General features: G+C 47.2%; 2 protein-coding genes across 2 annotated transcripts; one reads left to right on the top strand and one right to left on the bottom strand.

Annotated features, from left to right (window-relative positions):
- Positions 1-11,198: 11,198 nt before the first annotated feature.
- On the bottom strand, positions 11,199-15,234 carry GDF5 (growth differentiation factor 5). Its single transcript, XM_063171981.1, has 2 exons — positions 14,374-15,234; positions 11,199-12,826 (listed from the first exon to the last, which is right to left on the bottom strand). The coding sequence occupies exons 1-2, from the start codon at positions 15,005-15,007 to the stop codon at positions 11,958-11,960; spliced, it is 1,503 nt and encodes a 500-aa protein (XP_063028051.1). The 5' UTR covers positions 15,008-15,234; the 3' UTR covers positions 11,199-11,957.
- A 4,600-nt stretch (positions 15,235-19,834) lies between these two features.
- Positions 19,835-48,334, top strand: CEP250 (centrosomal protein 250). The gene is made up of 31 exons (XM_063172134.1): positions 19,835-19,951; positions 20,534-20,590; positions 21,249-21,331; positions 21,897-22,062; positions 23,402-23,508; positions 25,160-25,387; positions 25,972-26,068; positions 26,551-26,649; positions 27,409-27,570; positions 27,871-28,049; positions 28,499-28,681; positions 28,802-28,946; positions 29,224-29,370; positions 29,549-29,779; positions 31,084-31,277; positions 31,637-31,764; positions 31,943-32,112; positions 32,854-33,033; positions 33,647-33,781; positions 34,056-34,199; positions 34,664-34,944; positions 37,880-38,039; positions 38,604-38,916; positions 39,312-39,439; positions 39,703-39,823; positions 40,429-40,583; positions 41,530-44,046; positions 45,679-45,834; positions 46,224-46,337; positions 46,499-46,549; positions 47,573-48,334. Exons 1-31 carry the CDS (start codon positions 19,835-19,837, stop codon positions 47,861-47,863), a joined length of 7,239 nt encoding a protein of 2,412 aa, XP_063028204.1. The 3' UTR covers positions 47,864-48,334.
- Positions 48,335-64,162: the final 15,828 nt, after the last annotated feature.

A 64,162-nucleotide genomic window follows, 5' to 3' on the forward strand; every position in this document is an offset into this window, starting at 1 on the left:
ATTTGGGGTGTCAGTGTGCATACATTTTTCTATTGCCATTTCTCAGGAAAAATGCTATATAAAAGTAAGAAATTAAGATGTATTTTTCAATAAAAATACAATGCTTACAATTCACTCTGGACTTTAAAAGGTTTGGCAAGTATGGAGATCAGTTCCCTGATCTGGAATTCCTTGGCTAGAGGTGCACAGCAGTCCTTGCTCTGGTCTCCAGAAGGGAGTTACCCTTCTTCTGCACCAGTGCTGCAGGAGGAAAAGCAGACATGAAGCAGAGAAGGCTGCTCAGTGCTGCACCTCGCTGAGTTTGGTGAAGCCTGGCAAGCACAACCTGAACTCCATGGCTGAACTGTTCAGGAGGAGTAGAAATAGGACCTGGTTACTTTTTCCAGGCTTTTATATCCTAATGGCTGCTGCTACTGTTAAATATGATAAACTCCTATTTGTTCACGTTAGCCAGCCGTCAATAGTCCCTGTTTGCTGGGCAAGCCCAGGACGTTCCCCTCCCCACCTGTCAAATCTGGAGTGTGCTTTGGCACCCTGCCACTGCAGAGCCTCAACGACTTGAGCAGAAATGAGACATCCCAGTACTTAAGCTGCCTCTGTTTCATGAGCTTTTCTTCCCATCTGTCTGCTTTCAGAAGAAGAAAGTGTTTGCTGGTCAGACAGGTTTTCCACTTGCGCCTCCTTCGGCTTTCCATTACCTCTCCGAGGTTATATGGGGTGCAGGGCTATACACTGTACTGTACTATATGCAGAGGTGTTCAGACTTAATTTATTCCCTTCTCCTGGATAAAGATTATTGCAGCTGTGTGTTTTGGAAAACTATCAATGAAGGGAGTTCAGCTCATACAACACACTTTCAATAGGGTACTGTACTCTATATTTCCAGGTTCTGTTTTAATTACACTTGCATATTACCTTGGAGGAAGCTGAAATCTGGAAAATGTTTTCTCATATACCATGTCTTAAACCTTCCTGACCTTCTGTTTTATACCAAGTACTTTTATGTTTGTGATGAAAACCATATAATACAGGGCAAGGTCTGGCTATCCGGGATAATCTACCAGAGACTGTCAGTCCTTCCTAGCAAAGACTGAGCAATTCTAACTGAGAAATGTCCCCACCATCCCTCACCCCACCGCCTTCCAGCAGTCATTCCTTCTTCCTTCCCTTCACATGGCTCCCAACAAGAGCCCCATGCTGTGAATAGGGCACGCAGTGACAGAGAGAGGCTCCTGCTGCTCCAAAGAATCTTGAGGGACTGAGTTACAGGATGGCTCGTGCAGTGCCAGCATGCTGCCTGTATCCCAGAAAAACAAGGAAAAGGCCCAGACTCATTAGAGGGGCTGTGTCCAGCAGTGCACTCCTACAGCTTCTTGGAGGCTGGTGAGCCAGAGCAGCCCAGGAGCCCTTGGGGTGCCTGAACAGCTCCTCCTGGGCCAGGGGAGCAAATGCTGCTCTGGGGTGTCTGTACTGGCTGCACTGGGCACCACTGGAAAAACAAAAACAAACCTACCACCCAGTGTCCAGAATTTAAACCTCCTCAAGACAGCTGGCACGGGGCTGGGGGAGCATGGCATTGTGAGAACTCTGGCATGGCACATGCCCTCTGCCAGGAGAAGTGGCTACAAGCAGGTTGCAAGCAGGTTACAAGCAGGTTACAGAGGTGCCCTATGGACTCACAGCAAGAGGTGCAAACCTCCCCCAGTGATCTGAGAACGTGTGATTCCCAGGGCTGACAGCAGAACAAAATGTGTAGGAACCAGGCAGCTCCAGAGCAGCTTTCAAGCCAACTTCAAATCCATGCCAAAGAGAGCACATCTTGATTTTCACATCCTTGGGTTGTCTGGAGAATGTCCTGGGACAAAGGGTTTTAGTGAATATGTGTGAGCAGCAGAGGGTTGGTCAGTCCCCAGCTCTTGGAGCCCAGCACCCCACAATTCCAGAAGCACAGATTGCTGCCTGCATCCTTCTTCTATGACTTCTTGAGGAGCTTTCTCCTCCAGGAGGCATGGGATGGTGGCAAACCACCAGTCTGGGACCTTGAGCTCTGCTCTGGAGCCTGGCACTGCCAGGGCTCATGAGGTCCCACCTTCACCTCACCCTAAAAAGCAAAGTAACTTTTACTTAATAATGAATAACAGGAATTACATAAATCATGTCAAGCAGAGACTTTTTAGTGGCACTGAACTGGTTTTTAACTCAGCTGTAAACAAGGATTTTCAACTCTGAGGCAAGAACTTATAAAATGGAAAGCTTTTCATTAGAAAGCAGTGATTATGGAAAAGCAGGGTTGGTCATAATAGAAAGCTGATTCTGAACTCCTAACGTGATGCTGGAACTGAGAGGGAAAGCTGATCCCCAGACTGTAAAGGTCAAAATCCAGTAAAAGTAGAAAGTTAGTAGTGCCTCTGTGGCATTGATGAGACTGTTACTGCAACATTAAATGAGTTCTGGTGTTTACATATTAAAAGTATTTGGAGAAGTGAGAGCCTAAAGGAAAAAACCCAAGAAGAAAAAAAATCTGGTAACGAAGGTGCATAGCAGAAGCAGAGCAAAGTCGATCGACCTCTTCCACAGAAAATAAGAGAAAAACATTCATCACAGTCTGCACAGGTAGAACAATGCCCATGGGAGTAAGTTTTTTCATACAGCAGACAAAGAAGCCAATTCAGTAATTCAAAGTGGAAACTGGACAGTAAGTAGAAATAGCTGCTTATTAAAAAATGAAGTGCTAATATTCCCAGAATTAGCTTAGAGCTGAATGTGGTGAGCTTTTTAAAACTTTCAGTCTTTAAATCAATCCTGGGTCTCTCTTTCCAAATATGTAATCCCCAGCTATTACATAGCGTCATTTAATTCCACGGAACTCTAAATATAGAGTCTTTAAAAAATAGATGGGAAAAGAAGCACCAATCAGACAGCCATGCTCCTCTAAAGGACAGTGGCCAGCCCCTGTATGTCCCACTGGTTTGAGCCACCATGTCCCAATTTTCCAGTTTACTCCGAGTTTTGGGCTTCACGTGGAGGAATGGTTTTGCCGAGTTAGACCATGGATCCATGGAGCTCATCTTCTATAGGAACAGCAGATCCCTACAAAGAAAATAAAGACAGGACAAATGTGCAGCAAGGTTTTCTTGGCAGAGCTTTTGAACTTCCAGCTGCCAAGGGCTCAGAAAGTCCCATGGACTGATGGTCAACAGCTTTTCATGGATTTTTCTTCCTTTTTTTTTTTTTTTTCAAACATATACAAAATTTAGCATCCCAACAAGGGTATGCTCAGGACTTCTGTAGCTGGGCAACCCTGAGGGAATCAGTGTCTTTCTGCTTGCTTCAAGCCTGTCCTGAGCCACTATCATTTGGTACTGTGGTTCTTGTTTGGGAGAAAACTTGCTCCCAGTTCACATTCTTAGTCCTCACCACTTTTCCTTCTTGCCCCAGACACCTTTCACTGAAGGGCTCCAGTCTCATTACTTCTCTCACAGAAGCTGTTCCATCCTCCCTGTCCTTCTTACTGCTCTTCTCCAGCTCTTTTGTATCCCAAAGTATTTCAGAGTTGTGTGCAGTGCCTGCATATTGTCTTCTCCTTTATTCTCTATTTCCTTTTCAGTCATTCCTAAAGTTGTATTTGCTTTCCTGATTGCTGTAAAAACTGAGCTGATACTTCAGGGACTCAGAAATATTTTTTTTTTTTACCCGGAGTAGGTAGAGTTCATCAGGCCAAATGGTCCTCATTGTTCTTCATGCCCTTATTACCTGCAAATTAAATTGCTATTCTTCAACAACATTTTTAGATTCAGTCAGTATCAACAGCCCCATAATTTGATTATGATTGCCAGTTCAGAACAGTCACCCTTTAAAGTACTGAATTAAGTTTCTTTTCTCTTGAGACTCCCAAACCTCTGGAATTTCCCCAAAATCCCAAGATTTATTAAAAATCAGTAGGCTTACTGGTGCAGGTGAAATGTTTTAAAACTCTGACAATGCCAGCACATGCGCCTCATCACTTTCTTATCTTACTGGCATGGGGAATATTTCATTACTGTTGCAAGAAGTGAATTATTCCTTATGGCTTTTTCTCTTACCAAAAATATAATGTTTTGAGAGACAGATATCCCCACTGTGTTTTGAGATAAAGAGCAGGTTGTTTTTCTAGAATTCCAAAGGATCAATTTGTGTTTAAAGTTTCTGTGCCACTGGAAGATTCCATCTTATATTTTCTGGAGCTTACTGATCAAATATTATTATGCTTCTGCCAGTTGCTCAAGTCTTTTCTTTCTCTCCTCTCTCCTTCCTCACGCTCAGTGTTTGTTGCCCATCTCTGATTAATCCAGCAGCTATTCTCACAATGCTCCTGAACCACCAGGCTGCTGAACCAGCTGTTTACTAACAACACAGGAAGTAAAATAATCAGTCAGATGTGGAAGCATGTACTTTAAGTCCTTTCTTGAGGTCACATCAGCTATTCCCCAGGGGTGTACAGGGGTAGGTGTCTGTCTCAGCCCTGCTCTGCAGTCTGTCCAGCTTCATGCTTGTGGGGCACAGGCAGGAATGTGATTTTCCCAGTAAGTTCCCCCTCCTGGTGCCTCCAGGCAGGCAGAAATGCAGCAGGGAAAAGGAACTGGGCCCAAGATCTCATCACCTTGGCAATTAAAAAACCTCCCAGCAAACCCAGGGACTCTTGTGTTTAACAGGAGCCTCTCCACTCCTTTTTCTCCTGCGCAGTGTGATCCTCTCGTCCCTGCAGCTGCATCCCAGCAGGAGAGAGGGACCCAAACCCCAGCCCCTGTCCCCAGCCAGGGGGCTCGTGTGGGACACTGTGCCTGGTGTCCCTCACCAGCTCCTGCCTGGCACAGAGGCTTCAGCTCGCTCTCCCAGGGCCTGCTCTGCCCTGGTGCTGCTGGGAATGCTGCTCACTTTAGTGCTCTGAATCAGCTGCTGGAGCCAAGGGCTGCTGAGAAAAGCACAAAAATGCCAAATTAAGCACTTTGTAAAGTCCAGAGCTACCTTTAATCCCAGTCCTAGGAGAAGAGAGACTGCTTGTGCCTGGGGCCCAGCTATGACATCTGTGATCCACCTGAGGTCTCATAAATGAAAGTCCCTTGTTCTCCAGACTCAGGTTTCTAACCTCTGTGAGTTTGAACTCCCACCAGAGCACACATGGCCACAGTCAGTGTTGTGGGAAAGTTACTGCTGCTTCTATCTGTTCAATGCCACTGTCAGAAGTTATTTGCCTCTGCTGAGCTTCTGAAGTATTGTACCAGCAAAGGTGCAGCCAGCAGGACCAGGGCAGGGATCATCCTCCAGTGCTGGGCACTGGTGAGGCTTCACCCCAAATCCTGGGAATAGTTCTGGATCCCTCATGGCAAGAAAGACATTGAGGGACTGGAGCATGTCCAGAGAAGGGCAGTGGAGCTGGGGAAGGGTCTGGAGCACAGGGGTGATGACAAGAAGCTGAGAGAGCTGGGTGGGTTCAGCCTGGAGAAAAGGAGACTCAGGAGGGAAGGAAGTTGTAGCCAGGTAGGGGTTGGTCTCTTCACCCATGTAACAAGTGACAGGACAAGAGAAAACATCCTCAAGTTATGCCAGGGCAGGTTTGGGTTGGATCCTGAGGTCAATTTTTCATAGAAGGGATGGTCAGTCATTGAACAGGCTGCCCATGGCAGTGGTGGGGTCACCATCCCTGGAGGTGCTCAGAAATGTGTGGATGTGGCACCTGGGGACATGGGTTAGTGGTAAACCTGGCAATGTTGGGTTAAGGGTTGGACTCCATGATCTTGGAGGTCTTTCCCCAACCTTAATGATTGTGTGATTCCATGATCCAGCCCCCTCTTGCTCTAAGCCTGCAGCAGCTTCGGGCCTGGAGCTCTCAGGAAAGCCCTGGAAGCCACTAGCAGGGAGGACGGGAAAGTGCTAAGAAAGAATTACTTTCACCAAGCCCTCAGAATAAGGGTTTTTTTACCTGGTAGGCACAGAGAGAGAATCATAGAATCATTTAGGTTGGAAAAGACCTCTGAGATCATTGAGTCCAACTTTTGACCGATCCCTACCTTGTCAACTAAACCATAGCACTGAGTGTCACCTCCAGATGTTTCTTCAACAGCTCCAGGGATGGTGACTCCACCACTTCCCTGGGCAGCCCCTGCCAATGCTTGACAACTCTTTCTGTGAAGAAATTCTTCCTGGTGGCCAACCTGAGCCCCCCTGGCACACCTTGAGTCTGCATCCTCTTGTCCCTGTGTTTGTCACCTGGATGTGTCAGTTCCCCCAGCAGCCCTGCCACCCACCCAGCTCCTGTACACGTGGAAGAGCATCCACTCTGCAGTTCCTCCTGTGTTTGCCCCACCTTAACATTCCGTCTTTCATCCAGACTCAGCCCCTGCTGTGGGGGCTGCCTGTCTGTGTCCCCCCAAGAGCCACTTGTCCCCAGGTCCTCTCCCCCAGCCACATTCCAATCTTAGAGCACCTCCTCCTGCTACTCCCCTCACTGCCTTTAGCCCTTAAATCCTCCCTAGCTGGGTTCCTGTAACCTGATCACCAGCCCCAGAGTTAATGACTTCTTTGCCATCTGAAGTTTATGAGCCTTGTTTCACCTTTGCAGAAAAGAGAGCTGTGGGGAAATTATCCGTCCCCTTCTCTCAGCATGGGGAGGACCCAAGTTGTGCTTCTCTTCTAAAATTTCTGGAGAAAGATTAATGTTTTGAAGGCATTTGCATGAGCAACCTGAAATGTCTCTTGTTTTATCAGTTAAAGCCTTATTTCTGACTTTATGCCACAATCAATGGCATTGTGTAAAAACAGGCAGATGGAAACTGGATGTGCAGAAGCAATTCCTTCATTTTAGTTCCATTTAATTAGTTTAATAACATTTCTCTGGCAGTATGATGGGCAGAGGCTGCTCAGCTGGGATTCCTGGATGGCAAATTATGGCTTAAGATATTATATCAAATAGATTCTAAGAGAAAAAAACCAGTGAAAAGAACATTTTCTATCCCCTAGCAGAGGGTCAGCCAATTAATCACTGTTATTGTTGACTAAGTAATTTTTTCTTGACAGCTGTGCCCTTCAAAATGACATCAGGGGAAACTGAATCCATTTGCATTACTTCAGCTGGCCAAATCACTGCAGAAAGTTGAAACTAGTTCTGAAAAAAAACAACCAGGCAAACAGGGACATCAGTGAACTCGGAATGACAGAATAAATGGGCTATTCTGAGTACTCAGCAAAGTGCATTTACTGCTCTGTATTTACTGTTTTTCAAAAAATCTTAAGATTATTGTTTATTGGATTTGTTGAGAAGGAATGAAGTCTCCTGCAATTTTATTTTTAAATATCATTTTACTACCCAACAGCAATAATAAATCCATAAAATAACACGATTGACCAGGACTATGGAGTAAAAAAAAAATATTGTTTGCTTTGTACATTCTTATTAGTCTTGGCTAAGATGTTATAAAAGCAGTATCTTTTAACACCTTTTATTATACAAGGGTCAAGGGGTTTTTATGTTTCTTAAAGAAAGCTTCAAATAGCCCACATAGCGGGTTCCTGCATCTTTCATATGGCTGCTGTATAAACAAGCCCATTTTACACAGGAAATGACATAACCATGTAAAAGTGTACACGGAGTTTAGGCACATATTCAAACACTAATGGGAATGCATTGTTTTCAATGGCATACTTTTATGTTTACCTATTGAGCTTAGTACCCATATTTTAGCCAAATACAACAAAAATTATCCACACATACCTGTCTTATAGTGTACTGTTTATTTGAAATTTGGACCTTCACAAAGACTCTCGTGGGACAGATAATGACCCTAAAAAGTAAATACAAATGAGGCATTCTCAGTGAGAGAGTGAAACCTGCCATCATAAAGGTGGAAAGCTAAACTTTTAACCTGTATTGCTTTACAGCTCAGGTTTCTGCCATCCAGTTGCTCACACCAGCTCACCCATGGGAAGAAAGCCGTAACAATAATTTAGGGTGTCTATCTTTGCACATTATATAATGACCTGGCTGAAGAAAGTAGTGCCAAACTCCTGGAGTCATAGAATCACAGAGTCACTCAGGTTGGAAAAGACTTCCACTGAAGCACATCAGGAAATGTCACATCTGCTTGTTTGCTGAACTTCCAGGGATGGGTGACTCCACCACTTCCTTGGCCAATGTTGGGTTCCCTGTTTCTCTCCAGTTTCTGTGCCGAGTGTCAACTCCAGGGTGTGCCTTATTCCCAAACCCCAGGGTTTGGAGGGGAATGAAGATTGAATGAATCCTGCCTGGGTCTTTCTTTTGTGCTCATCCATGCCATTCATGTACCTGGAGAAGTTTCAAAGCCTTTTTCTGTCCACATGCCAGGTAACTGGAACTGAGACTGCCAGGCACGGCCTTGACAAGATTTGCAACAATTTGGGAGAAGACAGAAGTCTGTGCCAGGGAATTCCAATGCCCCTAGCAATGTACCAATAAAGCACCTCTAGGCTAGTACACATTTACACCATGGGCAAAGTCAGTAGAGCTTTCCAGAACAAAATAGTGTAGAACTGCAATTTCCAGACTTATCAGCCAATTTCACAATGTAAATGCAAAAGGACACTCTGGACATGACAATATTGGTTTATAGCTAATGGTATCAACCAAGAATGCTCCAATTTAGACCTGAAAGTAAAAAAAACCCCTACCATATTCCTATGCCCATGATTATAAACTCCTCACTTTGAGCTGAACCAAACTTGAGCAGCGCCAGGGCTGTCCCTTCTGGATGTCACCACATTTGAGAGACGAGCCAAACAAACTGAATGTCATGTTACCTCCTGATCCAGAAACTTGGGCTTAAACTGCTTCTGTTTTGTCAAAAGCCATTTTTGAAGCAGTAATAATCCATAATGACTCCAGCATTTTACTGTCTGTACCTTCAAATTTGTTTAAATGGACATTACAGACCTACTGATGGTTTTTTTTTTATTTTCCTTTCTAGGTATAATTCCTACCAAGCAGAATGTAGGCTTTTGAATGATTACCAAAAGGGTGTTTGTTAAGACTTTAGTTTGACAGTATTTCTTTTCATTTTTCCTCAGATCATACTGTTTGCTTTGGGATAATTGCAAAACCATGGCATATTTTTCCATTTAGATGCTGATACACACTCAATTTAAATACCATTTACCTGAGCTTTTATTTTGCTTTATTCATGCATTGAAAAACTGATACAAGGACAGCAAGAAAGAACCTCAGAGAGGTTTATACCTATTAGGTTTTAGAAACTTTCTACTGTGACCAGCCTAATCGGGACTCTCAGGCTGGTCACCAGCTCTGCAGTGTGAACTGAACAGGAATTTTCCTCCTCAGATTTCCAAACTATCATGCCTCATGTGTAACACCAGTGCTCCCATCCAGCACAGTTGTTACAGCACTTGATGAATCCAGGTGTACTGAAGCAAACTGCCCCGTGCAGGCAGTCCTAATCCCAGGAGTTAACTTGTCTTAGCTTAGATTTGCTTCAAGTGTATTTAAATAGGCAGTATTTGCTATTTTAAACTGATCACCCTTAGCCATTGAGGAACGTGCCTGTGTGGTTGTAACTGGCATGGCACAGCTGTGTCTCAAAGGTCAGAGCAGAGATTTCCTTGGGAATGTGCAAACAGCATTCCCAGAGTGGGAGCAGCACTTGCCTAAGGAAGAAAGGAGACAACCCTTTGTCATGTCCATTGAGCAAACCTCTCCAGGAGATAGCTGGAGCCAGTGCTAGAGAAAGCTGCAAACACACCTGACAGCAGCCAGGAGCTGGAAAAGAACTGCTTGAACAGATCAGGAAAAAAAAAAAAAGCCTGAGCTGCCCCTCCTGGCTTTGGACTTGGCAGGGGAATGTTTTCCCTCCTACTGTAGCAACAGTAAAAATCAGCAGTATTTAAATCAGGTTTTAGTAAAGCTTAGACTTGTAGTTTTGAAAGACTGGCTGGTGAAAGGCAGATAGTGCTGGGGCCAGTAATGCTGTGCCTGGCCTAAGGCTCCATGAGGATGAGGAAGAGCAGGACCTGGGACGGGACACCGAGAGTCTGGAAGGGAGATGGGGAATCCCTGCAGACAGCCCTGGCCCACCAAAAAGACCCATAAAACACCGAATTTCTCACACACTTGGTACAAAGGAGCTTCAAGTGCTCTTCATTCCTGTGCCTGCTGCCCTGCTGGGCATTCACCATCTGGGCAGGGGCAGCTTTCTGGTCCCCGGGTTTGCAGCAGGTGGGCAGTGCCTGCAGGCAGGAAAAGCAGGCAGTGTCAGCCCCTCCAAGCCAGGCAGTGTCAGTCTTCGCAGGCAGGAATGATGGCACTGAGCAAATCCCACAGACCAAATCTCCCTGCAGGGCTGTTCTGCATCCCTGAACTGCAGGTGAGGGCACAGGGCAGGTCCCCTGCACAGGGGTTCCCCCAGTGTCTGGCAGCAAGGCTGCTTATCCAGGTAGATTAAGCTGGTTAAAGGCTGAGCTGCCCAGAGAGTGCAGGAGGAAGGGCAGAGCTTTATGTTGCTGTTTATGGCCATTGATCAGGAATTTAGGATGCTTTGCTGCTGGTGTGAGCTGGAGCATGTCCAGACTGGGGTACTGAGCAGAAGGACCTTGGGACTGTACTCAGCTCCCTGCCTCTACCACACCAGTGATGCTGTGCAGAGCCGGGAAATCTTATGACTCGATGGTCTAAGCAATATCAAAATTTAGCTTTTATATTTTGTACTATGGATAAACTCCTTCAGTAATTTCTGTTGGTTCACATCACCTTTCTGATCCATCTGTAGTTGAACATTTGGTACCTCCTTTTGTGGGTGGAAACATACAGGGGCAATCCCATTTATAATCCATGTCTGTAACAGATAAAGGAGATATACGAGCACATAGCCCTTGGAGGCTGAAATAAATGGATACCAAAGCTCTTTTGCAACCATCTGCATAACTCATTTTTGCCCCAAACACATCAAGTCACAGTGTCATTCCCCACCAGATCAAACCAGGCCTTCCTTTCAGATCTTTCCTTCAATGTTTCCACAGTTTCTCTCTGTGGCAGCAAAATACACAGACATGTTTTGCATACCCCTGGTATTCTGCTGCATGGAAAAGTCCCTTTCACTTGTATTTATTGTATAAAAACATAAAACAATTTTTTAATTGTGTTATAATTATGCAGAGTTGGACAGCTAGGCACAATGCAGCACTGTGTCAATAATTTATTACATCTTATGCCATAATTGAACAGTTTTACTAGGAGCACTTGAGAACAACTTGGACCTTATACAGAATAATATATTTTGCTACATAATAATGGAAAGGTGGATACTTAAGAAAGATGTGTAGCTTGGAGGAAAACATACATGGAAGCAAATACCTCCTGCATCACCTATCTTTATGTAAAACTTAAAACTAAGCCAACATATTATATTTAATGACCCCTTTTTATATATGCATAGTTTCAAGAGCTAATCAGAAGGAAATCATATTACAGTGCAACTATTTACACCAGAACACAACAACTCTAGTCAACATTGGGACTCTTTTCTCACATTTATGAATGGACAAAGCACATGGGAATCAGACAGAAATTCATTCTCAAGAACAATGTTCAAGGAACAAACAGGTCATATCCACAGCTCACTGATATCATCTCCATCCACTGCCTCGAGGCTAAAAGCACGAGATCTCAAGGTGTCCAGGTATCATCTTCTCTGTCATGGACTTCACTTAGAGTCAATCCTGTGTTGCCAGTAGCACAGGGCCTTAAATCCAGCTGTGTGACAGCATCCAAATGCATCTGCAATATGTCCATGGAGACACACAGAAACACTGGATTTATTGCTACATCCTTGTAAACACACTTACCCTAGGGGTAAGAAATCTAGTTAACCTTGTTTGAGAAGTTATGTCCAATGTGTCAAACTACCTTTCATAACATATTCACGTGAGCAGCTGTTCTGCTACCTGCAGCCACAGGACTCCACCACCATGTCCTCGTACTGCTTGTAGACCACGTTGTTTGCAGAGTCAATGAAAAGGATGCTGATGGGGCTCAGCCGGGTTGGGACGCAGCAAGTCGGGGGCGTGGACTCGGGGTCCATGGAGTTCATTAAAGTCTGGATGACTGCGTGGTTGGTGGGCTCCAGGTGGGAGCGGAGCGGGAATTCACAGAGCCCTTCGCAGTGATACGCCTCATACTCCAGGGGGGCAATTATCCAGTCATCCCAGCCCATATCCTTAAAATTCACGTGGAGGGCTTTTCTGCTACACCTCGCCTTCAGATTCTTGGTGGGCCTCTTGCCTTGCCGTGTTGCTAGAGGAGCTCTTCTCTTCCGCCTCTGGTTGAATAAGTACTCATAAACAGTTTTGTCATCTTGGCCGGATCTAGCTTTGATTTCATTGAAGAATAAATCTCTTTTTTTCGTCCTCCCAAACACCAAGAACAGAGCCTTTTCATTGACCTGTCTTCCTGTTCTATTAAATCCCACACTCCTGAGATCAACAGCTCTCCCCCTGTCAAAAGTTTCCAGTTCAAAACACAAGTTAACCAAGTTTTTAAAGTTTCTGAAAAGTTTCCAGATGTCAAACACTTCCCACTTGGGTGTATCGGTGATGCTGACAGTCCGAGAGTCCAAGAGTGTTGAGGCTTGTCTGTTTGTAGAGCAACTAAATAATTTTACTTGGGAAGTTTTTCCAGAAGAATGAGACTTCCAGGTATCAGAAGGTTTTTTTCTCAATATTCGAAGCTCTGCTCCCAGCAAACCGTCTTTTTCTAAGGCACTGATGTCAAAAATATATTTTTGTTTTCTTATAGTTGGTGCTCGCTCATCTAAAAAAAGTACACAGATTTTTAAATGTATATCAAGCACAGAGCAATATCACTTATTCAGTTCTTAATGGTTTTCCTCAGATTTTCTTATAAGCCTCGAAGTTAGCCCACTGAACAGAAAGAGCAATTTTTGTCTAAGGGATCAGCCCCATGCAGGGACTCAGAAGAACTCAGGGACTCACCAGAGAAATGAGTTTCTGAGTCTGCCTTGTAGAAATCTTCTTTCTTTCACCAGTGGGCATTTTCTAACTTCAAAGTTGTGGTTAGCCAGTTGAAAAATAATACTATTTCAGGGCTGAGCATTCACAGGACCTATTTACCATTTATATTCTACTTAAATTACTGAAAGAGAGCTTCAGGCCTTATGCTGGCTCCAAACATGAGCAAATTTACCCTTAGATGATGCAATAGTAAATTAGTCCTTTAAAACCAGCCTCCATAGGAACTGCCAGACATAAGGATAATTGCCTAATTAACTAACCCCACATAATTCACAATTTTTCAAATTGGACAGAAAAAAATTCCTCTCTTTATCCTGACTTTACATTCACTTGCTTCAGGTGGTGAAGAATATGGCTGAGCCATATTCATTCCAGTGAGGTGACATTAACAGAGCCTTCCAGTGGCAAGCTGGGAACCTGAAGGCAGCCCTTGTGAGCAGTGCATCCTCCCTTCCCAGCAGCCAAGCTATTAATGAAGGGATGGCAAACAAATCCAGTCCTGGTGAGTCTTTCATCACAATTCCTTCACCAGCTGTGTTGCTTCCTTGAGAACGTGACAAAACTCTTACAAATGTCACTGGAAGCAAGAGGGGGCTCCCAAAGCAGGGTGGGGAGGTGAACATCATTCATTGGGAGGCTGGTTATTTCTGCTGTGAAAGCAGACACTAGCCCAAATTTCCAGAAGTGTTTGGAAGGAACAGGAATGTTGAGCTGCAGGTTCTGGAGTCCTGGATGTTGCTACCCTTGGTGGCCTGTGCTGAGCTGTGGGCTCCTTGGTGCTACCTGAATGTTTTAAGGTAGTACAGATACACCCCCCCACAGGATAATGACCCCTGGGTCTGCAGTGTAGTTCCTTACAATTCTACCTTGAACAAACCAGACTGGGTTGTTTTGGGTTTTTTTTTTTCACAGAATAGCTCTGTTCTTAGCATATTGTAAGTTTTTAGGCACACTAGAATCTAACATTATCTGTTTCCATGAGCTAGTTTCCAGCTAGCTAGAAAGAAAAAATAAGACAAAAATCCAAAAGGTTTTTAAACACCTAAGCATGCAAAGACTGATTGATTTTCAACAATATGCATCTAAAATACTTCCTAAATGTTTTCTTTGGCTGCCACACAACCATCTAGTTCTGCCTGTAAATGAGTTTTCCAAGATAAGTCAGGAGGACAAAATCTGCAGCAAAGTTGTGTGATTTCATTTACATTAAAAAGAGCTCTTTGACTTTTCCAAAGCATGGTTATTTTCCAATACTCTCTGCATTTATAAGCACACTCAGACATCTCTCTCTGTCCACACTCACTCACACACAAGCTCCTTTCTTACCTTGTCCTTTGTCTATAAAGCTGGTTATTGTATTGGCAAGTCCAGCCTCCAGTTTTACACTTCCATTAACACCCTTTCTTTCTGCATCTGAGAGAGTCCTGTACAAAGAGAGCATGTATTCATGTGGCGTTATCGGGGGATGTCGGAAAGTTTCCTTAGCTTCCCTCTGGGTTACAGGCTCTTTAGTCTTTTTGGTTTTGAGAGAATCACTGTCAGTACTGCTTGTGCCAGTTTTTTTCAAAGCCACCTTGCTGCTAAGATTTTGAACCTTTGGAGTGACTGTCCTTACTCCAGAAGGTCTGCTGGGGAGATGTCCTACCTTGCCCTCCGTGGCTGCTGTTCTCGAGGGAACCTTCTTTGAGTCATCGTTCTTGGCCAGCAGAGCTCCAGCCTGCACAGCACTGCTTTTAGTCCTGGCCTTTGAGGTCCCAGCACTGTATCCATGGCTTGCAGTCCTCAATGTACCTGCCCGTGCAGAGGGATTCCTCTCCTTTCCTTCTGCTTTCAAAAAACCTAGTTTAGATCCTGGATTACCCTGGCCTGCTTCAGAATTACTCAGCGCTCCAGGAACTAGATCCAGAGACAGCCAAGTCAAATGCCAAAGCAGTAAAGTGAGAAAATGCAGGATTTTCATCCTCTGGTCTTCCTCTGAATGCCACTAAAGAAAAACTCAGAAAAGGTTCCTCCAGTTTGGCAGAAGAAAACATGAAAGAAATTAAAAACCAAAGTTAGCAAAAATGGTTTTTGTTTGAGATTAAAACATTTCAGATATCGTTGTTCAATACTTGTATCCAGTCCCATAGTGGAAATGCTCATGTACTCAGATATGATCTCCCCTGACTTCAGTCAGCAGCTATAAAGAAGTTGTTCTTGAAAAGAGAAAGTTTACCACCTCGTTTTCTTCTGTAAAACTGACTGAAAACTTGAAGGAGTCTTGTTTAAATCCAAGGGTTTTTTTTTTTTTTCCAAGAAGGAAGAATGGCGTAATGCTGCCTCTGTGTTAAAAGGTTTTTTTTAAAGTTTTGAGTTTTGAATCCTTTCCAGTGAAAATATTTCACACACAGAGGCCTGCAGGTGCTCAGAAATCTTTTACAAACCTGAACTCTGGAATTGGAAACGGAATTCCAACAAACCTATTTAATTACTCTCTGATGTCATGCTGTCTAAACTAATTTAACTGCGATATATTTCTTAAAAAAAAATCTTCTTTACCCTTTTCATTAGCATGAGTCATACTCTGCCTCATGTGAAACAGCTCCACAGGCTCAAAACTCCAGAGGATGCCTTTTCAAGTGGCAGTATGACCTCTGCCTCAGCCCTCGATGAACTTCACGTTTAGACAGGACAAACTGCAAGATCAACAACTGAGAGCTGTCACACAGTCCGCTGGACACATACATAAACTAATTTAGAAATAACTCATGTAGCTCTTTTTCCAGAGAACTTCTAACAGTGCCTTCACTCCGTCCCCCTGTGACTGAAGGGCTGTGCTGCAACGCCGGCGCTTAACGAGGGTAACATTTAATTTTACACAAACTCAACAGGGCCGTGCCCGCAGTCAGTGTATTTTGGCTTATTTATTGCTGTGCTTTAAAAACCCCGTGTCAGCGCAGCTGGAGCAGCAGCTCCTGCCGCAGGGGATGCCCCGCGGGGCGCGGTGCGGCGGGGCAGCAGTGCACCCTGCAGGCAGCCATCCTCCTCCTCCTCCTCCTCCTCCTCCTCCTCCTCCTCCTCCTCCTCCTCCTTCTGCAGGGCCACGCGGGAGCTGGAGACAGGCGAACCCCGTCTTTCCTCCCGAGACTGCTGAACACCAGCCTTTGTTTAATTTTGGGCAAAATTTAATCTTGGGCAAAATGTCCAAGAGCTGCTGACCCCGGGGCCCCAAGAAGGCTGCGGGTCAAAACCAGCGCTCCTCGCTGTCCGGGCTGTCCTGCAGCTTTCAGCCGAGTGTGGCTTTGATAACCTGCACAAAATGAGCTATTGCTCTAAAGGAGCCTTCGGGAAAGGAGGCACTGGGCTGGACTCAGCAGGGATTACTGGGACCCATCCCTCATCTTGCACTGATGCTAAGCCCAGTCCTTCTGCAATTGCTTTTCTTTCTGAGTTAAGATGAAAGGGAAAAGGTACAGCACCTTTTAGCTTGTTCTGTGTGTGCTGTAGCATTGCCCACCCACCCTGACAGGGGTCTGACCCTGACAGTATCAGCAGCAGTGAACTGCTTTCATAAATAACAACCTGCATGGCATGAGGAGCTCTGAATACTTCACTTGTTTTGATGGAGGAACTGAAGGATAGAAGAGTTCAGTGATTTTACAGATGTCACAAATAAGGTAGATTCAAATCATGATCCTCCTGATTTTGATCTAATGGCCCTTCCTCTGCTGTCAGTTGTACTTTTTGTATTTCCCTACAAAATAAAGCAGCTTCTCCTGGGAGTTACCTCTGGTGAAACCATTCCCCAGCAGTCACTCCACACCATCCCAAGGCCCTCCCAGCCACTTTATCCCTCCCATATTGCCCACCTTTCTGCTGGGCGGTGTGCTGTGTCTGGTTCTGCACCGTGGGGGTATTGATCAGCTTGCTAGTAAGCCAGAAAAGTAGCTAAATGTTGAATTTCCACTTTTAATCTATCCAGCTTCCAGTTTTCACATTGCTTGCAAGAATTTAATATCTTTAAAAGGTCATTTGCGCTATCAAACTCGGCTGAGATTTGGAAACAGATTTACAAATTATTTAAGAGATGGGATGTGAAAGAGCAGGAGGTTGGACAGTGTGATTACATGGGCCTTGTCTTAGTAAATCAAATTAAAGCATGATCATTGATATGTTCAAAGAATATTTATGTGTCTAAGATGAAAAAATCTTAGTGGGCTGGACAGAGCTAGACAGAAAGAAAAAGGAATAGCAAGCAAAACAAGGTGTGCAAACTAATATCTCTCTTTAAAAGAGGCTCTCTTGAAGCAAACACCATCCCAGTGCTTGGAACCACGGGAGCACGGATGCTGTGGAGTGCACTGAGCCCCACAGACCCCAGAGTGGAATGCTGACCCTGAACAAGACCCACAGACTGAGAGGTTCCTATGATCCCTACACCATAGTGGAGTCATTCCAGCTGGCTAAACTCAAACTCCACCGCAGGAGTTCCGTGTGTAGCTGGAAACCCTCCTGCTGGTGAGGCTCTGGATACACAGGGCACAGTGGCAGTGGTGCTCCAAGCCTCCCATTGCTCACCACCAGCCACATTTCTGTGCCCCGTCCCTCCAGTGGCCAGGTTCATGTAGCCCACCTGTCCTCCTGAGCCTGTTCTGTGACAGCAGCTCCTCCCTCACACGGTCTGGGTGGGATTTGAAAAGGGAGGAGCACCTGTGTCCCTGCTCCCTGAAGTGCCCTGCCTCCTGTTCTCCAGATCCTGACATTATATAATGCCTACATGAGCTGTGATGCCTTCTCCATCTCAGCCCTTCTGGATATCCAGCATGGTCTAGAGCAAGGGATCACTCTGGGGAGCCAGAGGAAGATTTCACAGTGTTGAAAACACTGCCATTCCCTGGGGATGAACAGCTCCATTGGATATGTGATTCCAGGAGTTAGAATTTGCTCTCTGGTGCAAAGTTGCAGTTGAAGCTGCACATGGAAGTCTTTAGAGTGATCTATCAGGAAATTCATTGTCCTTTCCCAGGTGCACTAATTTCCAGAAAGGACTTACAAGATTATGAATTAGGCCACTTGCTGTCACATTGTTTTGCTTATTGAAATTAATTATCATTCTATTTCTGTGAGGATTTAGACCTCTGCACCATAGCTCTTGGGCAACTGCTTTTTAAAAGTGTGAAGTTATAATTTAGGAAGGAACTTAACATCTTTGTACTTTTCAGAAGGAAAGAATTGCACAAAACCTACAGATGTTATAATTATAACTTGCTTGTCTTGGAGCAGAGCAAAACAAATGTAACGATATTTCCACTTCCATGTGAAGGTGGCATAATTTAAAACAATGTTGTGCTGTTAAATAAAAAGTTGGAAGTCCAAAGAAATAATTCTGTCATTGGTTATCAATAAACTTGGCTACATCTGCAAACAGTAGTGAACTACAAAGCACAGAATCATAGAAACATGGAATATCCTGAATGGGAGTGTTATTTTTGTTTCTTGATTCCACAGATGTACCTAATTTTCCCAACTCTGAATTAAGTGGATTTTTTTTTTCTTATTTTTGGTACCTCTGCCTGTTACCAGTTAGAGAAATTCAGGGTTTGTTTCAAGCTTCTTCAAGCCTATTCACTAACAGAGTCCCTCCATTTGGTATACAATGTTAATTAGTTGTCTTTTATAGGTATTGTTCATCTTTGCAATAGAAGCATATTTAAATGATTCAAGACTTGAGAGAGAGATCCCGAGATCCCAAATTACTTTGCTGACCAAAGACAATTTTGGTGGCAATTCATTTATTCTGCATCTTAAAAAAAAAAAAAAAAACAAACCAGAATGTCAGTGATGAAGCATTCACTGTCACGGGAAAAAGCAGGGACTGAAAACAAGCCAGCGTCATTCAGCAGCCAAATACAAAATGAAACATATTTTTAGCAATGGGGTTAACTTAATGAGAAAAATGCATGTATTTTATGATTGGCTTTTTGCAAATATTAAAATTAATATTATATGTGTTGTGTTAGAAAGTAATGCTGTGTTAATTCTCTCAAGTAGTGTGTTAAATATAGTTTTAGGTTATAAAAAATGTTAAAACAGAAACTATGCTATGTAGGATACTTTTTTTAAATAAAGGACTCGCAGCAAAATAGCAGCCACCGGACACCTAAATCTTTCAGAGAAAAAGAATTTATTGCTCTCTTATCAGAAGAAATGAACTTCTTCCCGCCTCGAAGGTGCTGTTAGGATTCAGAGGAAGAAGCTGACACTGACCAGACAGAATCCTGTGTTTGAATGGAATTTATGCATCATGTATGAGGTGTATGAATATGCAACAGGCTGTTGTTTTTAAGGGTTAATCTTCTCTTAACGGGGGTCCTTTTTCGGGCTCGTTCTGCCCAGACAAGGTACCTGGACGTCCGTAACTCTTTGTCTCTATAGTCTCATATTGTCCTAATTAAAATTGTCCAAATTATTATTACTCTAATTGTATTACTATTTTTATAACCATTTTATTACTATTAAACTTTTAAAATTTTAAAACCAAGTGATTGGCGTTTTCCACACTTAACTAACTCCCAGAACAATTCCCGATGGAATGCGGAGGGTTCACTGTCACTGTATTTTCTGATTACATTCCCTGCCGGAGCGGAAGCGCCCACAACGGCCCGCGCTGGGCCCGCCACGGGCAGGCCGCGCCGCCCCTCACGGAGCCTGCGCTGCCTTCCGGCCCCGGGGAGCCGCTCCTCCCGCGGCCGGCGGGGCGGGACCCTCGGGGCGGGCTGGGCCGGGCCCGGGCTGGGCTGGGCCGGCCATGGCGGGCAGCGCGGGCTATGGGGAGCTCAGCCCGGGCTCGCTGCGGCGGCGGCTGCAGAGCGCGGAGGAGGCGCAGCAGCGCCAGGCGGGGCTGTTGCGGCAGCTGCAGGACGAGGTGAGCAGCGGGCGGTGCCCGGCGGCGGGGAGGGGGAGCGGGGCCGCCCGCGCTGCCCTGGGGGACTCGGCGGGAACTCGCGGGGCCTCCCCGGGCGGGCGGCGCCGAGCTCGGGGCGGGGAGGCCCCGGGAGCGCCCGTCCCGCCGCGGTCTCGCTGCCGAGCCCCTCCTGATCTCGGTGCCTGCAGCATCGCCGCTGTTCGGCCCCGTTAGCGGGGTTGTCCCAGGCAGGGGTCGGGCTGGTTGGCTTGCAGAGCAAGTTTGAAAACTCGTTTCGGTCGCTTCAAGGACCCCCTTGAACAGCCAGATGTTGGCTCGGGGTACGCGGGGCCCGTAGGTCAGGTAGAGCTGCCCGCAGAAGCATCGTTCTGCTTGCTGCCGCTGTCTCAGGTGGGCAGACAGTGCCTGAGAGAAACCCCGCCCCAATTCTGTCCTATTACAGTGAAACTTCCCTATATTGCAGTGACTTCTTGTGGAACGTATCAGAATCACTCTTGGACAGAGTCAGAGAAAAGTTAAAGTGGGGTGAGCGGAGTCTATAACAAGCTGCTTTTCTCATCTTCGTTCTCTGTATCCATTCAGGTACTGCAGTACCAGACCTGGTGTCGAGAGTTGGAGCAGCAAGTGAAAGCTGGAGGGGTGAGTGTGCTGCAGGTTGTGAACTAAAAAGGGTGTATCTAATGTTCCCAAATCTAGACCAATAAAAACTCTCTACAATCCAATTACAAGAAAGAGGATTGTTACTGTCTGAGTTTAGAGAAACACTGTGAATCTTCCCATCAGTGTTTCGTCCATTTGCAGTCAGTAGTCCCAGAAGAACAAGTCCAGAAAACCCAGCTGAGGATTTTAATTTTGTGAAAGAGTGCTTCATTGGAGTTACATTTGTCCTGGGTTTCAGGAGAGGACTGTGCTGTGTGTTACATGGTACAGCTGTCCTGGAGAAAGAACCAGTTGAAACAGCTTTTTGGAAGTCTGGTGGTCAACATACAGAACTGGCCCTATGCATTTCTTTCTGCTTCATAGCTAAAGTAAACCTAGAAGCCAAGGGGTGGAAGAGTAGGAGAGCATTCCCAGGCCTCAAGTCCAAATCAGCACTTGAAGTCATGAAGCGAGGACACGTAGCAGTAGGAGAGTGAGGAGAGCTACTCACACTAACTCCCTGTAGTCACAACACTGTTACACCTGGAAGAAGCCATGACCTTCTGAGATACCAAACAAATGGATGGGAAAATGGTGGATGCTGACAGTGGTAGAGGAAACACTATCATTTGACTAAACATTTCCTTTCTTCTTAAAGGGATCCCTTCCAGGCAGGTGGGAAGCCACAGCAGACCACAGCCTGGAGAAAGCACTGCTTCAGGTGGAAGAGGAGCAGCACAGGTACAAGGAAGAAGCATTTCTTCATACTTGGTATCCTGGATGCTCATGGAAGTGAGGGAAAACCTGTCGGTGCTACCTGGTCTCCCCAAGGGAAGCGGTTGGGCAAGCTGCTCTGACAGGAGAAAGGTCCACAATCTGCTTTCTGTGGTGCAGTAATAGTGCTGTGTGCTGAGTGGCTCTGCTTTGAGTGGGGAAGTGGGGTGTGTATTCTGGTGAAAGGTCCCTTTCCAGCCCAAATTATTCTGTGTTTCAGTAGGGGAACAACTCTGGACAGTGCTATAGAAAAGTGATACATCCAGTGACCATCAGCGTGAAGAGGGGGCAAATTGTTACTTGTGAGCATCATCAAGGTTGAAGGGGAAACCAAAATCATGGATGGAAATTGAAGGCTCAAAGCACAGAGAAGCAAATGGGGTTTTCATCACAGAGAGATCTTAGTTAAGCCTGTAAAGTGCTTTTACTGCCTCTTAGACAACAAAGCCACTGTTAAGGGAGCTGGAAAATCACATGGATGCTGGAGAGCTGTTGCTCAGTGACCTCATTGTTGTTTCTCTCTCTCTCCAAGGTGTGAGAATCTGGCAGAAGTGAACACTCTCCTGCAGGAGCACCTCGATAAAGCAAGCGAGGTGAATTCTGCCCTCAAGGAAGATGTTGGGAAGCTGACGGTGGATTGGATGAGGGCCCGGGAGGAGCTGGAGCTGAAGGAGAGCGAGTGGCGCAGTGAACGGGAGGTGAGGATGGGCCACGGGAGTGCCGGAGGGGAATGGGAGTGGGAATGCCTTTTGTTCCTTGTTGGGTACCTGCTGCTGATTCCCCAACTTCTGGGACTCTGGCTGTGCCCTTCCAGGGGGCTCCTCTGTTGGGGGAGACCCTCCTGGAGCAGTCTTGTGTCAGGAAAAAAGAGACACACTCGATCTTTTCGGTCTTCAGGTTCTTGTTTATTGTTATCTTATCTAGAGTTTTGCATGCTGTCCACACCAGGTCAGTGCGCTGGAAAAGCACTGCAAAAATGGCTAACAATATTTTGTTACAAGGTCTTTTAAAGCTAAACTATCCAATTAAGAACTGACACCTAGATTATTTTCCCTTTTAACCCAATAACTGGTCCCAAAGAGCCCACAATGCGGACTTTTCCCCCCAATTACAAAATGCCACCCAAATCCATGAAGAAGAAGGAAGAGAAGCATGAAGAAGAAGCCCAGGACGACACCCTGTGCCCTCCATCTTGCTTCTATCCATTACATACTAAAAATCCTAAAACCTAAATTTCCCACCCAAGTGATAACACCTACACTACTCTCTACAATCTACTTCACACCCTAGTAGATTCTAGTCTGTTCTGTCTGTTTAGGAAACTTTCTCCATGAATGAGGGTCAAAGTCAGTGTTCCCCTGGAGGTCAGGGCACCCCAGAGCAGACAGGGAAATATTCCTGGTGCCCTGGGTTTCCACAGTTCCTGGCATGGGGAACTTGCTGTGTGGAGCCTGTGGCTCTGCTGAGGATGCACTGGTGCTGGACAGGGGTGTGGGAGGGAGGAGTGTCAGCAGAGGGTAGAGGGTGCTGGGGGAGATGCCCACCTTCTGCAACTGCCCTGCTTGGTCAAGAAGATAGAGCTGCGCACTGTATGGCAGTCACAGGAACACTTGTCTCTTTAATAGTTCCTTAATCCTTGTTTTGAGCAACTGAGACCAGAGAGGTCTGGGTGTGTCCAGATTCAAAGTGGCCAACACAGGAACAAGACAGACCTCTTGTACTGACTGCCTGTTGTAAGCCAACCTGGCACTAACCTTGAAGGAGTTTCTCTTTGTGTTCCTCTGCTGTGACTTTGAGGTGGTGAATCACCATCAGCTTGCTGCTGCCACCCACTGCCACGGGAGAAGTGTGGGTGCTCCCCTCTGGGCAGGTGTTCCCTTCTGTGGGCCTGTGTGGTGCCTCTTGAGTCCCTGATGGCCCTGGTGCAGTAGTTACTAAAAGGCGCTGGGTGAGGGTGATTCACTCTCTCCTGTCTGAGAGATGCTGCAGTGACAGGGAAGGCTGAATTGGCATTTCTCTTTGTCCTTGCATGTTTAGCTTTATGACAGCTACGTGAGGGGGGAGCACGGCCGGCTGCTGGGGCTGTGGCGGCAGGTGGTGACCTTGCGCCGCCTCTTCCTGGAGATGAAAACCGCCACGGACCGGTGAGTCGGGGCTGGGGCGACATCCCCTGCAGCAAAGTGTGCCTTGCTTGCTTTGGGTCCTGCCTTTTGAACCTCCATGTTGTTGCATTAGGTACAGCAGAGGTGGGATTGCTCCTTTGGCAGTCAGAAGCAATGCCATTCAGCTTTGGGCTGGTCTCAGAGCAGTTGTTGGCTGCTGGTCTTCTGTCAGACATATTTTATGAAAAATCCTTTTATTAGGATCTTTGAAAAGCTGAGAGGTCTCAGAAACAAAATGTAAACAATAATTATCTGCTGCCGTGGAATGCAACAGGTGCATCTTTGATTGGTCTCATGTGGTAGTTTTTAATTAATGGCCCATCACAATCCAGCTGTCTCAGACTCTCTGGTCAGTCATAAGATTTTATTATCATTCCTTCCTTTCTATTCCTTGCTAGCCTCCTGATGAAATCCTTTCTTTTATTCTTTTAGTATAGTTTTAATATATAGTTTTCTTTTAATATAATATATACCGTAAAATAATAAATGAGCCTTCTGATACATGGAGTCAAGATTCTCGTCTCTTCCCTTGTTCTGGGACCCCTGTATAAACCACCACATTCTTCAGATAAAGGTGAAGGGCTTGGGCCATGAGGACAGCAGAGGCTGTGAGCAGGCAATGACTGTGGTGATGTGTGGGCATGTGAACACTGGCACAGAAATGCATGGACACCTGGGAAGAGACTCAGTGAAGCTGTGAATGCAGCATATGGAGTGGTCCCTTTTATGAAATTGTAAAAACCTGCCTTTAAAAAATCTTACCAAATTTCTTTTCCTACTGCTCCTAAGAGAAAGATGATTAATGCATATTTTTTCCTTTTTCATTTCCAGGATACATTTATTCTGGTCAGTTTGCATCCACTTCCTCCTCTTCCAGCATTACTGAGAGAAAGAATAGTTTCTCTCCCCTCTTACTGCATTTGTTTTATTTGTCTTGTTTAGTTTGATACCTCTTTTTATGATTGTTTTCTTGTTCTTGGGCTCTCTGAAGTTCTTTTCTCCCAAGAAAAATAGTGTAGCCATAATAGTACCTTCTGGTGTCAACATGCACTTTCAAACTCTGGGTTACTGTAAGCCATTTGCCTTGATTATAAGTCTTCCCTATTGTGTAGAGTCTGCCTGACCTGCTATTTAGTCCTTGTATTGTTTGTGCTTTTGTGTTACAGCATTTCAGGCTGATTCTTACACCACCTTTCTGAAATGTTTTATTATATAGGTATAGTCTTGAGCTTCTTAGCACAAGTAGGGATAACTTAGTACAAGCAGGGATAACAGAGCACTCAAGAGCAGAGTATATAAAAGCTGGGGATCTTGGTAAAATTCCTAATATCTAGTAATGATAATTACAGTATGTTAATAAGAGTAATTAGAGGTGCTTCAGGCCTTCTGGCCTGTGCTATATCTCACTTCTTATATCAGAAGAAAACAGACTCCACACTTGGCTACCTGGTAAAGTCATTGTTCAGGTGTCAAGATGTGTCCTGGTCCCCAAGTGTCATATGAATGACTTGTCCCCAGCAAAGACATCACCTTGCCCGCCAGCTCTTCCTCATGCATGATTGCATGCTTCAGAAGTGAATCAGCTGATAAAGATGGTGGAGTGAACATTGGCTCTTTCTTGGTTCCTCTTCAGAGATTTGTCAGAGCTGAAGGCAGAACAGATGAGGCTTTCTGGATCTATTCTTGTGAACTGCTCTCGCCTGAACTCCTGTGTGCAGCTCAGGGAGTCCATCCCTCTGGGTAAACCTGTCCTGAAGGATCAGGCAGAGCAGCAAGTGGAACCAAAAATAAACCAGACAGCTCAGGAAGTGATAGCCTTACAAGTCAGGTGTGACATGGAGAAGAAAGAGCTTCAGGACAGGTAAAGGTGTTTTAACTTTGCTATTACCAGTATTATCTTTTGTGGCCGCTTCTGGGGTTCACAAATGGGCTGTGCTCACATTTAGAACAGCCCTGCACAGCTCTGTGTCTGTCCTCAGTCAAACTCTTCCCTTCAACAGAAAGGGTGGAAAAAAGTATTTGCCTGACAGAAATTCTTCCAAGTAAGACAAGACTGAAAAACAGAGATAGCCTCTGATAGTGCTTTTGCTGTTAAGTGATTCTTGGTGAAAAACTGAATTCAGCATAAAGAGAATTGTGTTTCTTGTACAGCCCTTTTACTTCTCAGGGCTGTGTGAAGGAATTGAGAGGAATTTGCCCAGGGCTACCATAAGCACTGCAGCACCTCTGTGCTCACAGTTCCTTGCAAGACTGAGTGCAGAGGCCTTTGGGGCAAGAGGTGCCATTGTGCAACAGCAAGCCTATTAACCTGTAGAGATGAATGCTGCCTTTGCTGTGTTTCCTGGGTTGAGCTTTGCTATGCTATGCTTTGGGGAGCTGCTTGGCTCTTTAACAGGTGCTGGTGTGCAAAGCTTTTGGAATGGCACGTAGACCTTCTCTTCTCAGGGTGATGGAGCTCTCAGCCTTGCTTGTACAGTCTCAGAAGCAGAACGAGGAGAAGGAGAAGACCATGAAAACACTTAACGACACAGTGGAGATTCTAGTATGTTTTACCTTTACCTGGGAGATAGCCCAGTGTTTGCTCTGCAGCCTGAACACAGAGGTGTGGCTTCCTCAGGAGAAACAGTGGTAAAGATGCCCAGTGTATGGGAACATCAGGCACCTTGCCAAAATATTCCTTGTGTGTTCAGCAGATGTGGAGTCAGCCCAGATGCAGGCAGTGCCAGAGGAACTGCAGACAGTTCAGGTGTCTTCCTCTGAGGGGTGGCACCAGTGCTCTTCTGCCTGTGACTTCAGGTCTCTGGGGATCAGAATTCCTTGGAACTGACCATTTAATAACAGTCTATAAAGACTGGCTTTTGGTCTTCCTTGTAGTTTTAGTAGAGAAGAAATGGAATAGATATGGACAGAAATATACTGGAATCGCTAGGGCTGAGACTCAGCAGTGTGACTGCTACTGAGGATGGGAATGCTGCAGATAGGAGCAGCTCTTCCGTGCCCACCCTTTCTTTATTCTGTTCTCAGGAATCAAGTTGGATAGAGAAAGAATTTACAGCTTCATTGACTAACAGTGCCAAAGAAGAGAATCTTTTCCTTCAGAAGCTCATTAAAAATATCACTGAGGTGAGTACAGACCTGGTACAGGGGCCACATCCCTGTAAATTTGATTTTGAAGTATTTGGGAAGGCAACAGACTGGCCTGAGGATTAGAGATACATGTTGTGTACTATCTGTGTTAACTGCCATTGCCTGTTTAATTTTTAGACCTCTTTACTGACACAGAACCTGTTCTAACTTGTGAGTTGCTGTGCTGTGACAGTTCAGTGAGCCATTAAACATTTCAGTACCTTTGGCTTCACCACCCCACTAAGGTCTCTCTTGGACTCTGTTTTTGGAGTGTGCTACTTGACATTTGTGTTCCTGTGTTTCTTGGGCAATTCCCTCACCCTCTTTGAGCAATAACTCTGTTGTTCTTCAGATCTTTATGAAAGGTCACTGACTCAGTTGATGCACTTGCCAGCTCTGCTCCTTCCCTCAGTGTTCACTGACCATTATAATCTCCCCAGAATGACAACTTTCAGGGGTAACCTTAACTTAGTCCTAAAGTTCTCATAATAGAGAAGGGTTTAGTTGTCATCTCTTCTACACAGCTGCACGAAAGTTATTGTTCAGGCAGCCTCCAGCCATGTCACATTTGTGAAGAGTAGCTGTATTCAGAAATCCCAGGAGTATGTGTAGCCACAGGGACAAACCTTTGTGGACTGAAGGAGTGAGAAAATTGAGTTTTTAATGACGCCAGGGTAAAGTGGGAGGAAAACGAGAACAAGACAAAGAAAACCAAGTAAAATGAGCAAAGACTAACAGCTGGATGTGGGCTTTCAGATGGTGCTAGATGACAGTGACAGCATGGTCAGCATTATCTGCACTGGCAGTTCCCAGCATGCAGACTCTGGGCACATCTTCTCAGCTCCAAGATCTGTTGATACAGGACGTGCCTTTGGACTGGTTCTGGAAGCACTGGCAAGGATGCGAGGGGCAGCACGGGTGAGAGCTTTGTGTCTTCCCCAGTGGCCACAGGCTCAGTGCTGAGGCCTTGCTCAGCTCAACACCTTTCCATTTGCTCAGCCACTTCAGGCACTTCTTTGCACCTTCATACTCCTGCACTGCTTTGCTGGTCTTCCCAGCTCTGTGTTCTGCTGCTTTTCTCTCCTTGATGCCCATCCTCTCAGCATAGCTTTTGCCTTCAGGGGAGCTGTCTCTGCTAGCTGTTTCTTCCAGCTCTCTGGAGCCACCTTCCCTGCTCCTTATTGCTCATTTGTGCTCCTTCCTTGCCTGTTCCTGCAGGCCCTGAGAGAAGAGCTTTCTGCTAGGCAGGACTCAAACAAATTCCTGCTGCAGCAGCAGAGGCATCAGGAGGAGAAGTGCAGGGAGGTGCAGCAAAGGCTTGAGCAACTGGAGGAGAAATGCAGGAAGTCCAGCAGCCACCAGCAGCATCTTCAGTCTTTAGTAGAAACACTCAGAAGGTGAGTGTCCCCTTCTCCTGCATTCCAGAGGCAATCTTCTTCCAGATCTGGGAGGTCAGAGGTGTCCTGGGTGAAGAAATCACCTTCCCACCATCTGTAGGCCTCAGTGTGGCTCTCAAGCATTGTCCTGTCTGGGTTTTTCATGCTCTACTGTGACTCCCAAGGCTGTCTGGGAAATGCAGAGCCATGTTGGAATAGAAGACTCCTTCTTCTCGCTGTGCTGCTTCCCTGAATTCTGTTCTTTGTGTGCTCCTGCCCAGCCATTGCTTCTGGCTGAAGGAAGGCAAAATCCTGCCTTCCTTTCCCTTTGCCTCTGGAGGATTTCCTTGGGAGGAAAAGAGCAAGGTCTTCCTTAGCCCACTGCCCCCAGCTCCATCATGGAGTGCTGAAAATGGCATTGCTGACTCTTCAGGCCTCTTGCTTCTTCTGACTGAGCCTTGTCTCTGCAGTGACTGTGCAAACCTTGAGAAAACCAGGGAAGAGCTGCAGGAACAGCTTGGATTAAGGGAGCAAGAAGCTTCATGTCTGCGTCAGAGTAACGCTGAGCTGCAGATGAGGGAGGAGTCAGCCCAGGCAGAAAAGGCAGAGCAGCAGGACAGGATGGAGAGAGCACGCCGTGAGCAGGAGCTCCTGTGAGTGTTAGAGCTTCTTCTGGAGCTTGAGGACGCCCAGTGTGAAGGAACAAATGGTGCCTGCTCCTCTCTTGTAGCATAGACTGTTTTTCTGTAAAAACCTCTTTCCCCTCCTCATAGAGTGAAGGACCTGGCTGCACTTGAGGAAAAGCACTCATTACTGCAGAGTGAGTTGGTAGTCCAGAGACAGACACTGGAGAAATTGCAACTTCAGAAGGATCTGCTGGAGCAGGAGAAGGATGAGTTTGCCAGGGCTCTGGAGAAGGTATGGACACCTTATTCCTAGGCAGCACTTGTGGGAGTGGGAGCTGTGCCACCAAGATCACCTGAGATGCTGTTTCCAGCAGTAGAAGAGAGGGACACTGTTGTTCTTCTTGGAAAATGATGATCCAACCAGACAGGCTCTTTGGGATCATTGGTCCCCATGATCTTACTGAGAGCTCTGCCCTAGGAATAAGTCAGAGACACCCAGGAGAGGTGGAGTGGCTGCCTGCAGTCCTGGATTTTGCTGCCCTTGTCCCATTGTTCTTTTGCCTCTCCAGGCAGAGCGGTCAGTGGCAGAGCTGACAGGGGCTCAGAACAAGCTGAATGCTGAAAGAGCTGATCTGCAGGCTGCAGCAGCAAAGATGAGCAGCATCAATGAAGCTCTTGCATTGGACAAAGTACAGCTGAACAAATATGTGTGGCAGGTGAGCTGAGTTGCCAGAGATGTGCCAGATGTTTGTCTCCAGCTGCTGCTGCTTCTCAGCCTTCTTATCTTGGCACAGTCTGCCCAACTGACTGTGGCAGTGTTCCTTTTGTGTCTGAGACAATCTTTCATAGTAATTATTCCTGTACTTTATTTCCTCTATGTTTCTGTGACTCTAGCTGGAGCAAGAGAAGGAAGCTTTGTCTGCTAAAGTGGATGAGATGGAGACAGCAAAGATCTGTGAGCAGGAGAAGCTGAACTTCTGTGAAAGAGCAAACAAAGAGCTCTGTGCAGAGAAAGCCCGGCTAGAGCAGCTACTGAAGGAAGCAGAGGAGCAACGGGAGGAGCTGTGGCTGGAGCTTAGGACACTGGGAGAGGAGAAAGCAGAAACCCAGGAGAAATTCCATCAGGTGACCAAAAGTATGGTGCATCCATGTGGGCACTGGGCTGCTTGGATGAGGGAAGCTTTACCTGGTGGATTATACAGTGGTTTTGTCAAGGGAACATGTGGTAGTGCTCGAGGTCACAAGGCTTTGCTTGCTCCTTTTTGGAAATGTGTGGGTGGCTTGCAGAGCTGTTCCACAGTTCTCGGAGTTGTCCTCTGCTTGTACAGAGTCTTTCAGTCCACCTGTCTTTGTTGGCCTCTTTTTTGGCTCTTGATAAGTTGCAAAGATATAATTGTGTTGTCCATGAATCTGAGTAGGTGGCAAAAGAATCAAACTGTGGCAAAAAGATCAAATTGTGTAGCTCTGAATCCTTTTTCTGAAAAAACCCCCAGGTCTGCACGTTTCTGTTGATGCTTTTTGTCATGAAGTTGGAGCATATTGATTGAAGGGAAGGGAGCTGGGGAAGGGTCTGGAGCACAGGTGTGACCAGGAGCGGCTGAGGGAGCTGGGGGGGCTCAGCCTGGATGAAAGGAGGCTCAGGGGGCACCTTCTTGCTCTCTACAACTCACTGTGACAGGAAACTGCAGCCAGGTGAGGGTCAGGCTCTGCTCCCAGGGAACAAGGGACAGGAGAAGAGGAAACAGCCCCAAGCTGTGGCAGGGGAGGTTTGCATTGGGTGTTACAAGATGGCTGCAAGATAAGGCTGTGTTTCAGATGGTCTCTGTCAGACAGTCTCAGTTCTGGGGAATGTGGTAGGTTTGGGAAACACACAGCAGAGGTTTTGCTTTGGCCACGTCAGACAGACATCCATCAGTCACTAAATGTCTGCTCAGCACAAGAGATGCCAAGCATCCTCTCCTTGCAGAGTTGAATATGTGAGGAGGTGACACTTTGATGTGGGTTTTGTTCTAGAAGGGGAAAATCCTGTATATTTTCCCTTGATTCAGCAAGCAAAATTGTTTTCCCCAGCTTTCCTGAAAATGTCCAGCACTGAAATAGATCCAGATAGCAATTTTGTTAGCCAAGTGGCAGTTGTGGAAGATGCAATGGTTTTCAGAGACAACCCAGAGTTTGGAGTAGAGATGTTTGTTAGGAAGGAACTGTTTGGTCCCAGGCAAGGCAGCAGGGCCTGACACAGCACTTCCAAGGTAACAGTGCCAGAGGCTTCTGGCAGGCCAGGCTATCAGAGCTGCATGGGGCAGGTGCTGTGAAACTTTGAGCCCAGAGCACAGGTGCTCCTTGTCCTCTGGCTGCTGTCAGGTGGCTCTGGCTGGCTCTGCACAGGGCTCCCCAGGAAGGGCTCCAGCTGTGCCTTGTCCCACTTGCAGGTTTCCCAGAAGCAAGAATCATTGAGCAAAGCTCTGGAGCAGCTGAGCCAGGAATCCTCTGACCAAGGGCATGAACTGGCCCAGGTGGGCAGAGAGAAGGAGCTGCTGGGCCGGGAGAAGGCTGCCCTTGAGGGCCGACTGGCAGCCGTGGAGCGCCACCAACATGACCTTTCCAAGCAGCTGGCAGACACCAGGTAATGGCAGGGAGCAGGCCCTGGGCAGGACAGGGCTGAAGAGCTGTAATGATAAAAGTGATGAACACTACACAGAGGTTTATTGTATCCTCTGTGCTTTTCAAATGTAGATTTGGCTGTTGAGGCCAAGTTGGGCTGGGCAGTCTGTGCTAGGCCAGGCCATAAGGAAGGCCTGGGCAGTCCCTCAGAGGCCCTGCTCTGCTCTGGAAATGGCCCAGCTGTGCCTTCTCTGGACAAGTTTCCAGGTGACCCATTTTCCATCTTCAGGCATGGGGATCTTGAGCCACGTCGTCCTGGAATAAGCGGCTGTGGGTGTCTGGAGCAAGCAACTCACGTCTGTCCATATTTGCAACTTGTAGGTTAGCAAAGGAGAGCCTGCAGTCCAGGCTGTGTGCTGCTCAGCAGCAGATATCACAGCTGGAGATCACCAGGAACCATCTGGAGGCTCAACTGCTCACAGTCACACAGGCCAAGGAGGTGATAGAAGGTGAGAACCTCGTGTGCTTTGTTTGTGGTGCTGCCCCTGCCTAGAGAAGCTGAGCATCCTGCAAAGCTGACTCTGTCCACAGAGCTTTTGAGGAGTGGTGGGGCTGGAGACACTGAAAGGGCCTGAGGTCAGTAAAGTCAGTAAAGAGCGTGACTCTTGCTCTTGGCCATGTTTGCAGGAGAAGTGAAGGGCCTGCAACGTGAGATGGAAGCAGAGAGAGCTCTCAGGAGGCAGGAACAGGAAGACACAGCTCAACAGCTCCTGCAGGCAGAGCAGCAGCATCAGGAGAGCCTCAGGCTCCAGCGAACTGCTCAGCAACTGGAAATAAAGAAGCTCCTGCAAGACCTGGTAGGGGACAATATGCTTCTGAATTGTCCAAGCCAGCCCTGTGGGCTGGTGTAGCACAAGCAGAGGCTGAGGGTGTGAAAGGGCAGCAATTCTCTGCCAGAGGCCTCCCGCTGCTGGGCTGGGCAGCAGAGCCAGCAGCTGAGACTTGGTGGAGCATGAAGGCCCCCAGGATGGTGCTGGGACAGTAAATGCAGCCATGGCTTCAGGGAGGGTGTAAGAGGAGATCCAGAACAGGTTGGGCTGTGCCCACCCAAAGCGTGGCAGCCCAGGGCAGGATCATCCCCGAGTCCCACCTGCCACAGAGCAGATGCCAACGTGGAGCCGATGCCAACAGTGCTGCTGGCTGCAGGCTTGGGAACTTGTTTCTTTTCTTGCTGTGCTTCCATGGTGGACAGAGGGATTAGCTTTGGGCTGGAAGCAAATGGAACAGGCCCCTTGTCCCTGGTCCTTCAGTCCTTGTGACTGGGGCAGCAGAGAGGGGAAGGTGACACCTTCTCTTCTGAGTGCTTGGACTCGGTGCTTGGGAAGGTCTTTGCCAGCAGAAGGGATTCCACAAGTCTGTGATTCCTGCACCTGCTGAGCCTCCTTTTGAATTCCCTGACAGGACACAGTTTCTGGTGTGCAGAAAGCCAGTGCTGTTGTCTTTTCCAGTTGGGGGTTGTGGGAGGGATGGAGCTTCACATCTTTCAGCCACGAGCTTGCCTGGGACTTCATCTTGCAAATTTTTCCTCCCCTCCTCAGGCAAGCGAGCGTGAAAGGCACCGTGCAGAGATGCAGGAGACGCTGGAGCAATGGGAAAAAGAGAAGGCAGAGAGAGAGCAGGAGCACAAGAAGGAGCTGTCTGAGATGAGGCAGAAAGTTGCCACCCTGCTGGCACAACAAGAAGAGGAACGAACTAGATTTGAAAATGCCAAGCAAGAGGTAATGATTGTGAAAGGAGAGAGAACTGGTGTGATTTTTTGCAAGGCTGGAGCTGTGGGAGATGGCAGGATATGGGGCTGTGTGGAGCATGCCCTCCGTGTCATCTGCACTGAATTAGGGGAGGTGAAAGCTGAACGGGGCTGTCTTTGGCACCAGGAATGAGCCCTCTCATAGGAAGCCAGGCAGAAACATCAGCTGTCAGCTGAGAGTTTTGTGCTGCTCTTGCGCTCTGTTGTTCTAAGATGTACCTCAGGGTATCTTCTCTGCTCTCCTTCTGCTGCCCTTTTGGTGTGTACTGGTAGATGTTCATGGCCAAGGTGAGTTTGTAGGACTTTTCTTTTGTGAGCATGCAGAGGGTGCAGCAAGAATTCTGACCAGAGAACAATCTCTTTAAAGGCTTGCCTGGAGTATTTCTGAACAGCAATGCAGAGATGTCTTCTGGGCTGTGTTTTAAGTCACTTCCTGGGTAGCTGTGTCTCCCCCAGGGCAGGCAGTGGCCCAGGGCAGCAGCAGCCAAGGGCTCTGAGAGCACGGGAGCCCATCAGTCTTTGCCCCGTGCCACGGGGATGTTGCAGGAGGAGTGTGAAGCCGTCTGCTCTTTCCTCCTGTGCAGGTCCTGCTGGAAGAGCAGAAGGAGAAGAGTGCTTTATCAGAGGCACTGCTCCAAACTCAGGGAGAGCTCAGCCGAGCCCGCCAGCAGGCCCAGCAGCTCAGGCAGGAGGTGACAGAGCAGCAAGAGAAGGGGCAGGTAAGTGAGTAGGCAGGCAACAGAGGGCAGGGCAGTGACAAGGGCACAAAAGGCAGCTCCTGGGACTGAGGAAGCAAGGGCTGCTTCAGGCCCGGGGAGCACAGAGCCTGGTAAGCTCCAGAGCTCAGCCCCAGGAAGGAAGGCTTGCAGTGGAAGCAGAGCTGGGTACAGAAGCCAAAAGAAGCAGCCGAGGGAATGGGATTTTAAGGCAGCAAGTGGAAAAAGCTGAGCCTGAGGGCAGGTGCCAGGAAGTGGCTCTGCATTTTGTTGCCAGACCATGAAGGCAAATCTGCAAGCTGAGCTGGAGGAAGCTCACAGTGAAGCCCAAGCAGCACAGAGGAGGCACGAGGAAGAGTTACAAGGCCTCAAAGAGGAAATGAATCTCCTCCTTGAGCAGAGGGAGGCTCTACAAAAGCAGGTGAGTGAAAGGGCAGTGGCACTGCAGTCATGCAGCGAGGGGTCTGTGGCCTTCTTGCTTTTCCACGGCAGAGCAGCAGCTGCTGGGCTGAGCCCTGGGGCTGTCTCGTGCTCTGGGGGCTCCATGGCAGCTGCTCTGAAGGACACTCAGTGCTCTGCTGAATGTCAGCTGTTGCTCTGCACAGCTGGGCTAGTCCTCTGTGCTGTTGGCCAGCAAGCAGCAGCATGGATTCCTGCTGGCCTCTTCTTGCTAGCCTTGCTTTGGCAGGTGCTTTCTCAGGTGCCCTTGGTGCTGGGCCACTTAGAGCCTGAAACAATTTGTCCATATCCTTTCTGAATCTGGTGCTCTCAGGACAGGGAGGAGAGGAAAGTTGTCCTTTACCTTTGCTCACAGCCTGTGCTGTGGCTGACTGTGACTGTAGCTGTGGCTGTAGCCTCTGACTGCTTTGTTCTGTTTGATTGGAGGTGGCAGAGTTGACATCTCAGCTGGCAGCCTCCCGAGAGTGCCAGGAAAGGACTGTGCAGAGAGCCCAGCAAGATGTGAGGGAGGCCCAGGAAGAGTCCAGGCAGAAGCTGCTGGAGGTTGAGCAGACCCAGAAGCTGCTGGAGGAGGCAAAAAGTCAGAAGAAGGAGCTTCAAGTACATCTGGAGTATCTAGAGAGGGAAAGGAGTCGATTGGAAGAAGTGGCACAGAAAAATTCAGAATTGCAGGCTTCAGTGAATGCCCTGGAGAAGGAAAAGGCCAGGTAAATGAAAGCCTGTGGCACTCTGCATTGTGGTCAATGGATTCCCTCTTTGTACCTGCCAGGGGCTCTAGCAGCATTTCCTAAGTGGCAGATTCTGAACTCTCCATGCAGACAGGTCTTATTTTCTGGATGTTCTCTTTCATTTTCTTTTCTTTTAAGCCTTCAGATAGAGTTTTTCTGTAGACAAAGGCTTTTGTGGTAGCCCTTTTTCTCTAGGGGATATTGTGTTGTTAGGTGGGGGTGTTGACACTGCCCCAGCTGCACTGTAAGGAGCTGGATCCATCCATCAGCTCCACCTTGGGGCCTGTAACTTGAAGCCTTTGGGCTCTGGATCAGCATGGCATCTGATGCCTTTTGTTGACATAAGACATGTTAAACCCATGATTTTTTGTCTAAGCCAGATTAATACAATCACAGAAAGGGTAAGTTTGGAGGCACCACAGTGATTCATCTGATCCCACATACCTGCCCACACAGGGCCATCCCAGAGCACATGGAACAGGGTTGCATCCAGATGGTTCTGGAATGTCTCCAGTGAGGGACACTCCACACCCTCCCTGGGCAGCCTGTTCACGGTCACTGCACAGGAAAGAATTTCTCCCTCCTGTCCAGGTGCAACTTCCTGGGCATCGGTCCCTGCCCGTGGCTCTGGTGCCATCGCTGGGCCCCAGGGAGCAGAGCCTGGGCCCTGCTCTGCCCCTCCTGCACACAGGGACAGCCAGGCCTGAGGCCCCTCTCAGCTGGGGCTCCTCTCCAGGCTGAGCAGCCCCAGCTCCCTCAGCCTGTCCTGGGCTCCCCGATGCTCCAGGCCCTTGCTCAGCTCCAGGAGCTCCTGTCCCTGCTGTGCTGAGGAGCCAGAGCTGGACCCAGCACTGCAGATGTGCCTCCCAGGGCTGAGCAGAGGGGCTGGATCCCCTCCCTGACCTGCTGGCAATGCTGTTCCCAGTGTTTTCCAAGTCCCAGTAGCCTCCTTGGCCACAAGGACCCACTGCTGGCTTGTGGAGAGTTCCTTGTCCACCAGGACCCCCAGGTCCTTCTCCACAAAGCTGCTCCCCAGCAGGTTGGCCCCAGCCTGTGCAGGTGCCTGGGGCTGTTCCTACCCAGGTGCAGGAGCTTGCTGGATTTCAGAAGGTTCCTCTTTGCCCACCTCGTCCAAGCCATTGATGGGCAAGTTCAACAACTTTGGGCCCAGGAGTGAGCCCTGGGGGACACCACTAATGACAGGCCTCCAGTGAGACCCTGTGCCACTAATCACACCCCTCTGGCTTCTGCTGTTCAGCCAGCACTCAGTCCAGCCCATTGTCCACTCCTCCAGCCCCTGCTGCCTGAGTTCCCAAGGAGGATGTTGTGAGTGACTGTGTCAAAAGCCTTGCTGACATCAGAGTAAGCAATATCCACTGCTTTCCCTTTGTCCACCCAGGTAGACAGAAGGCAATCAGGTTGGTCAGGCATGATTTATCTTTAGTGAATCTAATGCTGACCATTCCTGATCATCCTCTTGTCCTTCCATGTGGGGAACTGGGCATCTCCAGCATGAGGTACTCCATCACCTTTCCAAGGATTGAGGTGATTGTGACAGGCCCATAATTCCCTGGGTCCTCCTCCATGCCCTTTCTGAAGACCAGAATGATGTTTGCTTTCTTCCAGCCCCCAGGCACCTCCTGATCTCCATGACCTTTCCAAGATAATGGGGAGTGGCCTCACTCTGGTGTCCATGAGCTCCCTCAGCACTCATGGTCACATCTGTCAGGGCCTGAGGACTGGTGGATGTCGAGTTTGTCCAGGCATTCAGTAACCCAGTTCTCCTTGAAAGTAAAGTCTTGCTAAGGGATAGTCTTCCTTCCAACATTCCTTCAGCCTGGTCTCCTGGGCCAGAGATCCCTGAGGGCTGGTCTTGTCCAGTACCAATGCAAATAAAGGCACTCAGGAGCTCTGCCTTCTCTGCATCCTCTGTTACCAGGGTCTCCCCTCCATTTAGGAACAGACAGAGACACATCATCCTTGGTTTTCCCTTTGTTGCTGATGTATTTTAAAAAGCTCTTCTTGATGTCCTTGCCCAGATTTAATTCCAAGGTGTCCTTGGTCTTCTTTGTCTCATTTCTACTTACTCCAACACTGTCTCTATGTTCATTCCAAGTGGCCTGAGCCTGCTTCCATCTCCTGTGTATGTCCTGCTTGCACTTGAGGAATGACAGAAGTTCTTTGCTTATCCACTCAGGTCTCTTGCTCCCTTTGCCCAGTTTCTTGCTCACTAGGATGCATTGTTGTTGAGCCTAGAGGAAGTGATCCTTGAATATCAGCTTGGACCCCTTTACCCTGCAGGGCCTGCTCCCATGTGCTTCTTTCAAGAAGGTCCCTGAAGAGGCTAAAGTTAGCTCTCATGAGGTCTGTGGTTGTAACCTTGCTGCCCTGCTTTTTCCTCACTCCCAGCTGAACTCCACAGTCTCACTCACAGGCAGTGCAGCCAAGGCTGACCTCAGGCTTCACATCTCCAGCAAGGCCTTCCCTGATGCTTAGGGTAAGGTTGAGCAGCATGCTGTTCCTTGTGGGATCCTCCACTGCCTGTGGCAGCAAGTTGTCATCAGTGCTTTCCAGGAACATCCTGCACTGTGTGGCTTCTCCAGCTGATGCAGGGAAGCTAAAGTCCCCCACAAGAACCACGGCCTGTGACTTTGAGATTGCTTTATGTTCCCTGTAGAAAGCCTCATCTACTTCTCCTCCTGCTCAGGTGGCCTCTAGCAAACACCCACAGCAATGTCACCCTTACTTGTCTGTCCTTTTATTCTGACCCATAAGCTCTGGACTCATCATCTGCCCCAGACAAAGCTTGACACATTCCAAGTGTTGCCTCACGCAATGGTCAACTCCACCACCCCCTCTGAGGCACCCAAGGATATGAATGTCTCTCATGGACATCTGTTGCCTTGTTCTACAGGCTGACTCTGTCTCTGGAAGAAAAGGATCTGAGCCTCAGAACCCTGGAAGAAAACAACCTGGCCCAGATCAGTCAGGTGTCTCAGCTTCATTCTGCCCTTACCCAGGCTGAGGAGCTCCACTCAGAGCACAGAAGAGAAGTGCAGGAGCTCAACGACCAGGTAAGCTGTGCAGTGGCATCCTCTTCTCCAGGGACACACAACAGCACCTTTGCCTTGGAGGCCCCAACCTCTTTCCCCTCCCAGCAGCATCCACAGCTGCCGTGTTCTGCCCGGGGCTGCTGCTGCACCCTGAGCCTGAGGCTGGATCTGGTGTCAGCTGCAGAAGTTTTCCCCATCCTCTCCCGGGTCCCAGCAGGAAATGTGGGAGGAGAAGCAGCAGCAGACTCCTCTGGAGCTTCTCTGTCCCTCTGTTAGCAGTGTTGTCCCAGACAGAGTTGGTGCCTGTGCCAGGCTCTGAGCAATGTGGGGACACAGAGGTGGCTGTGGCAGGCTGGGCAGGGCACTTCCAGCACAGCCAGTTCAGCCGCTGTTCAGAGCTGCAGCCCAAGGATGCCCATTGCCTCCCTTTCCCTGTTTTCTCTCCATTTGTCTCCATTGCAATCCTTGCTTCTGTGCCTTCTGGGTTTGGCTTGAAGTCATTTCTCCTCCGTTGCTCTACCTGCGGCCCACTCTGCTGCCTCAGGAGCAGCCCTGTCCCTGAGGCTGTGTTCATCCATCTTTCAGATCCAGGCCCTACAGGATGCAGTGCTGCAGATGGAGGCTTCCCAGGCAACTCGGCAGAAGCAGCTGCTGAAGGAGCTGGAGGAATCCCAGGCAGGAGAACGCTCTTTGAGGGACTCTGTGCACGTGCTGGAGGCTGAGGTGTCTGAGCTGCGTGTGAAGCTCCAGAGATCTGATGACAGAGCAGAGGCCTTGGCCACACAGTGTCAACAGGCCAGTGGTGCCCACCAGGAAACTCAGTCCCAGCTGGACAAACTGCTCTTAGCTCTCCACCACATGATCAGGGACAGCAGGGACTTGGTCACTTGGAGCTCAGGTAAGTGTGGGAGGCTGGGTGTGCAGGTGGAGTGAGGGGTGTTCCTGGTCACCCTGGTATCACACACTCACCCTGTCAGTTTAGGCTGACTCAGGCCTTGGGAAGTCTTGATAGTTTGACTTCCCTGCAGAGACACAAGTCCGTGTTTGTGTGTAGAGAAATGATCAGAGTCAGGAGGGAGAAGGGACCAAGTCCTGTCAAGCCCAGGGCCCGTGCAGTTGTCTCTGGGGCAGTGCTGACATTAGTGTTGTCAGAATAATGTCAGCCTGTGACACACATCCTGCTGCAAGGCGAGCTCTAGGGCAATGACAAAGGCACCTCCTCCTAGGTAGGGAGGCCTTGTTTGTTGGAGACCAGTGGATTAAATCTTGAAACAGAATATCTTCTCTTTTCAGAAGAGGATCATGTCATGGGCCTTACTGCTTCTCAGGCTGGGGATGTCTCCACAGAGCTCACAGTGGACAGAGTGGCAGCAGCTCTGCAAGACCTGCAGCAGCACCTGGAGCATTCCCAGAAAGATCTGGTAATGTGTGCCCAGTGCACCCAGAAATCCTGTGTTGCTGTTGGGCTGCTGCACAAGCACTGTGCCAAGGCTAGGATGGGTGTCAGTCCTTGTAGGGGGGTTGGTTCACTGCCATGGGGAGCAAGGAGGATCACAATCACATCCACCAGTACAGTCCAGCTGCCCTCTCCCACATGGGCTATTTCTTCTTTAGTATTTGTAGCCCTTTGTCTCCTGCCAGCAGTGGCAATGACAGGTGATTCTGCTTCACTTGTCTCTTCCAGAATGATGCAAGGAACAGGATACAGGCCTTGGAGCTGGAGCTGGGCACGAGGCAGGATCAGATAGACAATCTCAGAGCCAGCAATCAGGAGCTGCAGATACAGTTGGATGAAAGTCGGGCAGGTACAGCTTCTCCTCTCCCACCCACTGTCCCATGCTGTCTCACCAGTGGGGGTTTCACTGTTGCCTCGCAGAGGAAAAGTGCCCAGAGATGGCAGAGGAGAAAAACAGCCAGCAGGAGATTACTTCATCCAAGTGACAGTGTGAAAGCATTCTCCTGAGAAAGATGCTGTGGCTGGCAGTGCCATCTGGCTGTGCTAGGGCTGATCCCGTGCACAGCTGGTGCCTCTCAGGTGCCATGTCTGTGCTAAGGAGCTGTAGCTGGATGCCTCAGCTCCATTGCCCCAAACTCCAGGCCCTGCCAGAGTCTCCAGGCCTCTCTGGAGCAGTGCTGCACAGGCATCCCATCTCCTTTGTCTTGGCTTGCTCATTCCGCACAAGGCCAAGAGCAAACACACTTTCCTATCCCTCTGAACCTTGCCCCTTTCATTCCTGCCTTTTTCTGTGCCTGGAATTTTCCTTCATTTCTGTCAGCTTTGGAGCCTTTGTGGGCTTAGGGCCTGGCAAACACAGGCAGGTAGAGAAGACAGTGCGGTTGCCTCTGCAGGATGCACAGCAGCTTAACTTGAATTTTCTTTTCCTCTCCTCCTTCCCCTTCCCTCCTGCAGCAATGTTGAAGGCAGAACACCAGAAGACCTCTCTAGAAACTGCCTTGAAGGAAGAGACCATTACCCTGAAGGAAGAGGCTGTGGCTCTCCGTCAGGAGGTGGCATCTCTGAAGAAGAAATTGGAAAACCTGGAGAAGGAAAGGAAAGATGTGCTGGTGAGATTGGCAGATGCCACAAAGTGCCATTTCCTGGCTATGTTTGGACCTTGTGTTCATAGTTCTGACAAGCACCTTTTCTCAGTTTAATTTTCCAATTGCATTCTTCTGAATAAGGAGGAGAAGATGTTGTAGTCATGGCAAAGCCAGTTAATGCTGAGGCTGCTGGTTTTCCTCCATGCTGGGCTTCTGTCCCCTAGGACCTTTAGTTCTCAATGTCCTCAGTGTCCCCACTGACATTGCATGGTTTGGGGAATTCCTGGTGTCCAATCCCATGTTCAGATTTCTAAATATCTGGATCTGGAAGGAGGGGGAGAGTCCCAGGTTTGCTGTTAATAGAAAGGTGTTTGTCCTTGGCCATTGGAGAGCAGCCAGTGGGGAGAGAGGAGAGGAAAGGCAAGTGCTGATCCCCAGCAGGACGTGTGCCTGCAAGGGGAGAACTCGTCCTGAGTGGCAGCAGAGAATGACAGACTGATGTGGCCATTGCTGCTGCCAGAGAGGGCAGTGGGGCTCTGGGGGATGGAGCCATGGGAACTCTACACAGGAGAGGTGGGAAGCCACTGCTGTCAGCCCAAGGGCAGGGAATGAAAGGCTGGGGCTGTTTGCTCTTCCCTTCCTCCCTGATGGAGAGCACACCCTCGTGGCACTGCCTGAATCCTGCTTAGAGTGCACTTGCAATCCTGGCTGCAGTTCTGGCAGCTCCTGCCCAAAGGAGCACTGGAGTGGAGCTGCAGGAGGTCAGGGAAGGGCAGAAGGGAAGCTGGGACGGGCTGAGTGAGCTGGGAAAGATGCAGCATCAAGGGGGGCCCAGCAAAGCTCTGCAGCATCCCGAGGGGCAGAGAGAGAGGGGCAGCCTGTGCCTGCCCCTGCAGCAGGAGTCCAGATCTGGTATGAAAAGCAAAGGGAGAGAGGGAATGAGTGACCCTTTTTCTCCCTGTTTTGGCAGCATGAACAGGACAGGCTGCAGGCAGATAAAGAAAAACTAGAGTGTGAGATAAAACTTCTGGAGGAATCAGTCACAGCCTCTGAAACCAGAGCAAATACAGCAATAGACAAGAATCACTCTCTTGAACAAGAACTCCAAACTGCCCTGTCCATGTTAAAAATTAAAAATGAGGAAGTGCAAAACCAGGGGAAGAAAATGGAGATTCTTCAGAAAGAGGCAGCAGAGACCAAAGCTTTGCAGGAGCATCTCACTCATGTTACTGCCATCCTGTCAGAGAGGGAGGGAGAAATGAAGTTGTACCAAGAGCAGATGAGAATGTTGGAAAAGCAGAAAGAAATGCATAAAACTGCTCTTAATCAGGTTATTAAGGACATAACAGAGAAAGAACAGAAGACAGAATCCCAACAGGAACAGATACAGGAGCTGGAGAAGCAGCAAGAAAAGCAAAGGATTGTTTTAAGCAAAATGAGCCAAGAGCTGGAAGAGAAGGACCAAGCGATCAGGTCCCAGCAAGAGCTGATAAGGGAGCTGGAGAAGCAGTTAGAATTGCAGAACTCTGCTGTCAGCAGGGTGAGCAAAGAGCTGGAGGAGAGACACCTGGAAATCAAATTCCAGGAGGAGAAAATAATGATTCTAGAACAGCATGGTGCAGTACAAGTCAGAAATCTGCTTGTTGATCTTGATGATATGAAAGGAAACCTGAAGGAGAAAGGGTTGGAGCTTCTTTCTCTGACTCAGCAGATTCAAGAACTGGAAAAGGAGAGAGAAGATGTGAAATCTCTAAATGCTAGCCTTGAGCACCTGAGAACTATTCTTAAAGACAGAGAGAGTGAGTGTGATGCTCAAAGGGAAGAGTTAAGGCTCTTGCAGCAGTACAAGGAACAGCAAGACAGGCATCTGCAAGAGCTTCTTGATAAAGTAGAAATCATGACACTTTCTTTATCTAAAAAAGAGCAAGAGCTTGAGTCACAGCAAAAGCAAATGCAGGAAGTTGAAGAAGTGATGGAAATGCAGTTAAAGACTGTCCGTGACCAACTGGAGCAGACCTTAGCAACCTTAAAAGAAAAAGACAGACTTATGGACATCCAAAAGCAACAAACCAGGAGCTATGAGGAAAAAAAAGAGGAACAGATTAATGTCTTGCACAGAGACTTAGAATACTCTCAAACAATATTGAAAGAAAAGGATTTAATGATTGAATCTCAGAAGGAACTGATTGAGACCTTCCAAAAACAAAAGCAAGACTCTGAACAGCAGAAGCAAATTCTGCATTGTCTTCAAGTGGAACTAAAGGAAAAAGAGCAGGAAATTTTGTCCCTTAGAAAGCAATGTGAGGCATGCAAGGAAAAGGAGGAAAAGCTTGAAGCTGAGCAAACAAATTTCAATGCAACAGCAGTGAGTCTGAAAGAAAAAGAAGACAAGATTTGTGTTCTGGAGGACACCATCACAAAGCTTCAACAGCAGAAGGAAGAGACAGCAGTGCAGGCTAAAGCCATACTGCAAAAACTAGAATATGCTGAGTCTTCTCTTGAAGCTAAACATCAAGAGATAGTGGCTTTGCAAGAGCATGTCCAGGACCTTCAAGAGCAGAAGGAGGTGGCAGGCAAGCAGGCCAAAAGTCTAGAGCAGGATCTAGACAAAGCAAGCCACATGTTGAAGAAGAACCATTTGGAATTCCTCAAGCAGACAGAGCAAATGAACACGTTCCAGCTTCGTGAAGAAAGCATGAAAGTAGCACTAACATCATGCCAGAAACAAGTGACTCTACTTGAGGAAGTGGTGAGGCAGAAAGATGAGGACAATGACACTCTTAGGCAAAAACTCCAGCATGTAGAAGAAGAACTGAAGACTTTGCAGAATCTCCAGCTTAGGTTAACTGAGAAGAATGAAGGGGTTAGACATGATGGAGAGCAAGAGTTCCTGAAAGAAACCTTCCCTGAAAGAGAAGGAGAGATCAGGGCTCAAAGTGAGCAAAAGCAGATAGAAGTGGAAATAAGAGCTCTTCGGGAAGATCTCCAGCATGTTCAGCAGACTCTGACAAAGAAGGATAAAGAGGTCAAGTACCAGACAGACAAAGTCAAGTATTTAAAGAAGACTCTAATAGAGAGAGAACAAGAGCTTAGGAGGCAGAGTGAACTCCTGAAAGAATTAACATTGGCTTTGCGATGGAAAGATGAAGGGGAAACCCTAAAGAAACAAATCCAAAAACTCCAAAAATGGGAGGAAGAGGAAGCAGAGAAGAGGAAAATTCTCCAGGAGAGGGACTATCTCTTGCAAAGGCAGAAGGAAATTACCCAACAGTTAGAAGCTGAGAGGGAAGCCAATGGCAAAGACCTGGAGTGTGTGGCTGCTGCTTTGAAGCAGAGGGAAAGCAGAGAACATGAATGGAGAGAGAACGCTCAAGTCCTGAGTGCTGCACTGAGCAAGAGTGAAATGGCCAATGGGAATCTAAAGAAGGAGATAACCATCCTGCAGAGAATGATTTCAGAGAGAGACACAGACCGATTTCGTCAACAGGTAGGCACTGGCATTGACCTTCAGTCCACTGCAACACGCCTGAATTATTCCAGTGATGTTTCCCAAGAAGAGGTGGGTCTCCATCCCTGTCAGTGCAGGCCTGCTTGGGTAAAGCAGCCTGGGCTTCAGCAGGCAGCCTTGTCTGTGTGCCTGGCCCCAGCCAGAGTCCACTGACTGCCAGATTGTTTCCTGGCACACCCAGAATGACTGATCCAGCTCTGGAGCTTGATGGTCAAATCATCTCCAGGCCAAAAGCTGGGCATGGGGAGCTGCTTCTCCTGTGCCCACAAAAGGGGAGGCAACACGTAGGGGTTTGGAATTGGTGTGGGAAGGAATGGAGCAGGTGAGCAGAGTGATGAACTAAACCCAGCTGAGTTTTGTACCGAGAGGGCTCAACAGCAGCTGCACTGCTGGTGCTTCGAGGATGCTTCCCGAGATGGATATTTCTGAGGGGCAGTTTTTCCTGTTTGTTAAAAGAATGGGATTTCTTTTATTGCCTGGTCAGATTAAATGCTTTATTTTGCATTCAGGACATGTTTGTACTGCAATTCAAAAATCACAGAGGCAAACTTGTGTGTATTTTTCCAAAGTGGACTTAGTCAGATCCTGCTAGTGGAACAGTTGCAATAGCCTGTGCTGCAGCTTTGCCAAGAATTTGCCTATATCCTGGTGTCCATTAGTATATTGGCATGTAAAAAGTGCTACTAAGAAAACACTGTATTTATGCATTATACATTTACTTATGACTTAAGAAATATTACTTGTAGCCTGATCCGGGATGCTGACAAGTATTGAGATCTGTTGATGGGAAGTAAAAATGTGACAAGGGCAAGAAATGTGAAAAGAGCATGAGATTTCAGTTACATCCATGTAGGTCAGGTATGCAAGAACATTCAGTCAGGCAATGCAGTGGCATCCACACAGATATTTGTTTACTGCTGATACCAAGACTGCATTTATAGGTGCTCCAAGGAGCAGTTCGTGAAGAAAGGCACAAAGTAGAAGGAGGAAGTTCCAAGCAATGCTTATGGCCTGATTGATAACGTGGTATTTTCAAAGAGCAGTTCTGTATGACAATGTGACAGGTAAAGAGAATAGAGAAAAAAAACTGCACTGTTTTATCACTGCAGAAATGCTTGCTTCACCCACATCTTGCACATTTGGTTGTCTAAGGACAGAGAGCAGAAGTGTAGGTAAGAGAATTTACAGTGATCATCAAAAAGGATGACCAAAGATGGTAATTAACTTCCCCAAGGGGAGTAAATGTTTAAGTATTCCCAACTGAGAAGAAATGGCTGAGAGAGAGAGGTGGAGTTACTACAGAGCTTTGTAAAACCATGAAATGGCTGGATAGGAAAATTAATGCTTCCACTGTCTGAAAACCAGAATGGGGAACACTGAAAAAAAACTAGCAGGAAGCAGATCCAGAGCAAAGTACTCAATTCTCCAAGGGGATTTGGAGGAGGGTCCCTAGAGAGAGGGTGTGTTGTTTTGGCCTGTGGACAAGGAGAAGAGGAAGGCCCTTAGCACTGTGCATTCCTGCTGTGGTCATTTTCCCCACTGTATCAATTCTGACACCCTTCTAACATTTATGTGGCACCAGCTCATGGCATCTCCTTTCTGAATGCCCAGCAGGCTCTTGCTGAAGGGGAGCAGCTGTCATGGCTGTCAGAGAAGAGACTCATGTTGCAGAGCCTGGAATGTCTGCAGCGAGCAGTTGCAAAGCTGGAAGATGAAAAGGTGGAGCTCAACCAACAAAACACTGAACTCAGGAGGACTCTTGAGCAGGTAAACTGGGCTTTGACTGCCTCTGCAGAGCCTCAGGCTCCTCTGGAACTTGGCACCTTAGGCCAGGCAGTGCTTTGGAGACCTCTGCTTGTTCCCTTGCCTCTCCCTGTCCCTGCTGTGGCCCAGCCCTTTGTTTGCTCTCTCTCTTGTGGCAGCCCATGGCTTTCACAAGGGCTTTCACTGCGCTGCCTCCCTCCCTGGCCCCGTGTCCCTGCACACACACACTGGCCTCTCTTGCACAGCCTCCAGCGAGAGCTTTTTGCCCCCAGTGTGGTCTGGTGCAGTTCAGGGTCTCAGAGTTGGTCTCTTCTTGCCTTGATGTCCAGAGGTGCTTTTGCTCCATGTTTGCTGACAGGTTTCTCTGACCCTCTCTCCCATCCAATGTGCAGGTGGAACACGAACGGAGGAGACTGAAGAGATGTTTTAGGGGTCGGTTACTCCCAGATGCCTCTGGATTTTCTCTCTCTGAGTCTGACCAGTGCAAGTCGCCCACTTCCAGACAGGTGAGAACATTTTCTTTGGTACGAGGAGGCTTTGGTCATACAGAGGAATGATGAAAAATCCCAGTGGCAGCAGCCCTCCAGTAGAGACCTAACAGAAGTCAAGTATTGCCTGTGGTTGTGACCAAACAGACTGAAGGAGCATCCTTTCCTTTTCTTCACAGAAGGAGTCTCATGCTCACTGCAGTCAGCGCTTGGCTGAGTTGCAGAACCAGGTGAGGAGTAGGAAAACTTTCCTCCAAAGGCTGCTGTGGCTCTTCTCATGGGCACAGCTGTGCCTGCTGCTACAGCCTGAGTTGTGTTTGGCTCTCAGGAAGTGAGTACAGGAGGTGTTGTCAGTTGTGCACCTGTTGGCAACAACGAAACATCCTTTTCCTTGGTCTTGTCTCTGACTTGTCTAGATCAGGCGGTGGGGGAGAGAGATAGGATGAAATTCAGAGCACTGGAAGTTACCTGAAAATATCAGAATCATAGAATCATAAAATGCTTAAGGTTGGAAAAGCCCTCTCAGATAATCTAATCCAACTATTAAGCCAGATTGTCAATCCCAGCACTAAACCATGGCCCGAAGTGCCACAGCCACATGTTTTCTGAACACTTCCAGAGACAGTGATTCCACTACTTCCTTGGGCAGTGTGGACCAGGATGTTCTCCTTTGTTGCCTGTTTCCATTTTCCCTTGACTCTGTAACAGTGGAGCTTGCATTTTAGCAGAAATCCAGGGACCTGAGACAATGCCAGAGGTTTATTATTCCACTGGTCTTAGTTGTCCACATTGTGCTCTGCTCCTGTGTGGAAAGCTCTGAAGTTGGGGAGAGGGAGAGTTTGCGCCCTGTCCCTCAGCGGCCTGTCCAGCAGCTCAAGTAGAAGAGTCCTCCAGTAGCTCAGGGGAGCAGCAGCCCTCGTGCTGAGGCACAGCCTGTGGAGAAAGGGGTCAGTGGCCCAAATGTGTGCTCTGGAAATCAGAGCTGGGTTCCTAAATCCCTTTGGGAGTCTCTGTAATAGACCTGTGGTGGCTGAGGGATGTAGGTGGGAAGGGTTTGGCAGCCTTGAGCTGGACTTGTTGATGCTCTGAGCTCTGTTGTGTGTGGGAGCCTGTTCCTTTCCCCTTGCCCAAGGGCAGAGTGTTGGTGAGGGCTGGAGTTGGAGGCTGTGTGTGCCCCGAGAGCCGGTACCGTGGGGCTGCAGGTGCTCCTGCCAGCGTGGGCTTGTCTGAGCGGGGCCTTGTGCCTCTTTCAGGTGTCCCTGCTGCAGTCACAGCTGGCCCAAGAGCGACAGCACTGTCAGAATTACATTGAGAACTGTGCAAGGACCAGCCAGGAGCTGTCAGACCTTCACCAGGAGCTGTCCTGCTCCTTTGCAGCTGTGCTCAAGGAGCCCGAAGTTGCTGTTCTGGAAGAAGAGACGCGGAAGCTGGATCAGTCTCTGAACCTTAACTCTGCACTGACATCCCTGGACCATCAGTCTCTGGAGAGACAGCTGGAGCATCCAAGAGCCAGACCTGCCAGAAGCAATGATGACCTGAGGTAACAGCACCTCTGGTCTCCATTTGAATGGAACAATTTCTCCTAAGACAAAGAGCTCATGGATGTGAGAAATGGGGTCAGCTCCTCGGGACAGGGCTACTCTCTGCCTTAAACATCCGTTGGTCTCACATTCAGCTGGTGTCAAACCTCACCTTATGCTGAGGATTAGGATCTACAAAACATTATTTCATGAAGTAGATGATTTCTGGGACCAAAATGTGAATATGTGAGAACAACAACATAGGTAAGGAGAAGGAATGAGGCATGGAGAATGAAGCTGGAACAAAAAAAAAACTAATCCTTGAACAGTAAGACTTGTGGGTGACATCTGTCTGAGGGCAGCTACTTAAAAGGACACAAAGAGTGTGCTACAAACAATTAAAGTAACATAACAGTTGGTGGTGTTTGCATTTGCAAGCATCTCCTAGGGACAGGTATTTAAATTTTTTTTAATAAAATGTTTTTCAGAAGAAAATTATACTCATTTTCACTGTCGCAGTGAGGCTACTGCAAGCTCTTACAGTTTCCCTTCTGTGTGAGGTGTTCCCTGCAACAACTAACGAGAATTTGAGGTGTTATCAAACAAAGGGGTGAAGAGTGCACAGCAGGGATCAAAGTTCAGTGAGAAATGAGGCTGCCCTTCCCTTCTCCCTTCCCTTTTTCCCTCCAAAGCACTGATGGCTTTGCCCCAACAGCAGCCCCAGGGACAGCTCAGCTGCTCTCCACAGGCTGTCAGTGCCCAGCCCCAGCCCTGCCACAGCCTGAGGCCACAGATGCGTGGGGAGGGTGTCCTGGTGAATGGTTAAACTGAAAATCACAAAGACTCTCTAACTCATCAAAGTTAGAAAGTGTTATGTTTATCACACTGGTGGGCAGCACCGTGGGGATTGTCCCCAAAATGCGTGACCATGCTACACAAGTATTTTTGCCTTCCATTTACTTCCCAAAATAATACATATGCGTACCCCCAGCACCTCCCATCCCCGCTTTGTATTAAAATGATTTTATTAGTCCTTCATGCCTGGGCAATTCTTCCCTTGATATGGATGGGTGATCTCAAACTGGTTCAGTGGTCCCAAGGATGAAGTCAGGAAAGCCCGGTCAGGTCTCTGGGACCCTCTGACACAATCCAAGCCCCCCTGCTTCATGATGGATTGACATAGAGTCCAGGTTATGGGCATTGTCCTACTGGTTTCACTATGTTCCTATAATGGTTCCCCTGCTCCACTTCCTTCTACAAATTAGTTCATTGTGGCCACAGCTCTCTTCACAGAGAGCAGCAGGCACAACTTCCCAAGGATTTTTCCTGAGGAAGGCAGTGAGAACCTCAGAGAAGAAGAGAAAACAATTCTTATTTCTAGTCGCTGCTCCTGTTGTTTTTGCACATGCGGAATCTGTTATGGAGATTGTTTACCAAAAGTGATTTGGTTAATTGGACACCAGTGAAAGTTGGTTTAAGTGATTAGCCAATCACTCAAAGCTGTGTCCTGGCTGTCTCAGACAGTCATGGGTTTTTCTTTACTAGTATAGTAAGAGTAAGAGTATAGTATAGTATAGTATAGTATAGTATAGTATAGTATCTTTTTAGTATGTAATTTAATATAGTATTAGTGTAATATAGTATAGCTTAATAAAGCAATTGTTCAGCATTCTGAATCATGGAGTCAGAGCACATTACTCCTTGCCAGGGGATTGCCTTTCTACCATAGCTCATAATATAACAATTAGCTTTAGCATCTAATAACCATTAACCTATTGTTGGTGTATCTAACTTCAATATGAATTGGTTCTAACGCTCAGCTAAAATCTTAACGCTTTAAAATCATGATTCACTGGGCAGAGAGAGCTGCTCTCCACAGCGGCTGAATCTCCTTCCTATGCTGCCCACACTGCTGGCAATGCAGTCCAGGACATGGGTACTTTCTGGGCCAGTGCAGGGAGAGGTGTCCTCTGACTCTTATCCTGTCAGAGTCTTATCTTATCCTCTTAGCTTACTTGTCAGCCCAGCAACCCTGTATCTACAGGGTCTCTAGGTCATCTATAGAGCTGAGGAGCTGGCCAGGCTCAAACACAGATGAAGGAAGCTGGAACCCCCTGCTTGGTGCCCTCATTCAGCTGCTTTCCTGCCCCAAATCCTCTTTTCTAGTTCCCCCATGAGGTGCCAGGGCTTCAGTGCAGGGGGCAGAGCAGAGTGCTGAGAGCCAGGCACTGGGCAGCAGCAGCAGCATCTCCATCTCCAGGAGTGGGCAGGGGTGCCCCGCAGTGCCCACCATGGCCCTCAAGCAGCCGAAGGCGTGAGTGGGTCTGGGGGCATTACTGGGGGTTTGTGGGGGCACACAGGGCATGGCTGGAGCGCTCTGGGGGTCACGGGGGGCTGTTGGTGGGGCAGGGGCTCGGGGGGTGCTGGGGAGCACTGAAGGGTGACTGGGGGAGGTGGGGACTGCAGCGGTCAGGGCTCACAGGTGCCGGTTTCTCGGCTGTTTTAATGACCTGGAAAGGCCCGGGGTGGCCTTGGGCAGCCCGCGCTTCAAAGGACGAGAAGAGGCTTCAGATTTTTTCTCGGTCTCGGTGTTTATTAGTTGTTTATCTAAAAGATTTTCTCTCAGCCCGACAGAGGTCTGCTCAGCAGCCAGCCATGAGCACACTGAGCGCCCCCGGGGCGGTCACCTATCTTTATACTCAAAATTACGTATACAATATTTATCAATTTTCCCCAATACCTTTTACCCTTATTGACCTGTGCACTTTTAGTAATAACCAATCCCAAAGTGCCAACATCACCACAGAAGATGGAGGCTAAGAAGAAGAAGAAGAAGGACAGGACACGCCCCAATTCCTCCATCTTACCTCTCTAGACCCCCCTGTACAGAAATCTTAAACCCTGTGTTTCACACTCTAATTAACTTATCCCTTCACCATTCACCCCAGTGAAATCCTCCCATCCTCATACAGGTGTCGTCTCCCGTGTAGGATCAAAGTCCAGCCACCAGACACTTCTGGCAACATTCCAGGACCTCCGAGCCCCCCAAGGTGGTCTCGGTCACTCTGCACATCAGTCCTGAGGTGCTGAGATCCCACACACAGGGAGGCGTTTTCAGGAGCTGCTGGATGTCTTGGTTTTGACTGAGAGAGAGAATTTTCTCCCAGAAGCTGCTCCAGCGCTGTTTTTGGTATTCAAAGTGAGAACAATGCTGGTAACATGCTGAATCAGAGCCCTGTTGAGCTCACTCCAAGGCAAGGACTTTTCAGTGTCCCATGCTCTGCCAGCAAGGGGAGCATGGCCAGGAGACCCGACCCCGACTGGCCAGGGGAATATTCCGGACCCCAGAACCTCCTGCCCAGTACAGAAACTGGGAGGGGGCTGGGAGCCAGCGATTGCTACTGGGGAACGGGCTGGGCATTGGTCAGTGGGTGATGAGCAGCTACTGGGCACTGCTGGTTTCTATTGCATTCTCTCTCCTTTTCACTGGTCAAAGCAGAAGTGGCAATAGCAGTAATAAAAATATGTTTAGTTTTGTTTCAATTAAGCTCTTTTTGTGTCAGTCTGTGGGTGTAAAACCTAATTTCCCCAGTCTCACCAGAGCAGAGACTGGCTGTGTGGGACTGAGTTCCTGGCTGGGGTTAAACCACGACAGTCCTTCTTGGTGCTCAACTGGGGCACAAAGAGTTGAGATAACAACAGATCTGAGGAGACCATGTTAAAACACAGTTGTAAGCATCTCGCATATTTATTTAATAGCTGTGGGTCACAGTTTGCTCTCGTGGTTCCTGCCTGTGAGCTCACAGGTGCATTTTATAAAACCCTTCCTGGTGAGTGTGGTCCCATGGAAATGTTCATCCTCCCTGGCTCTGGGCTAAGGTTATCACTGTTGTGGTTGATAACACGGGGCTGTGGTACGAGAGGACGGCTGGATCAAAGCTGCCGGCTGTGCTCGGCATTGCCGTCCCCGCTGGGCTTCGGGAGCCATCCAGTGGGAACTGCCAATAATTACACTTTTGGAAAGAGGCAAACTAGAAATCAGGCAGCTGTTTTTCCTGACAGGGGGGAGTCAGGCACGAATCGGGCTCTTACACTGAGGTTTCGTGGTTTTAAGTCCTGATAGATAGAAGACCTGACATTGGTAAAGTTAGGCAATCAAGAGATCAGGCAGTTGTTTTAGTGTAAAGTCCTGAGCATCAGGCAAATATGAAGTTCGGTGGAGGAGGCTGAAGCTCCTCAAACAAGATTTTTCTTGAGATTACCTGTCAGTAGAGGCACCTTTGAGATTTTTTTCTGTTGAGACCCAAAAAATGGGAGGGTGTAATAGTAAGAAGACAGGCAAGAGATTGAGGAATGTACCTCCCAATAGTCCCTTAGGGGAAATGTTAGAGAAATGGGATTCTATAGAGGCCACAGAGGGATTAGATAAGGTGAAGATGATCCACTACTGCATAGAAGTCTGGCCAGAATTAGAGGTCCAAGGAGGATGGCCTTCGTGTGGGACAAGTGGATGTGTCAACAACTGAGTCATTATCTGACAGCTTGAGGAGATACTGATCCTGAGCAATTACTTTATGTAGCTTGCTGGGTAAAGAGCGCTGTTGGGGATGAGGTACAAAAGGTACAGAAGAAAAAGGAGGGGAATGAAGGAGGGGATGATGTAATTGGTAAAAGATGGGACCCCCTGGATTATTTGTCTCCTGATGCCCCTCCACCTTATAATCCTCTTCCTCAAGCACCTCAAATGGCAGGTCCGGTTCTTCCCCCAGCTGCCATCTCATTACCACCTACTCAAACTCCTCCTTCTACCTCTTCAGCTTCCCCTATGATAAACCCAGTATCTCCCCCAGTAACCACTCCCTCAACACCCCCTTCAGCTCCTCCAGTTCCTTGTGCATCACCACAAGCACCTACTCCACCTGCTGCATTCTCCACCCCTTCTCCAGCTCCGCTTAATATCCACTCAGGCTCTTCTCCCCCTCCTATTGTTGTCCCTTTACCTCCTCCTAGTAGTTGGGACACAAATGCCTCCTCGCCCGATAGACAGCTATCAGCAAATACACCTGCTGATCTGCAGAAAGTTCAGGGTAACCCAGATACCCCTCAAACTAGTAGTTTGGCATCTGAAGATGGGCCATACTGCCGTGCCAGATCCAAGACCTCCAGGGTAGAGAGACTTTATCCCCTCAGAGAAGTTCCTATGGGAGGAGTAGTGGGAGGTATTGGCTTTGTGATGAAACTCCTGCTACTTGGGCTAATGCAGAACTTCCAGCTTTACTCCAAAATAGACCCAGACACCCCAGAAGGTCAAGTGCTACTAAAGGTCCAATTTGTTACCAAATCTTGGCCTGATATACAGAGTGAAGCCCCAAAACAGATAGCCTTCAAGAAATAATGAGTTAAAACATAGAATGTAAGGCATTTGAAGAAAGCATAGCATTTAGGAAACACATAGAGCAATAAATCGGCTAAAGCATGGAACACAATGACAGGAAAGAGAGATAGGGATAGGGGAACTGATGGGCTAAGCATGTTCAGAGCCAACAATGTCAAACCGACCCTAAGAGCTTTGCCAAGCCATAGGGACCAAGCCAAGTACACCGAGAATTGGCCAAATTAGGAAAGAAGTTCAAAAGTTTAAAGAGGAAGACTCATCAGGAGACCCCAGCCCATGATGAAGGCAACCGGAACGACCACCAAGATGATCCTCAAAAGAGGTGTCCCCGCCCACGCTCCGCCTACACCACGCCCCATATGAATATTCATGCAAAGATATGATTATGTATATGATCTGATGTAATCCTATATCCAAAACTGTATAAAAGGCTTGTTTTTGTTACAGAAAACTCAGAAATCCATTCTGTGATTTCTCTGACGCGTCACAATAAAATACCTCCTGCTTATTTGACTTAAGCTGAGTCTCTTAGGCAGTTATTCTCGCCTTTTGGGGCAAAATTCGGCATCATTTCTGGCGACCCAGATGGGACCAGACAGGAGATCCAGGCCTTAAGGGGTCCTCCCGAGCTGGGTCCGGGGCCGGGACCCTCTGGGCGCCCCTGACGAATTTTTGTCAGAAGAGACTCCCCCCTGGACCAGCGCTTTTTGGTGGACGAAGGGTTCCCTGCATCTCCTGCTCCAATTAAGAGGTATTTTAATTGTTTATTGGTTTTGGGATAAAGCGCTTTGTTGGGAAACGGGGGTCAGACGTGACCACCGAAAGGGAAAGCTGGGGGACGCCCCGGTAAAGAATCCCAGCTGGGTTAGAGTCCCGGTAATAGAAACGCAGGTTAAAGTCCTGCTGCTGGAAGGAGTATTTGTTTATCTTGGTATCTTTAGTTTGTTTTTATTGTGTGGGAAACTGTTTTAACATTGTGTTTAATGTTATAATACTGTGAATTAAGGGTCAAGAACTAAGATTGCTCTCTGAGAACGGGAGAGAGGTCTGTCAGCCGGTGGTGGTCTTGTGTCTGTTCTATGTGTCTGTTGCAAAATCTTACAGGAAATGTCTTGTCACTCTGTAATCTTTTAGAAGAGAATAAGTTGATAGACGTCCGGGAAGAAATTTGTCACCCCCTGCAATTATTATACTGTCTACGGTGCCTTGCGATTGCATGAATCTGGCAAACCGGTATCTCACAGTCTGTAGGCGACCTCTCGTGACCAAACCTGGTAAAACAGTCTGTTCTGATATAGACCATAAGGTAGGAACTATTTCATAAAGGTGTGTGGGTATGGGTGAGAGTGAATGAGACGCAGCATCGCTACGAAGCGAGAGGGAGTCCCACTCCGCATTTCCTGTTCTTCGCGAGAAGCCAGGTCGGAAACGGACAAAGCGATTGGAAATTGTGTGTATGAAGTGTTAAAATAAATTGGCATACAGTACTTGCGAGAAAGAGACTGATCCGGTTAAACAGACACAGGGAATAGCAATGGGAGGCCAACAGAGTAAGGAAGTAAATATGAAAACCCCCTTAGGATGTATCCTAAAGCACTGGAAGGACTTGGGAGGGATTCCGGGGGGAAACATAAGTAAAAAGACACTCCTTAAATATTGTACACAGTGGTGGCCGTTGTATAAGTTAGATGACAATGAGAAATGGCCGCCGGAGGGAACAACTAATTATAACACTATTTTACAACTAATGCTCTTCCTCCGCCGGCTCAATAAATGGGATGAGGTAATGTACGCAGACATGTTCTTCACCCTAAGGAATAAACCTGAGTGGCAAAAAGAATGCGGAATTAATGTAGCCCCTCAGGATCCCCTAGTACTAGCCCTGGAAAGGGATAAGAAGGGTCCAAAGCCTAAGGAACGTTGCTGTGATGCATGTAGTAGAAATGAGAATAAGCAGAAAGCAGATGCCAGAATTTTGGTGGCAGCAGTTCAAGAAATGCAGGCAGCTTTGAATACAGAAAAATTTGCAGGGAAAGACAAACAGTGGATGTCAGGATCTATTTTTAGAAACACAAGACCTGTGCATTTTTCCCGCGGCAAGAAAAAACACTTTAAAAATTCTTGCCCCACTTTGAAGGGTGCAGGACCTACCTGTTTTTATTGTCATAAAAAGGGGCACCTGCAAAAAAATTGCAGAAAAAAACAGCAAGATGAGAAAACTTCTCAGGAGAATCAGAGAGGGCAAGAGTTTTGTTTAACGAAGAGGACCGAATTACACCCAGAAGAGCCCTTGATAATAAAGCTAAGAGTAGGTCCTCAGAGTGAAGAATTTGTATTTTTAGTAAATACAGGAGTTTCTCGGTCAACAGTGACAAAATTACCCCAGGGATGTGAGATAAGTTGTGAGCGAGTTTCAGTAATCGGAATTACAGGAGAAGCTTTCCCTGTTCCTGTAATAAAAGGAGTGAAAATTGAAACAAATGACAAATTTGGAGTAAATGATTTATTGTTGATACCAGAGGCCGAGAAGAATATGTTAGGCAGAGGTCTAATAATAGCCCTAAATTTACAGATAAAACCCTGTGAAGGAAAACTTGAAATTCATTCTTTACCTGAAGAAGATAATCTAGAAATTAATGACACGGGTTGGCATTCAGGTGAAGTGGGAAAAAGTTTAGGGTGAAGGAGTCTGGTCCCCTTAGTCCCTCCTGGTCAGCGCAAGCCTGTGAATTTTAAAAAAGGCAAGAAGGGACTATTTATACAGACTCCAAATATGTTTTTAGTGTAGTACATACTTTTAGAAAAATTTGGAAGGAAAGGGGACTTATAAACACTCAAAGGAAGGGGTTAATATATGGGGGATTGATAATTTCAAAAAAAAAAATATATATATAGCAATAGTTCATATAAAGGAACACCTGAGGGGGAGGGATATTAGAGTCGGAGAAATAATTTGGCTGATGAAGAAGCAAAAAGAGCGACCTTAAAAAAGGGAGATACTGAAATCATGACCTTACAAAGAAAAAAAAAAGAAATTCAGCAGGAGACTCTTTCCCTTCCGCTAGTAGAATTGGCAGCTATAAGGAAATTAGGAGCAACATTTAAGGAGGAAAAGTGAGTTTTTCCTGATGATAGAATTATGATGCCAAAACCAGTGGCACATTAGATCTTAGATAACTTGTATAGACGGACATACTGGGAAACAAGAGCCTTTTGTGATCACTTCTTAAAATTTTTTTTGGGGTGTATGAGGATATTTGAAATTAGAAAGCAAATTACCCAGGGGTGTCTCACCTGTTAAAAGGTAAATAAGAAGATGTTTAAAAGCCCTCCCTCTGGAGGATGCAAAACAGCCTAGCGGCTATTTCAGAAGATCCAGGTTGATTTTGTAGACTTGCTTAAAGTAGGTCGGTGGAAATATTTGTTAATTATAATAGATCAATTAACTCAGTGGGTTAAAGCATTTCCAGCAGCTTGGACTACAGTTCAAACAGTACTTTTTGATTGATACGGGAGCAACTTTTTCAGTTTTAAATCAGGAACTGGTACCTAAAAGTGATGAATTTGTACAAGTTGTGGGAGCAACAGGCCAACCAGAAAAGGCTTACTTTTTGAAACCCATTAAATACAAAATTGGGAAACAAATGGGAATTCATCAGTTCTTGTATTTACTAAATTCGCCAAAGCCCTTATTGGGAAGAGACCTATTGGAGAACTTGGGAGCCATAATAAAGTTCAACAAGGACAAATTGGAATTTCAAGTAAATGAGGAACAACTGATTACAGCTCTAAGCCTAACAATCAGTTGTGTGGAACCTTAACCTGAGAATCACAATTTTGAGCGAATCCTAAGCGAGACTTACCCATTAGTCTGGGCTACTGATATACCTGGGAAATCAAAACAAGCAGCACCGATTGTTGTTGAACTTAAAATTGGGGCAAGACCAGTGGTAAGAAAACAATATCCTCTGAGGATGGAAGCCAGGAAGGGGATTGAGCCCATAATCAAAAGGTTTTTGGAACTGGGGTTATTGATAGAATGCGAATCGGATTTTAATACACCAATCCTGCCAGTAAAGAAACCTAATGGAGCTTATAGACTAGTTCAGGATCTGAGAGCAGTAAATGAAATAACTAAGACATTACATCCGGTAGTTGCTAATCCATACACAAGGACAACTTGGCCTGGTTCACCGTATTAGATTTGAAAGACGCATTCTTCTGCCTTCCCTTACCTCCCGAGAGTCAAAAGATTTTTGCCTTTGAGTGGGGATCTGTAGATAGAGGAAGAAAGACCCAACTTACCTGGACAGTATTGCCCCAAGGATGGAGCAATTCCCCCACGATTTTTGGGAATCAGTTAGCCAGAGAATGAGAACAGTGGGAAAGGTCGCTGGGAGATGGCACCCTTCTGCAGTACGTAGACGACCTCCTTGTTAAATTTCCTGGGTTTAAGTGGATATCGAGTCTCTCAACAGAAAGCAGAGCTGGTGCAAAAAGAAGTGGTGTACCTGGGATACGAAGTCTCCAGAGGACAGCGATCCCTGGGAGCAGCTAGGAAAGAGGCCATCTGCCAGATGCCTAAACCAGAGACAGTGAGAGATCTGCGCTCCTTTCTGGGGATGACAGGTTGGTGTCGGCTATGGATCTACCGGTATACTCGCTAGAAGGGAGAGCCCCAGCAGAACCCATCGAACACGACTGCCTGGAAACGATTGAGGCCATCTACTCCAGTCGCTGGACAGCTGGTTCTCGGATGGCAGTAGCTTCGTGAAGCGAGGAGTAAGAATGGCTGGCTATGCAGTCACTACTACAGAAAGGGTAATTGACTCGAACCCCTTGTCTGCAGGGACTTCAGCCCAAAAGGCAGAGCTGATAGCTCTGACTCAAGCCCTGGAATTGGCGGAGAACATGCAAATTAATATATGGACAGACTCTAAATATGCCTTTTCCGTTGTACATGCTCACGGAGCCATCTGGAAAGAAAGAGGACTGTTGACTACACAAGGAAAAACAGTCAAACATGCAGAGGAGGTTCTGCGATTGCTAGAGGCGGTCCAACTCCCAGCACAAGTGGCCATAATGCATTGTAAGGGACATCTGAAAGGTAACACTATTCCAGAAATAGGGAACAGGAAGGCAGATACAGAAGCTAAATTGGCCGCCACAAGAACTAGGGAAGTGGAAATAGCGGCCCTAATACCAGGAGAGCTGGATACCAACATCCAGCATGAGAAGGCCCATTGGGGTCTAGATCCGCTTTACCAATATTTGCAAACCAGGATAGCAGGACCGAAATTATTTACTACTGTAAAACACGTTACGTCCCAGTGCGAGCGATGTCTGAAAAACAACCCGAATACGGGAACCAAGGTACACCAAGGAGCCATAAATCGAGGTAAATTCCCAGGTGAAGTATGGCAAATTGATTTTTCTGAACTCCCAAGAAAAGGGGGGTTTCGGTATTTGTTGGTATTAACTGATACATTTTCTGAGTGGCCTGAAGCATTCCCTTGTAGGACAAATAAGGAAAGAGAAGTAACTAACTAAAGTACTGTTGAATGAAATTATTCCACGGTTTGGGGTACCGAAGAGCATTTCTTCAGATAGGGGTACACATTTCTGTGCAAAAATAGTGAGAGCAATAAGTAAAGCATTACAAATCAAATGGCAATTACACACGCCTTACCGTCCACAGGCCAGTGGGCAAGTGGAAAAGATGAATCATCCTTTCAAACAGCAAATTGCCAAAATATGCCAGGAGACTAATTTGCAGTGGTATCAAGCTTTGCCTATTGCTCTGCTGAGACTGAGAGTCAAACCAAGATCAAAAGAAAAGTTAAGCCCATTTGAAATTTTGCATGGTAGACCTTATGCTATGCAAGTTGTAAATGGGGACGCCATAGACCAAATCGGTAATCAATACATTTATGATTATGTAATTACGGTGGGGAAACAGTTTGATAAAAATGCTACTGTGATGATAGAGCACCAACCTAAACAACCTGATTGCAAATTGCACCTGTTTAATCCCGGTGATTGGGTGTATGTTAAGAATCTTTTAGGAAAACCCCTACAAGAAAAGTGGGAGAGACCTTTCCAAGTGCTGCTGACTACCTTCACTGCGGTCCGGATCAAGGAGCGACCCACATGGATCCACTCTCACGGGTCAAGAAAGCTCCGGAGAACAAACAAGAGGAGCAGACATCATAATTCTGACTCCACCTCAAACCTTTACAACTCTGATCATTGAGCTCTCGAGGGACTCTCTGGATACCTGCTAAATGGGTGAAGCCTTACGTATCTGGGATGTCGGGTGGTGGAATAGAATAACAGCAGGAGATGAAGGACGACGACTGCTGAGAAAGCTTTTCTTTAATGTACAGCAAGACCTCCAGCGTCTCGCTCAATATAGTGAACCAGCTGCCAGAGCCCTAACGAGCCCACCACAGGATTGGATAAACTGGGTTCTTACCACGCAATTCGATGAATCCAAACCACTGAATAGTACAGCCTGTTGTGCTTGTAATAATTTGTTTTGCTGTGCTTGGGTTGCTCTAAAGTGTGCTGGGTGCGGGTATACTTACTGGTATGATCAGGCACATGTGTGGCAAATTTGGTGTTGGAGGTGTCATGGCCAATGGGCAAGAGAACATAGCTGGATTAGAGCGTTAAGTAAATTTACAGGTTTGCCAGGAAGAGAGGGACTTAATTTGTATGAGAGTGCAGAACAAATAATTACTGCTTTTGTGAGGTGGCGTTTGAATTACGAACTAAAGAGACTAGAAATAAGGAGAAATTCTCACATTGTGGCTGCCTGGTGTAGACAACAAGTCCCACTGACCCAAACATCTGTGGTAGGGCCCTTTGAGGGGGATCCTGACCAAGCATTGGATCAGTGCATCGAGAACCTTCAGAGATTGAGGGTAGGAAAGTGGGGAACAGCAAAACTCAAAAGAAAGAAGGGAGAAAAGAAGTGAAAGCTACACGAGATGCATTTCATTGCTGCTGTTGTATTATTGCTAGTGAGCTAAACAATTGAGATGTTGGGCCAAAGATGGGCTAAATAAAACAACAGAAGTTTTAGACATATTAATTACAGGTGTACAAAGTGTTAATCATGCCGTATTACAGACTAGGGCGGCTATAGACTTTTGCTTTAGCGCAAGGCCATGATTGTGAGGAGTTCGAAAAATGTGTTGCATGGAAATGTGTTGCATGAGTCTCTCTGATCATTCTGTTTTGATTCACAGCAAGATTAGGGACATTCGAGAAGGACTCCACAAGTTGAAGGAAGAAGAAGGGCTAGGAATCGATGAATGGCTAAAAAGTTTGGAACTTGGGCTATGGTACGAGCGTGTCAGCGCCCTGTAGGATTAGAATTTGACGAAAGAATTCGTAAGTTATAAGAAAAAGGAGGGAATGAAGCCCCAAAACAGATAGCCTTCAAGAAATAATGAGTTAAAACATAGAATGTAAGGCATTTGAAGAAAGCATAGCATTTAGGAAACACATAGAGCAATAAATCGGCTAAAGCATGGAACACAATGACAGGAAAGAGAGATAGGGATAGGGGAACTGATGGGCTGAGCATGTTCAGAGCCAACAATGTCAAACCGACCCTAAGAGCTTTGCCAAGCCATAGGGACCAAGCCAAGTACACCAAGAATTGGCCAAATTAGGAAAGAAGTTCAAAAGTTTAAGGAGGAAGACTCATCAGGAGACCCCAGCCCATGATGAAGGCAACCGGAACGACCACCAAGATGATCCTCAAAAGAGGTGTCCCCGCCCACGCTCCGCCTACACCACGCCCCATATGAATATTCATGCAAAGATATGATTATGTATATGATCTGATGTAATCCTATATCCAAAACTGTATAAAAGGCTTGTTTTTGTTACAGAAAACTCAGAAATCCATTCTGTGATTTCTCTGACGCGTCACAATAAAATACCTCCTGCTTATTTGACTTAAGCTGAGTCTCTTAGGCAGTTATTCTCGCCTTTTGGGGCAAAATTCGGCATCAAGAGAAAACTAAAAATAATTGAAGATTGGCAAGAGAAGGACATTAATGAGTTATTGAGAGAAGCATTGAAAGTGTATTTAAGGAGGGAAGAAGAAAAAGCAAAGGCCAAGGCTAGGATCATGGTTGTGGGAGCTAGAGAAAATGTGGGGGGCAAGCAAGGTAACAAAAGAATGGGCAGGTCCACCACCAGGAGGAGGTGAGGATAAGCCAGTATTGTCAGGTACAAGAGGGATGGAGAGACCTCAAGTCCCTTTGAGTGAATGACACTGCTATTATTGTGGAGAAACAGCTAGGTGGAAAGATATCCAACAGCACTGGGACTGGCCAGCAACACCTAAACTTGTAATAAGTGATGTGAAAGTAAAAGGTACCTTATTGTTGTCTTGTTGTGTGTGTGAGAGTGAGTCACACACAAAGTCAGCCTCAACTTCCCAGGCAGGTGGGAAGGGGGAGGCAGTGGAAAGAGGAGTGTGTGACCTGCAAACCAGACTATTGTTCCCCAGGCATGTCAGGGCTTTAGCCAAAGAGTGTGTATGACCTGCACACCAGGCTATTGTCCCCGGGCAGGTGGGGACTTTGGCTGAAAGCTGCGTGTGACCTGCAAACCAGACTATTGTCCCCCAGGCATGTCAGGGCTTTAGCCAAAGGGTGTGTGTGACCTGCAAACCAGGCTATTGCTCCCCAGACGTGTGAGGGGGCCATAGCTATAAGAGCGTGAGTGACATGCAGACAGCCTCACAGGTGAATGGGCACTGGAGGCAACCAGAGTCAGGGCCCTTCCAAGAGGCCCAGAGATACTGAGACCTGTGGGCCAACCACAAGGTGAGGGGACGGCCACAGGGAGCTGTGATTTTCTGGCAATAAGGGTCCACTTTGTGTCTTGAGGGTGTGAAGGAATGTGTGAAGGTGAATGAGAAATAAAAGTGAATTAATGTAGAAGAATGAAAGTATACGCAATGTAGATTGTGCATTTTAAGTTTTACCACATCTCCTTGGAGGGATGTGCATTGTGTTGAAAAGTAGCGTGAGAAAAAAGTTTGTTTTAGGTGTAAGGGGTTGAAAGAAAAGTGGTATTTAAGCTGTTAGTGAAAGTGAGAAACAGAGGCCAGAGATGAATAGATAAGATCTTTAAAATGGAAGAGAAAACCAGTAAGTTAGATACAGAGAAAAATGGGAGAATAAAAGCATACTAGAAGAGATACCCCCAAAATAGCCCTTTGGGAGTTAAGTTAGCTAACAGAAATACAACTCCTTGCAAACTACAGTGTATGCAGAAGTTGATGAGAGAAACATGCAAGCTATGGAAAAAGGGAAATGAACCAATTATACATAACATTAACCCAAGAAATTGGGTTTTGATAGAATCATAAAATAGTAGACCATTAACACCTATATTTGAAAGCCCCTTTCAGGTACTCCTTATTGCTAATTCGACTGTGAGGATCAGAGAAAAGGGTTGGACCCACATCACCAGATTCCAACCCACTCTCCCTCTGGCATTGGACCGGACTCCACACCACTCTCCCTCTGGCACTGGACCAGATTCAACATCAGTTTTTCCCTCTGGCATTGGAACAGAGTCCACACCACTCTCAGCCCCTAACTCAGGACAGGATTCAACAACATCACGAGTTAATTCACCTGAATATACCATTATAAAAGGACCAAAAAGACTTAAAGTTGACTCTCAGAAGGAAGAGTCAAAAAGACCGATGAACTGTATAGGAAAAGAGTTTGGTATCAGAACCATACCATATCTTAAAGTGTTATAAGACAGTTCTGTGTTAAAAATAAGTTTGTAAAAAGTTAAAGATTGTTAATAAGTAATTCTGGTTAAGTTCCCCCAATTTAGTTCCAAAGACTCCAGGTTAATCCTCTACAGAGCACTCCCCTAGGAGAAACCAAAATTAGTGAGGAACAGACCAAGAGGGGTTTAACCAGAGAAGTGGATAGAAGAGACTCTAAAGAGCTTGGAAGCTTCTTCTCAGTAAAATTCCCCAAGAGGCAAGGCCGGGTGGGCAGGCTGTGCAAGATGACCCATACCGGACTCTTGGGAAGGGCAGTAATGATGGCTCTGATTGCTGGTGGTGCTCGGGGGAGCCCAGGAGAGCCGTGCAGTGAGTGCTACCAACCCCTCTATGAGGAGGAAGTGAGCTCCTTGTTGAGAGTCCACACCAATTCTAACCCTGATTGTGTTAACCTCTCCCAATTGGTCCTTTGCCAAGAAGATAAGAGAATGTATTGGATAACTAAGAATACTGCCACTTTTAGGCAGCGACTCCTGGGAGAGTGCCCTATAGGAGAAGTCTGGTTGTGCTTTGAATGTGATGTTCCTTTTAACAATTATACAATTACAATACATATAACCCACCATTACTCAACGGCCATATACCTCCACAGCTCCTTGACTCAACGGCCATGTTTCTTCACAGCTCTTGGATGTCTTAACCTCCACAGCTCTCAGGCTGCCACAGCTCAGCTCTCGGCTGTCCTATCTTCCACAGCTCTTCAGGCTGCATATCTCCATCACATCGGGGTCACCACTTGTTTTTATTATATGGTTGTTATCATATTTCTAGATTCCCATACCTTCTGGGTGGTTTTCTCACAAGCATCTCTTCACAGCAGTGTTGTTCGTGCTCCTTCATCAGGGCTCCTCCAAGGCTCTCCCTGACCAGCCAACCCACCCGCTTTTATCACAGTTATCTTCACGAGCCACAGCTGCCGCCCAATTAAGGACATCACAGCTGCAGCCCATCAAGAACAACTAGGATGGAGGCAAGGCCACTTATACAATACATATATTTTACTGAGACACATCGGCCACTTAAACAATACATATATTTCACCATGGCTCAAAGGCCACCTATACAATACATACTAAGATTCAACGGCCACCTA

The sequence above is a fragment of the Melospiza melodia genome, chromosome 19 (assembly GCF_035770615.1).
Source record: "Melospiza melodia melodia isolate bMelMel2 chromosome 19, bMelMel2.pri, whole genome shotgun sequence".
Taxonomy (NCBI): domain Eukaryota; kingdom Metazoa; phylum Chordata; class Aves; order Passeriformes; family Passerellidae; genus Melospiza; species Melospiza melodia.

Excerpts from the sequence above, each read along its gene's own strand:
- CEP250 (XM_063172134.1), top strand. The coding sequence starts at position 19,835 with ATGGCGGGCAGCGCGGGCTATGGGGAGCTCAGCCCGGGCTCGCTGCGG. Across the intron at positions 38,917-39,311 it reads CTTGGTCACTTGGAGCTCAG|AAGAGGATCATGTCATGGGC; the intron begins GTAAGTGTGGGA and ends TTCTCTTTTCAG. Across the intron at positions 39,440-39,702 it reads AGCATTCCCAGAAAGATCTG|AATGATGCAAGGAACAGGAT; the intron begins GTAATGTGTGCC and ends TGTCTCTTCCAG.
- GDF5 (XM_063171981.1), bottom strand. The coding sequence starts at position 15,007 with ATGAAAATCCTGCATTTTCTCACTTTACTGCTTTGGCATTTGACTTGG. Across the intron at positions 12,827-14,373 it reads CTTTATAGACAAAGGACAAG|ATGAGCGAGCACCAACTATA; the intron begins GTAAGAAAGGAG and ends TACTTTTTTTAG.